The sequence below is a fragment of the Bos javanicus genome, chromosome 21 (assembly GCF_032452875.1).
Source record: "Bos javanicus breed banteng chromosome 21, ARS-OSU_banteng_1.0, whole genome shotgun sequence".
Taxonomy (NCBI): Eukaryota; Metazoa; Chordata; class Mammalia; order Artiodactyla; family Bovidae; genus Bos; species Bos javanicus.
Genome location: NC_083888.1, coordinates 61,709,515 through 61,781,603, shown reverse-complemented (window position 1 = coordinate 61,781,603; position 72,089 = coordinate 61,709,515). Strand labels below are relative to the sequence as shown.

The window sequence follows — 72,089 nt, the reverse complement described above, 5'->3', positions numbered from 1 at the left end:
TGTGTGTGGTGTGTGTGTGTGTGGTGTGTGTGTGTGGTGTGTGTGTGTGGTGTGTGTGTGTGTGTGTGTGTGACTCAGCTGTGGACAGGAGCCCAGTCCAATCCCCTCCCCAGACCCTCAGCTGTGCCCTGCTCTTCCTGGCCTCCTCTCACCATCCTCACCTTGTCCACTTTCTAGAAAACAACAGAAAAGAGTAGAGAGAAATTTGAGACTCGAGAGACATGGGTTTCTCTCCTTGTTTCCTTCTGTGTGAGTGTAGAAAGTTCTCTTGAACTCTCCGAGATTCCATTTCTTCCTCCATAAAAGAAATGGGGCTAGATTATTTTAAAAGTCTTAAATCTTAGCATCTCCGCTCTTCCCCCTCTCCTCATTCACTTCCTCCTGTTGTCATCCACCATCTAAGAACACCACAGAACTCAAGCGGAAGACACACCAGAGGGAACACCAATGCTGGGCTTCTCCCCTGGATTCTCCAGACAGATGAAGGGCCACCCCTCTCAGCAGGCGCTGAGGGATTCTGAAAGTGCCTGGATTCTGGAAAGTCCAGTTAACATCCTGCTCTGGAGAGCGTCTCCAACCCAGACTGGCCCCAGGGAAGCTCCCGCAGTGGAAGCCTCGATGCATGCTGCCCACTGCCCACCTGTGGGCGCCCTGCCTCCCGTGACCGCTTGTCAAGGCACAAACGGAGCCTGAGAGCAGGATTTGCAGTTAAAGGGAGGGGGAAAATGAGACCCAGGAAAAGTGGGAAGTGAGGAAAGAGACAAGACAAAAGCTGGAGAGTGAGCAGGGGTCAGGGAAAGAGAAGGAAGGCAGAAAGGGATGGCGGCAGGAAGGCAACAGAGAGACAAAGACAGAAAATAAGAGGAGACAGGACTTGCTAAAGATTAAAAGAACCCCTGGACTTTGCTGTTTGGATCCTCAAATCTGTAAATTCTACTAACAACAACTGGAGCTGACAAGTCACCACACCCCTGCACTTTTTCCTACTCAGTCCATGGAGTCTCCCTGTGGGTTGTTTAGTCATTAAGTCATGTCCTATTCTCTGCGACCCCAGGACTGTAGCCCACCAGGCTCCTCTGTCCATGGGATTCTCACAGGAATACTGGAGTGGGTTGCCATTCCTTCCTCCAGGACATCTTCCCCACCCAGGGCTTGAACTCACCTCTCCTGCTTGGCAGGTGGATCCTTCACCACTGATCCACCAGGGAAGCTCAGGCAGGACTGTTACTTGTTGCCATAATCAGGAGGACACTGGGTCTTAGCTAAGATCATTTTCCTGAAGCTGCTTGACAGGTGAGCCCAGTGTCTGGCCCACCTGATCCCAGAGTCCAGGACCGTCCATCAGGCTGGGCTGCCTCCAAGTTCAACCTTGTTCTCACCCAAAGAATCTCAGACACACACTGAACTCCAAAACATGGAAATCAATTAGAACAAGTCAGGGAAAACAATTTGCAACCTGAACCACACATGCCAAATGGCCTGGGGGCCAGGCCCCAATGCTCCAGGATTTTTTTTTTAATAATTTCAGGCTAGAAAAGTCAACCTCTGCTGGAAAATTAGACCTAAGATGCAGATGTGACCATAACTCTCGCAATTCATGTATTTGTTGATTCCTTAATTCATTGTTCAATCACTAATTTATGACCAGCAGAAAGGTACAAACTCTGGGGAATATACCATATTAAATCAGGACAAACTCTGCCTTCCAGGAGCTTAACCATGCAGTGAGAAACTTTACATATATGTTTAAACATCTCTTAAAGATGAGTTTTAAAAGGAAATTTAAAAAGGAAAAATGCCAGCAACCTTCAGGGTCTGGATAAGAGTATGTGTGTGTTAGTTGCTCAGTCATGTCTGACTCATTGCGACCCCATGGACTATAGCCCATCAAGCTCCTCTGTCCATGGGAATTTCCAGGCAAGAATATTGGAGTGGCTAGCCTTTCCCTTTGGAGAAGTCAATGGCACCCCACTCCAGTACTCTTGCCTGGAAAATCCCATGGACAGAGGAGCATGGTAGGCTGCAGTCCATAGGGTCGCTAAGAGTCAGACACGACAGAACAACTTCACTTTCACTTTCATGCATTGGAGAAGGAAATGGCAACCCACTCCAGTGTTCTTGCCTGGAGAATCCCAGGGACGGCAGAGCCTGGTGGGCTGCCGTCTATGGGGTCACACAGAGTCTGAAGCGACTTAGCAGCAGCAGCAGCAGCAGCAGTCTTTCCCTTCTCCGGGATCTTCCTGACCCAGGGATGGAACCCAGGTGTCCTGGATTGTAGGAAGATTCTTTACCATCTGAGCCACCAGGCAAACCTGGATAAGAGAATAGAAGAGTATAGATAAGCTTTATGCTAGTCTAGCCTCTTTTTACAGACCATCTTTGAGGTCAAATCTCCCTTTCAAATCAGTGTTCTCACCTATAAAATGGACCAGTAACGGTCACAGGATCAGCGACTATACAAAGTCAAGGTGATGCACCAGTGCACTTGACTACTTGAGTTGATTCATCATCAGGGAACCGAAAACTATACATGTCCCAGCTACATTCCAAACAGGGAATTTTTTTTTCCAGTTCTGACTTGATGCTATTTCCTTTTCTGTATTTTTTTTTTCTCCTTCTATTCTTAATAAGTTTAATCAAAGGGACAGTGAACTGAAAAGGGAAAACATGTCAAAATGCCGAGAATTTTGAAAATATAACTTTCCAAATTGTGCAGCTTGGTGCTGGCAAGATGACAAGGGCCCCTACAACCCAGTGCAAACACAGAGCTGCAAAATCACGCAGCTCGCGCGTGCAATATATGTATGTTAGGTGCCAAGTGCTAAGCAAGTGCTTTTAAACAAATGACAAACACGATAAGACTCTCGGAGGATAAGGCCAAGTGAGTATGAGAGTCTTCTAGATTCTGACGTGGACATGTGCTCACCTCACCCCTGTCTGGCAGCCAGTACCACGCCAGAGCCCCCTCCTTAGCATCCCCTTAGTGCCCCCACCCACTCTCTCTGCCTACCTGTGTCCAGCCATCCTGCAGCCACAGCAGACACCATCAGGAAAACGCAACTCCATTTCAGCTGTTAAGTGTCTGGGCTGAGAGAATCTCGGACGGCACATTTTTTTCCCCAATCAACTTCACAAACTTAACTAATAATTTCATTCCCGGCATGACAAAGCCGCTAGTTCATGCCAACAGCAACTTAAATGGAACGGGTCATAAAAATTCCCTTGTCTGCCGATGCCATCGTTAAAAAAGAGAAGGGATGACAAAGTGAAAGGGAAAACGCCGTGATTCTTTTATGTGAAGATTACATTTAAAAATAACCAACTAACCGTCTGCACTTCTCCGGTGCCTGACGTCTCGAAACGCATTTAGATTGATACAGACTGAGGCTGAAGTTCTCGTGCTGAGTAAACAGTCAAGTGTTCTTAATAGGAATTGCAGTTTCTCGACATCTGTTAGGGAAAAGGGAATGGCGAAACAACAATTTAGAGTGAGATTGGTTTTGTTAAATGCATTTAAATTCCAAGATTAGTGGTGTTCTTTCTTTTTCAATTAGCATTTACTTGTAGAAAGGTTACAGCTGAAAGGACTGGGGGGGAGGTCGGGTGGGTTTTTTTCCCTCACTGAGAGGGCACTCTAAAGCATAGTAAAGCTAAAATAGGAAGAGAACAGAAGACTTAAAAGAACTCAAAACCCGTGCCAAATCGAGACAGCCGATCTTGAAGGGTTGAAAAAAATAAAATAAAAATAAAACAAAGTTGAATTGGGATTGGATTCTCCTGTCCTCTGGGTTGAGAAATCATAAATTGCTTTGAGAAAATATAGAGATGTGTATTTTCCAAGCCAGTTACTAAATGAAATTTGCATGACTTCCCAAATATATGCCGCGGTTCTGTTTGAGTGTGTAAAGAGCTGTAACTAGCTCAATTTTTTTTTTTGATAGAAACATAAACAGAGACACAAAATGTAGGGAATGTTTCACCTGTTTTACTGCCATTAAATAAACCTCATCTGCTACCAAGCTGTTTTGGGTGACATTTGTTAAATAAATACATTTTGTGGGAGACTGGAGCACTAAAGGAAAGAGACGTGTGAGCAATGTTCTCGGATAAATTCTGCTTGCTTCTCAGCACCCTTACCCCTGCCCTGGGGGAAGAACGAGGTGGTAAATTCAGATTTATGGTTTCCCATAGGTATTTTAGGTCTAAACTTAACACAGCTATAATCAAAAGCGCATGTTATTGTTAGTAAAGTTTCTTTTAACTCTCTGCCTCCTCCCCCATTTTTCTGGCTTTGTTCATTTCACCATCTCTTGTTCCCACTGCGAAACATCTTTATTTGGTTGTTGTGTTATTCTTCCTTCAGGGATAAATTTAATATTTATTTTATTCTTCTATATGCTTTGTTTTTTTAATCTATTAGTGTATACTTTGTGCACAGCTGTGGCCTTTAATATATACTTAGCTGTGATTCTTTTAAAACATGTATATTGAATATTTGTTTAATGTAAAGCCAGTCCTAGCCAGTTTAAAGTCAGACTAATTAGTTTTTATTAATTAAAACTAATAATTAGATAAGGCGGTTCTCTAGAGTATCTCTATGGATATCCTAAAAGGCACCAGGATGGATTATGATTTCTGATGATTTCTCGTATGAGGTCTCTGCAATTTTGCAGCAATTGTAATCAGAGAAAGGAATGGGTAAGACGTTCTGAATATAGAAGAGCGTTATTGCATCAGGTGGACAGTCAAGCTAAAGTCTTCATGGTCCCCAGCAAACAGTGAGCTCATGTGATGGTAACTAAAAAGTTATATGTTTCTAGAACATTCTGCAAGCAGACTTTAGACGCCAGGACGCCTTTGTACGCAAGGTTCCTCTGACTTTTCAGCTGGCTTGCTCTGAGAAATTACATATGCTGATTCCTTTCAATTATCTGTCAATTTTCAACATGCAAATAGAAACATGCATGTCATCACTTTGGTACTCACCAACTGATTTCCTCCAAGCACCCAGACCATAAGTGAATGCCGTTCAATATGTTCTCTTCCCTTTTTATAAGTGGAGTTAATATTACTGAGCAGATTTTGGTCAGCTTCCAGGAACCCAGTGTGTAGAGATGCAGAATTTTATTTTAGAAGCACAAGTTGGTTTGCAAAATGTGAACTTAGCCCAACTATTTCTTTGTTTCATCTTTCTTGCTAGACGTATTTTTTCTTAAAAAAAAAATCTTCATAGAAACACACGTACACACGCACAATTTTGGCCAAATTATGATTACTGCTTAGAATGTTTCTAATTATTTTACATGCCTATAATACAAAAAGGATAAAGAAAGAGGGGGAAATGGCCCAAAACAATAACAAATAATACTTTGGCATGATTTATTTGCATTGTCTTCTATGCATATACTTTTAACAGATTTGAGTTCACTGCATTTTGCTCTTACTCTCATCAATAAATATCTATTTATATTGTTAAAATTTCCTCACTTACATAGCCTAATATTTATATATAATACTTTCCCCAATCATTCAGCTTTTGGGGGCATTTTGTAGTTTCCCTTTTTTTCTTCATAATTGCAGTAATGTTTAAATAAACCAATTCGTGGAAAATAGCTATCTATGTTGGATTACTTTCTTAGAATGGATTCCTGGAAATAGAATTACTAGGTCAAAGGGTACCAACATATTTAATGTTCCAGACGCATATTGGCAAATTGCCTTTCATAAAATTAGACCAATTTACCCTCCTGCGATGAGCATGAGTGTCTGTCTCACAGCATCTCCTCTGTTGCAAGATTTTTTAAGATGTCTGCAAATTAGAACGATGACAAAAAATGGTAACCTTTGCCTGAAATAATTTTTAGACATATACCGAGCAATAGATTCATTTTAAAAACATTTTAATTCATCAAGATATTTCAAAGTATACTTCCAGAATGCTTTCTAATCAATGAATGCTATAAAGCTGTAATACATTATCATACATAGTAGACTGTTTTTAGAAAACCTAATTTTTTTTCAAACTGCAGTATAGTTAATTTATTATGTTGCATTAGTTTCAGGACTACAGCAAAGTGACTTAGTTATACAACTAGCTAGCTAGCTAGCCATATTGATGCTGAATCTGGCCTCAGTAACCTGACTCCAAATTAGCTCTGTATACAGAGTTTGCGGTGAAGTAGAAAAGAATAGCTTTATTGCTTTGCCAGGCAAAGCAGGCTATAGTGGGCCAAAGCTGTGTGTCCTACCCTAGAGGGGTTAGTGAGGAGCTGTATAGTATTAGTTAAAAGAGTGTGATCAGCTCATGGACTTTTTCCTGACTGGTTGAAGTCAAAGTGAAAATGTTAGTCATTCAGTCGTGTCAGACTCTGCAACCACATAGATGTAGCCTTCCAGGTTCTTCCATCCATGGGATTCTCCAGGCAAGAATATTAGAGTGGGTAGCCATTCCCTTCTCCAGATCTTCCTGACCCAAGGATCAAACCCCAGTCTCCTGCATTGCAGGCAGACTCTTTACCTTCTGAGTCTAATTCGTGGTGAGGTAAGAGGGAGTCAGTATCGTCAACTTTCTGGTTGCAGCTAGTCTGGGGTTTCCGTGCATGTGGGCAGCATACTTACCTTCTCCCACCAGTGGGGCTTTCAGTACCTGCAAAACAGCTCCAAGATATTGTCCTGTGTGTCCCTCGAGGGGGAACCAGGACTCTGCCCCAAGACTGCACTACTGTTTCTTGACTGCTCCTCTCTAGTCTCTGCATGCCCTTCCTTCTCTAATTAGCATCTGTTTGAACCTGTCCCTTGGAACTCAGGGAAGGTCAAGGAGGCTGAATGAAACCTATTTCCTGTAGTCAAGAAATGTGGGACACAGAAAGGCTTTTGTGCTCAGGAGCCCCACAGGGTCTTGCTTAGTATCAATATCAATATCTATTTATCTACACATACTCTTTTTTAGATTCTTCTTTTCCATGGTAGGTTAAGATACTGAAGTCTTTCAAGGGCTTCCCTGGAAGTCTTTCTAGTCCAGGGAATATTCCATAGAAACAAAGGTGATACTAGTTTTTTTTTTTGCATAAAATTTAAGGCAGTTTGTGCTAAATTCTGAACGTGATTGAATTAGTGCATCTTTAAGGACCCACATTATTGGGCTTGGTACTATGCCAAAGGGAGAAGGTGGATGGTGCCCTTGGCACTTGGACAGCACTCTGAGTTCAAGAAGCAGAATGAAAGAGAGCTTTGAGAACCTGGTTTCAGTCTTTTTGAGATTTTGCCATTAAACCCATAAGAGAATATTCAACTGAACAACCTGGAGAGGCAGCAAGAAAACTGCTCTAAGGAACAAAACCAACAACACAATGAGAACACAGAGGAGAAAGCTTCTCACACCAAGAGACTTGCCAAAGACCACCCAGAGATCATCGACAAAATATATTTTTGTTCTTCTCTGTAAGGGTCAAGAAGGAAAGATTTAGTGAGTACCTGCTGCTTTTGTATAAATGTGTTATTTCCCCAGGCTACTGTGTTTTCCAAGTGAATGAGGTCTATCTTATTCCTTGAAGTTTTCTGCTTCATAACTCAACTTTCTGCCTAAGAAAGAGTTGACATACCACCATTCTAAAAATCTCTGAATAGCTCTAATAACTGAAGGCGAATTTTTGTGATCAGAGAAAAGATCATCACTCTTCGAATAAATTCGACATACAAATTAGCACCCGAAGTGTCTACATGTATACAGCTCTGTTTATTTTGATTTCACCAACAATTGCAATAATGAATAGACATTCCTGACTATTTAAAACCAACTGACTATTTAAAACCAACAAAAGGCAGGGGAAATGCAAGGGAAAAAGGGAGAGAAGTCCAAGTACCACCAACTAGAAGAAGCACACCCCTCCCTCCCCAAATCCTCAATTCCCTTAACTGTCAGATTGTTAAAACTGAGCACACCTTTCTGAGAGGATGGCATTTTTCCTTGTAAGAATTTTCCTTCTAGTGATCCGTCCCCGGCTTAATGAAGTGTTCCCTAAATTAAATCTACCCTTTCTGAAAGGTTACTCCCCAAACAAAATGAACAGGAAAATGCCTCTAGTCCATATAAATGTCATCTTGCCCTCCAGTAAATCTGTTTTAATCACTACTTTTAAGGAAGCAGCCCAATTGAAGAGGAGGGAAACTCAATTACTCTGTATACCAAGACGACTGTCAGAGGGGGTCACAAACAGTGTCTTTCAGGAGAACCTTCCTCTGGAGAGACACAAGGCACACTCTGCTCTGTAAATGACTTGTCCTTTTACTTTCCCTAGTAAGAGCCCGCCTCCCACTGGCATTGAGGAGGGAGAGGAACAGTTATCAATGGAGAGATCGCTGTGCCAGTGTTCCTTCCCATGTGTTTTCTCACCAATTCTTGACAAGATTTTTGAAGAATTCTTTCCCCTTCTGTTGATAAAAATGGGGTCCCAGAGTGATGAAGTCCACCTTCAAGGACACCAGGCCAGAAAGGGAAGAGGTGAGATCTGCACCCAATTCTGTGAGATTCCAAAGGTTTTGTTCCAGCTAAGAGGTGACAATTCTGTTTTCCACTGAGCTGTACGAGACCATTTAAAAGAAACAGTCAGTGTGGGAGGACCAATCAGTCAAATAACTCTTCATTGAAGAGCTGGGCAAAATCTGATTCCCTGACACTTAGAAGCAAGTGCTTCAGCAAGATTCTTGGTGTCTGCAGAATACCAGTGAACCCATAGATCTGGAGGGTAGGCTGAGCCCAGGACCAAGGCTTGCCAACCTCAAGCCAACATTTAAAGGTCAACCCAAAAGGGCCGTAAATGACCACTCCAAAAACTTTTCATTGGGAAATGACCAACAGCAAATACCTCTTGACGCTGATTCCAAATAAGCCTGCGCCTTGGATTGAGTTTCGACAAAGGCGTTCATATGCTTTGCGAAGCTAATGTGCAGAGGCAGCCTTCAGTGCTTATGTTTTTTGGAATTAAGTTGCATGACTGTGCCTTGCTCTCTAAAATGTGTAAATGTGCAAATTATGCTACAACAGATTGCCAAAGCAAGTTGAAGAAATGAAAAATATGGTGCACTCTCACGGTAAGGGCGCAGGGGTGTGGCTTACTGCCTGATGTTAAAGGCAGGCTCCAAACTCCCCGTCCTTGGGGGTTCTGGAAAGGATTATTAGAATGGAATCGGGAAGTGAAAAGTAGCTAGATGGCTTTTTCAAGGGCCCAGTTGCCTCTGAACATGCTCTCTCTTACTGGCACAAAAGAAGTCATGTAAATTATGTGTGCTATATAAATTCCATTTCCAGGTCATATTTAATTTTCCCAGTTCACCATATCCTAATAGAAATTGTGGTCTATGCACATGTTAGAAAAGAATTTCCAGACATGAGGCAGAATGAAAGGAGAATAAACTTTATTAGAGTTAGCAGGGGGAGGGGGGATGGTGGTGAGAGTCACTGCCAGTACCGCAGGCCAACTTCCTGACAGTCATGGGGAGCAGACCTTGAATGTGGGTCCTTGGTTTGTTTTTATTGCCAGGGGACAAGGAGTGGTGTAGGGGTCTTGCGAGTCAATTGGATAAAGTTTGTATACTGGGTGGGAGAAGAATAAGACAAATACCTTTCCCTTACATGGGGTAGGAGGGGAGACAGGCCATACTGCTTAGGAGGGCTAAAAAATTCTTCAACAGTACAACATAGGGGCAGGAAGGGGCGATAGGGGTCTGGGTTTTTTTTTTTTGGTTCCTTCTTTCCAAGACCCTTCTCATTCACCTTGTTCTTTGGTCCTTAGGGCACCACAGAAATACAAAGTCACAGGCCAAATCTTGATCCCTAAGATGTTCAAGGGTTAAAAAGATAGAGAAATACCCCAACCACTTCATTACCTCCAGCGGTGTGTGTGTGTGTGTGTGTGTGTGTGTGAGTGTGTTCACGTGTGTACGAGCATTCTGGTTACTCATTTTAATGTTGTCTGAGTTTATTATGATGAGGAGACTAATCTCATGTATGGAAATGCTGAGAAGCCATACAACATCTCCTTTCTTCAAGGAAATGAAAGGAAACACTCATATGCTCCAACATTTCATAGGGTGAGAAGGAAGAGTGAATGCCCATCACTTTTGCTGACCAAAACTTTCTCATGAAATGAAGAAAGTTGTAAAAAATGTGTTGGGTGAATAATAATTTTTGAATCATCAGGGCCAAAGATGTTACCGTGACTGATGAGTCATATTGCTAAATGACACCTAGAGTCCAATCCTGTCCTTGGAAAGCTAAAAGTATCAGCAACTTCCCAAGATCAGACATGGGCTCTCTTAGAATACACCCTAAACTCAAATTCCTTGTCTCCTGTTCTCCTTGGTACATGTTATTACTGGAGAGTCAACAGAATCATTTGCAAATTAAGCCAGACCATATTTCTTAAACTTTCAAAAATGCTCCAAGAATTAGACACAACTCCTGTTTTCAGTGAAATGGATAATGAATATTGCAAATTTTCCTAAAGGTCATAAGTTGCACGATGAAAAGGAAGATATTTAGATCCTACATTTATAGGTAGGTCCTCACAGCTTAGTTGAGAGGTGGAAACATGTTTCTATAGAAACTCGTTGACACACGCAGCCAATTTAATTGGGAAGGAGACCTGGGATGGGGATGCTGAAAATAGTGATGTCTAATTGTGGACAAAGGATTCACGGTGTTCAGGAAGCTTCCAAATTTGTGATTTTCATTCTCTTGGTCCTCCCTCCCTTCCTGTTCTATTGTTCCCTCTCGTTTCCTTTCATCTGCCATCATGAGAAAGAGACAAGATGCTAGAGGTGACAGCTCAGAATTGGCAGTGCCCTGAAGATTTTTTTCCCCTTCTAGTCTTAATATGGAACACTGTCTGTATTACAAAGTGTAATGATGGATTCATAAAATTAACCCATGCATGTGTGCTAAGTCGCTTCAGTCATGTCCAACTCTAAGACCCTATGGACTGTATCCTGCCAGACTCCTCTATCCATGGGATTCTCCAGACAAGAATGCTGGAGTGAGTTAAAATTAACCCATACCTCTGGTTAGAGTCACACAATAGTGGGATATTACAGAGAAGAGGGACAAGCATGTTTGCATAGTCATCTCAGGACTTACATAGGATTGGAGACTTGGAACAGAATGTTCCATTAATTTCTCACATATATCAAACAGCCCTGATATCCCAGTGTTTATACCAGAAAACAATATTGCCTTGTTTACACATAAGATTCCTGGGTTTGTGCATGAATTCTATGAGCTGAGCTAGAGATCAACCCATAAGGAAGGTCTAGGACATTTGAAGGTCTAGCGCATCTGTGGTGCTGGAGAAGAGTCTTGAGAGTTCCTTGGAAAACATGGAGAGCAAACCAGTCCATCCTAAAGGAAATCAACCCTAAATATTCACTGGAGGGACTGATGTTGAAGCTGAAGCTCCAATACTTTGGCCACCTGATTTGAAATGCTGTAAAGACCCTGGAAAAACCCTGATGCTGGAAAAGATTGATGGCAAGAGGAGAAGCGGGCAATAGAGGATGAGATGATTAGATGGCATCATCGACTCAACAGACATGAGTTTGAGCAATCTCTGGGAGATGGTGAAGGAGAAGCAAGCCTGGTGTGCTGCAGTCCATGGGATCACAAAGAGTTGGACACAACTGAGCAACTGAAAACAATGAGGACATCTGAGAATCAAAGCCTACTGCTCAGTATTACTCTTGCCCAGCTCAGCCAGCTGTTTATAACCAAGAACTAGTGATGCTTCAAGACACTAGTTAGGAAATTACCTAACATCTCCAAGAGGATTAATCTTAAGGTGCCATCACTTACTCATAAATATAATTATTATATGAAAATACATTATCCCCAAATCTGTTTAGCAGTTATTCTGTGAGCTTTTTGAGATCAAAAAGTATACTGTTTTATCTTATCTCTGCTTTAAAATGTTTATATTCTCATCACTTAACATATCATTTTCCATTTAACAGGCGTGTAACAAATATTAGGTAAGTACATGGATAATGCAAAAAATCAATCAACTAGAAAGAGCCTAGATTTTTTAGAACTCAGATGCTTTGGACCTCTGATTATATGATACAGTCTTCTTCTCTGTTTCTGTTTTATTTGTTAATGAATTTTTCTATCTGCAAGTCCCGAATACAGTTTGGTCCACTCTGTCTTCAGTCCGCTCTGTCTTCAGCGTAAATATCCAAATTAAATCTCAAGGGAATATCATGAAAATTAACATATGTATTGAGAAGCATGTCCTGTAAATTAGTTTTGTATTTTATTTCAATTGAAGGTAGACAACTGTAAATAGCTGTTGGAAAGGATTTTGATAAGCTCTGGGGCACATACTGTGTGGAGATGTCATTGTAGACATTTTCATATATATTATTTAATCACTTGTATCTCTGCATGTAATGTCAATTTTATTCTATCTCCTGACGTCTTACTCCAGAATGAAGGGCCATTTCCAAGGTCATTCAGAGAACAGTGGAGCTGGAATTTGAATCCATGCATTTCATTCTTTGCAACCACATATCAATATAAAAATGAAATATTCTTTTTAAAATAACTCAAGATTCTGGAGGATCAATCACGAATGCACCATATTTACCCAGACACTCCATCAAAGAATGCCATTTATCAGGAAACTACTTCACAAGAACTTTAACAATTTAGCTTCTTGAGTGATTGATTTCAGAGTTGACTCTCATTAGATTCTTGCAGGCTATGTTTAGCAAAATGGATTATGTAATCCATTTTTTGAACTGAATTTTTATTATCAGATATATTTTCTAGTCAACTAGTCATGATTGAACTTTTTGATGGCTCCAACTTCAAAACTACATCTTACATAATTTTAAAATCTGGCACTAAAAATATGTTGAGAAACATAAATTAGCATTTCTGGGGGATGAATGATGTGTATTATTCAACTTTCTCTGGAAAAGTGGTAAAGGGTAAGGACAAATGTAGTGTAATCACTTTAACATTTAGCAATGTATGATTGTAAATGATTCATTTCTTTAAGCCTTGGTTTTCTCATCTGTAAATTGGGGATAATAAAAACATGCATCTTTGCAAAACACTTTTAAATTGCCTTGAGGGCTCAGAGGAAATGACTGTTAAAAGGATTTGTAAAACTCTTAAGTAAAGATAAACTCTAGAAAGAATTTATGATGCAAAGTAGAAGAGTCACCAGGATGTACTAAAGAATTGATACCTACCTGTCAGTCATTTTGAAAGAGTTGATCAAGTTATTAACAATGGTGGATCATTTGTTGCGAATGTATTTTCAGTCCTCATGTCCACTGGTTTGCATTCTCAACCTTGGAAAGTGAAAGAGGTTTTCTTGAAAAACATTATAGTTATTAACATCATCATAATTACCTTATAGTCATTAAGATGATCATAATTATATTTTCATTCTGTCTTCTGCTTAAAGCACAGCCTACATGGGAGAGGGTCCCATGATGCCTTCACAACAGTCAGACATGTACCATCCTCGCCTGGCACACTTCCAGCCAGGGTAATTGCATTCTGCTCACCAAAAACTCCCTGTAGTTTTCCCCAGAGAAGGGTTCCCTCATTTCCTGCTCAAAACCAGCTGTGCTGGGGGGCTGGCAAACAGCTGTCATGTGGATACCCAGAGGTGACTGTGTTTCAATACGGACCAGAACAAGGCTTGGATATTTCTGTGGCCAAGGCTCCAGAGAAAACCAGCAAAGTATCCAGGCATTTTCTTTTGCTATTAAAAAATGGCTTCTCAATAATACTCATCAGTAGATGTTACAATTTGGGGACGAGGAGAGTGGGAAATATGGCTTTATTTTGAAGTAAAAAAAAAAAAAAGCTCATCATTCTATAAGATCGTGTACCTCCAGCTGCCACATCTCCAATCAGGGAACTAATAGTCTACTTTATTTTAATTGTTCATAGTTAAAGATGACCTCTTGTACCTCCTAATTAATTACTGAGTTTCTCATAAGATTCTCCAGTTAGAGCTAAAGTTGATAAAAAACCTGGAGTTCTTTCTGAACTGTGATCTTGCAAATGTATTTTTGAATGAGAACATGATTCTGTTTACATGATGTTTAGTGAAAGGGACCATGTAGAAGTCTGTGGCTTCATGCGGGCCTCCCATAAAACCCCATGCAGAAGATGAAACATGACACCCGCTTTGTAATCCATCCAGGACTCCTACCCCCAGTCCATACGTTTCATATGTATGTAATCAACTTTTATTGGTTCTTGAATTACATTCTGTGAGCACAGAACTCCCCCTTGCCAGTTTGAGCACAAGAACGGAGCTTGGAAGTGTCATTAATAAACGGCCGTGTGGCTTGAGCACAGCGAAATGTTTATAAAAACTCTTTCTTGTACCAATGTTTATTTTGGTGGGAATGAAGCTTTAGAAAAAATATTTCGCACATAAAAAATAGGCCGTCAGATTTGGAACCTTGATAAACTGAAGTGAGCAAACTTCCTTTCATTCATTCATTCATTCATTCATTCTCAGCTGAGTGCTTCCTATGAAAAAGGTTTAGCTTAAACATACATGTCCTTGATCTGGCCATAAAGAATTCACACAGAGCTGAACCAGCCCTAGCAGTCAAGATTGTGGCACGCTGTCATTTGAGAGCAAAGCACATAGTTATAGAAAGACATTTCTAGAATAAGCTAATCACGGCTACATTATGGTCCAGAACCAGAAATCGCCCTGCACCTTGGCACATTAAGCAACTAGATCAGGTTGGAAGACATACTTCATGCCTGGACAATAACCCATCTCAAAAGACAGATACATTAGCTACCAAAATTGTTCATTGACTCACTTTAGATAAGAAATTGACCTGCCAGTGACAAAATGCCCAAGCTGACCAAAATATTCCCTCACTGAATGAGTTGCCATTTCCTCCTCCAAATCTTTCCAACCCAGGGATCGAATCCGGGTCTCCTGCACTGAAGGCAGATTCTTTACCATCTGCACCACCAGGGAAGCCCACCAAGAAAGTTACTGAAGCTCAAAGCTCTGTGAAAAAGAACAGCCACTGGATCCAGACAGGGTGGCTCTGACATCCAGCTGGGACAGCCTGATACCTCTTTTCTAAGAAATACCGTGGACAGAGGAGCCTGGCAGGCTACAATCTATAGGGTCATAAAAGTGTCGGAAATGACTTAGCAACTAAACAACAACAAACATAACAAAGCCAACAGGCACCCACTTCCTAAAGGATAAGTTTATTCCAACCATGACTCCTAGATACTATTGCTGAAGCTTTGATCTGGGTTGAGCTGTATCCAAGCTCCAGTGAAAATTTATGGTTTGCTGGGGTTTGTGCCCACAGATGGTTTAACCCACCCACTGTGTTGTGGATGTGATGATTTTCATTCTTAGAGGCAAACACTGATTCTGGGGTTAGGGAGCACTTGGAATCTCCAAGAGAAACCAAATTTATGTGCAGCCCAAACCATAACTCACAAGCACACACCCTCATTTTCTTTATTATGTCCCATTGGTCTGCTTCTTCATTCTTGGTCCTGCACATGGAATTTCTTGGTTATTCACAGCTTCACAGCCTCGTGTTTGCCTTGCTCCAAATGTTTCTTGCACTGGCTCTTCTTGATGACAATGACTGCTGTAATTGTGAATAGGTCCTGGATACTTTGGGACTGATTTCACTTCATCTGTACAGCAAATTGATTCAGTTATACTTGAGCCTACTCATTCGAAAAGAACATGATGCTTTTCGAAGGAGAAGTAGGTAGCGGAAGATGAAATGGCTAGATAGCATCACTAACTCAATGGACATGAATTTGAGCAAGTTCTGGGAGATAGTGAAGGACAGGGGACCCTGGTGTGCTGCTGTCCATGGCTATAAAAAGAGTCAGAAATGACTTCGTGACTGAACAACAACATATATATGTATATGTATATATTATATATATATATATTCATATTCTTTTCCATTATGGTTTATTATAGGATATTGAATCTAATTCCCTGTGCTACATAGTAGGACCTTGTTGTTTATCTGTTTATCCATTCTCTATATAATTGTTAGCCTCTGCTAACCCCTAACTGCCATCCTTATATCTATTTCTGTTTCATAGATATGCTGATTTGTATCACATTTTGGAATTCACATGTGAATGATTTCATGTGATATTTGTCTTTCTCTCTCTAACTTACTTCACTTTGTGTGATAATCTCTAGATCCATCCATGTTGCTGCAAATGACATCATTTCATTCTTTTTGATGGCAGAGTAATATTGCATTGTATGCTGCTGCTGCTGCTGCTGCTAAGTCTCTTCAGTTGTGTCCGATTCTGTGCAACCCCATAGATGGCAGCCCATCAGGCTCCCCCATCCCTGAGATTCTCCAGGCAAGAACACTGGAGTGGGGTGCCATTCCTTCTCTGATTGCATTGTGTATATGCATTTAAATTGTTTCCATGTCTTGGCTATTGTAAAGAATGCTGCCCTGAACGTAGGGGTACATGTGTCTTGTTGAATTGGAGACTTTCAATATCTCTTCTGCACTGAGGTGAGCTAGAGTGAATCCCATGTCTTTAAGAAGGATTAGAAAAAGCAAAATCTTTTTAGTCAGGGGGATTAATGACAAACCATGGAAGAAATCTGGCCATTAGTCTATAGGCAGTGGGGACTCCAAAAAACTTGAATGATGACTAATGTCAATAAAATATGCTTCCTTCTGAGGATTATTTATCCCTTAAAACTGGAGACAAAAGGGACAATAAATAGACCCAAGGGGCATGAGAACCTGTGGGAATTGCATGGAACATGCTGGAGAAAAAATGCGGGTTTGGGGTCCTACCTACTGCTGCTAAAATCCTCTAAGTCTGACCGTATTCTAACTGGGATTAAAATGTGTGAAAGTAAATTCTTTCCATCAACACCCCTCCTTCCTCCTCTTCTATTTTTTTTTATCCTTTTTTCCTTCCTTTTTAAATTCTTCCTCATATTTGCCAGTGTTTTGCTGTTAACAGAGCAATTTTATTTACATGTGTTTTCATTCACTTCTCACTCTATGAAGCAAACTGGACAGGTGTAATGCCCCTAGTTTATACTCTTAAGTCAAAGTTTAGACTAGCCTAGTAACTTGACTAAGATCACACAGCTAGTAAACGAAGAGCTGTAGCCTGAATCTTGTCTTCTAACCCTAAGATCGATGGTCTTTCAACAGAAGCCCTTTTATTACCACAAACTCAGCTACTAACAAATGTTCCAAATTGTGAGCATTCTTGAAACTGGCAGTTTTAGGACAAATCTCCAAAACATTTTTTTAAAGTAATATTTTTTATGTGCCTGTTGGCCATCTGTACGGGTTCTTTGGAGAAATGTTCAACATCGCTAATTGTTAGAGAAATGCAAATTACAACTATAAAGAGGTATCACCTCATATTAGTCACAATAGCCTTCATCAAAAACTCTACAAATAGTAAATTCTGGAGAGGATATGAAGAAAAGGAACCCACCTAAACAGTTGGCAGGAATGTAAACTGATGGAAAACAGCATGGAGGTTCCTTAAAGCGCTGAAAATAGAGACACCATAGGATCCAGCAATCACACTCTTGGCCATATATATGGAAAAGATGAAAACTCTTATTCAAAAAGACACCTGTACCCCTATGTTCATAGCAGCACTGCTTACAACAGCCAAGACATGGAAGCAACCTAAATGTCCATCAACAGATGAAAAGATAAAGATGTGGCATATATATTCAATGGAACAGGACTCAGCTGTAAAAAAGAATGAAATAATGCCATTTGCAGCAACATGGATAGACGTAGAGAGTATCATACTAAGTGAAATAAGTCAGAGAGAGAAAGACAAATGTCATATGATGTTTCCACTTCTATGTGGAATCTAAGAAAATAACACAAACGAACTTATATGCAAGACATAATAAGCTCACAGACATAGAATACAAATCTATGGCTATCAAGAAAGATCCCCTGGAGGAGGGCATGGCAACCCACTCCAGGATTCTTGCCTGGAGAATCCTGTGGACAGAGGAACCTGGTAGGCTACAATCCATAGGATTGCAATGAGTCAGACATGACTGAAGCAACTGAGCTCACACACAGCAAAGGGGAACAGGGGAGGGAGGTATAAATTAGAAATTTGGAATTAACAGATACACACAACTGTATATAAAACAAATAAGGATCTGTTGTATAGCACAGGAAACTGTATTCAATATCTTATAATAATCTATAATGGGAAAAGAATCTTAAAAAGAATATATATATATATATCTGAATCACTTTCTGTATGCCTAAAACTAACACAACATTGTGAATCACCTACATTTCAACTTTTTTAAAAAGCAATATTTTATTTAATAGACTTAATAGATATAATAATGTATTACTGAATAACTCACAAATTTATCTTATTTTTCTTTTCAAAAGAAGTAGAAGCTTTTTTTTTTCTGAAACAATTCTTGAATTTCTGATCTTTTATACCCATATCCTCTATATATTTATAAAACAAGAATACAGGTATTCTCTCCTAAACATTCTGGCTTGAAGAGTTAATATGAATCTTTCTTTCCAATATGGTGTCTCAATTAAGTAAGTCCCTGATGGTCTAGTAGTTAGGATTCAGAGCTGTCTCAACTGAACGTGGACAGGAAGTTGGCAGAGGAGCTTTCCCACCACATGAACTGTCTTCTTCAGAATAATCACTATCCATTTATTACATTAAGAGACTTTTTATGATGTTTCCCTGTTGTTGCATGACATTCTAGTCTTATTCTGAAGAACAATTTTCTATCTGTGCTAAGGATACTTCATCAAGCATACACAATGTGTCTCTTCATTATTTACATTTGGAATCTCTGAAAACACCATTGGAGCCCAAGATTGGAATCCAAAAGGGACTCACCATAGTTTTCTAACATGAATGGAAAATAGGGTTAGGAAAAATGAAAAAAAAAAAGAAGGATTATCAAGTTGTTAGGGTCATCCTCACGTGGAATTAGAATTTTTAGTCAAAATTACCCAGACTTTTTTCAGTTCATCCGCTTATTTCCAAGACTGGGAAACAACATAAGAAGAAGCAGTTTTTCCAAATCATGAGGTTGGTCAGTGGCAGTTGAGGATGTTTTCCAGTAGTCAGGTACAGACGTGAGAGCTGGACCATAAAGAAAACCAAATACCAAAGAATTGATGCTTTTGAAATGTGGTGCTGAAGAAGACTCTTGAGAATCCCTTGGACTTCAAGAAGATCAAACCAGTCAATCCTAAAGGAAGTTGATCCTGAATATTCATTGGAAGTGCTGTTGATGAAGCTGAAGCTCCAATACTTTGGCCACCTGATCTGAAGAGATGACTCATTGGAAAAGACCCTGATGCTGGGAAAGTTTGAAGGCAAAAGGAAAAGGGGGGCAACAGAGGATGAGATGGTTAGATATCATTAGAGACTTGATGAGCATGAATTTGAGTAAACTCTGGGAGATGGTGGAGGACAGAGGAGACTGATGTGCTGCAGTTCACAGGGTTGCAAAGAGTTGGACATGATGTAGCAACTGAACAACAGCATTCATGGATGTGTGTCCTCCAGCTCAGAGGTCACAGAAAGCTTTCTTGTGGGTCATCTTGCTATGTTTCGTGGTCATGTACCAAGAGTCAGACACGACTGAGGGACTGAACTGGACTGAACCCTGTACCCCTAAAATTCTCTTACCTTCTCATGCCCTGCTCCTGGAATGTTCCTTCCCCAGTCCTTTACATAGTTCACTCTTTCTGATTATGTCACTGCTCAGAGGCTCCCCCTCAGAGACATCTTTGCTGATGCTCTGTTCATGTCTCTTTCCTTACCCTGCTTTACATTTCCCTATAGAAACTATCAACAGCTGAAAGGGCATTTCAAACACGTTTGCCATTTCTTATCTCCATCCATAAGGAATCTCCAAAAGTAAGCTCCAAAAATCAGTAGGCAAGATTTTTGCATAAAGTACATACTCAGTATTTGACCAACGAAGGTTGCATGGGTGGATGACTTGATAGTTGGTTTCATGTTGTGGAATTGCCAGTATTTCATGAGCTTACTTGATTCATGGAAGGCATTTAAAAATGTGAACTCTCAGTTTGACTTAGTCTGATTTCCCCACAGAACTCCTAAACAGCAGGCACTTAAAAATAATGGTCTACATCTAGGAACAATAGTTTGGGGTTTTCAGACACATGTATTATGGAGTCTGTCTGTGGTCCCTCCAGAAACTCTGCTGCCTTGCAAAAGCTGAAACATCTCAACACCTACAATTGTGACTCTCAAGATGCCGAGGTCCCTCCAAAAAGCTGTCCCCTCCATGCCTTGAGAATTCACTCTGATCCCTCTTAATGAGCAGGGCAATAGTACTGTGTTGGTAGTGAGGGCTGTTGAGTATGAAAAGGAGTCAGGCCCTGGATTAGCAGTGTAGACATAGGAACAGACATGGTGAATATCCATGGGCTTCCTTTGTGACTCAGCTGGTAAAGAATCCTCCTGCAATTCGGGAAACCTGGGTTGGGAAGATCCCTTGGAGAAAGAAATGGCTTCCCACTCCAGTATTCTGGCCTAGAGAATTCCATGGACAGTACAGTCTATGGGGTCACAAAGAGTCAGACATGACTGAACAACTTTCACTTTCAGTGGAGGGATGGCCCTCAGGAAGTCAGTGGGAAGTAATCTTGAGGAAATAAACAAAAACAAAAACACCCTTGCAGACTACTGACTATACTACAAAGCTTACAGTAATCAAAAGAGCATGATACTGGCAAAAAAAAAACAACAACACATAGATCAATGGTACAAAACGGAGAGCCCAGAAATAAGTCCACTGATTCATGGGGTCGCAAAGAGTCGGACACAACTGAGCGACTGATCTGATCTGAATCTACAACAAAGGAGGCAAGAATATACAGTTGAGAAAAGTTTCCTCAAGAAGTGATGCTGAGAAACTGGACAACTACATGTTAAAGAATGAAATTAGGACATTTCCTCATATCATATGCAAAAATAAACTCAAAATGGATTAAAGGCCTAAGTATAAGAGCTTAAACCATTAAACTACTAGCAGAGAATATAGGCAGAAGACTCTTTAGCGTAAAACATAGCAATATTTTGAGGATCTGTCTCTGAAGGCAAAAGATATAAAAGCAAAAATAAATGAGATATAATTAAACTTAAAGTATTGTGCACAGAAAAGGGAACCATAAACAAAACAAAAAGACAAACTACAGAATGGGTGAAAATATTTGCATATGATGTAACTGATAAGAGCTTAATATACAAAATATATACAACTCAATATCAGAAAATTAAAGAACCTAATCAAAAAATGGGCAAGGACCTAAATAGACATATTTCCAAAGAAGACATACAGTTGGCCAATAGATACATGAAAAGATGCTCAATATTATTAATTGTTAGAGGAATGCAAATCAAAACTACCAATCTAAATGGCCATCATCAAAAAGTCTACAAATAATAAATACTGGAAAGGGTGTGGAGAAAACTCTACCCTGCTGGAGGAACTGTAGATGAATACTGATGCTGTGGAAAACAGCATAGAGGTTCCTCAAAACACTGAAAATGAAACTGCCATATGATCCAGCAATTCCAAAACAAGTATGGAAGAAACAAAAATTCAAGAAGATATTAGCCCCGCAAGGTTCCTAGCATCATTATTTACAATAGCCAAGATGTGGACACAGCCCTAGTATTCATCAGCAGATGAATGAGTATAGAAGATGTGGTGTGTGTGTGTGTGTGTGTGTTTGCACGTGTGCTTGTTCTTTCCTGTTCGACTCTTTGAACCCCATGGACTGTAGGGCCTAACTCCTCTATCCATGGGATTTCCCAGGCAAAAATACTGGAGTGGGTTACCATTTCCTGCTCCAAGCCAGGGATCAAACCTATGTCTCTTGCGCCTCCTGCATTGGTAGGCAGATTCTTTACCACTAGCACCACTTGAGCAGACCCAATATGCAATGAAGCCCAATGGAATAGTACTCAGCTCTAAAAATGAATGATAAATTGCCATTTGCAGTAACATGGATGGTCTTGGAGAATATTATGCTTAGTGCCTAAAATAAGTCAGACAGAGAAGGACAAATACTATTTGTTATCATTTACATGTAGAATCTAAAAAATAAAATGAATGAGTGTAGCAAAATAAAAACAGTAAAATAAAAAAAATAGAAAACAAACTAGTGATTACCAGTTAGGAGAGGGAAGGATGGAGGGGCAAGAAAGGGATAAGGGACTAAGAAATTCGCTGGTGGGTCAGATGGTAAAGAATCCCCCTGTAATGCTGGAGACCTGATTTGATCCCTGGGCTAGGAAGATCCCCTGGAGAAGGGAATGGCTACCCACTCCAGTATTCTGGCCTGGAGAGTTCCATGTACAGAGGAGCCTGTCAGGCTATAGTTCATGAGATGGTTGGATGGCATCACCAGCTTGATGGACATCAGTTTGAGTAAGCTCTTGGAGTTGGTGATGGACAGAGCAGCCTTGTGTGCTATAGTCCATGGGGTCACAAAGAGTCAGACATGACTGAACAACTGAACTGAACTGATACTGTATACCTGAAACTAATATAATGCTGCAAAGCACCACAGTTCAATAAATAAATAAGTAATCACAACCCACTCCAGTACTCTTGCCTGGAAAATCCCATGGACGGAGGAGCCTGGTAGGCTGCAGTCCATGGGGTCACTAAGAGTTGGACACTGAGCGACTTCACGTTCACTTTTCACTTTCATGCATTGGAGAAGGAAATGGCAACCCACTCTAGTGTTCTTGCCAGGAGAATCCCAGGGACGGGGAGCCTGGTGGGCTGCCATCTATGGGGTCGCACAGATCGGACATGACTGAAGCGACTTAGCAGCAGCAATGAACAAATTAAATAAAAACCAGCTAGTTCTTATTTTTATTTAACTTAAAAATTAAATTTAAAAAATCAGCCTAGTGGGCTGGCTGGTTTTTTAAAAAATGAAAGATGGAAGACACTGGGAAGGGCTCACAAACAGGATGATGCAGGCTTCATCTCTTCTCTCTTTTGTCTGTTTCCTCATTTTGTCTTTTCCCTATGTCCCTAAAATGTTGGGGAGCCTGCTATTAAATGGCAACAGCTGTGAGAAGACCTATATTTTGACCCTGGGTCTGCCTTGAGAGGTCATGCCTACTTACTGAACCAATTTCCTCATCTGCAAAATGGCCTGAATTATTCTCATCCCCTCTAAATGAGAAGTCAGGGAGCTGGTAAGCTGATTTTCTGAACACTTCTTAAACCCTAAGTCCAGCACAAGTGCACAGTCTCACTTATCTATCACAAAATCTTATTAAATGGCATCTTGCTTTGTTTGGTTTAGTTGTTCAGGATGGAATGTTTATCCTGATCTTGCATTCTGAGAGCTCACAGGAATTTTAAATCTAATTTGATTTCTCTGATTCTGGCTTTCCCTTGACTTCTATTTCAAGAGTGAAACTAAAGGAGGATCTATTTCTCTTTGGTTTCAGGTTCTAACAGCAGGGCTTTTTTTGCATTCTGATTGCAAGCGCAGCCTAACAAAGCCATATTTAAACGCAGGGAAATGTCACTTACATGTTAAAAAGCTCACAGAAGCAAGTCTGTCTCTGCTGAATCTTTGAAGACGCTGCTTAATAAAAACGAGAGATCTTTCTGACGCTGTCCAACAGAACCTCCAGTAGATTTGTTCTGTGCATATTTTTGACGATAGAGATAAAAAGAGGGAAAAAGGCAGAGTGCATCACAACAATCATTTTTCATTACAGTCAGATATCCTCAAGCTTTAGTGCAATGGAGTCAACCAGAAAAGATTGGGTATTAATTATGAAGGTTCACTTCAATTTATCAGCAAAGGGTATCAAACAGGCCAAACACCACAGCCTCTCATATAATTTATCTCTTCGTTGTAGGGAGGCATAGAGCAACGACTTGCAAATTGCCTCCTCTGCAAAAAGAAGGGAGAAAAACACACACACACAACACACAATTAAAAGCAGATAAGCATCAGGCAATGTGTCACATTTTCAGCAGAAAGCCAAAAGTGGAGGTCTTAATCTTCGGGGCTGGTTTGCTGAGAGTACTCACTGATTCCTCCCTTGATGTGACTACTTAACTCCTATTAAAATTAATAGGGGTCAGGCTTGATCATCAAGGGAGAAAGGGCCTCCTGGCGCGTATAGGCTTCAAGTAATAAGGATTTGGTGATTACTATATTATTTGGCCATTCATTTTCAGATTATCTTGTAAGTGTATGCTCTTTGTGATCTCGTCCAATTATGAAGAATAACATGCCGTGTAGGATCTATTTTTATTAAAGCAATCTTCTTTTCTTAAGCATATAATTTAAGGGGGCATATTGACGGGATCTTAATGCAGAGACCTTGAAACTACGCCCCCCCCACACATACATCAAATAAATCATGTTAGTTACCATTTCTAACCTGGGTGTACTTTTATGGGACCTCTGACCCAAAGATTTGGAGAACATCAACTCATTAAAAAAATCCAATTCAATATGTCTTAGATAATGGAAGGGGAGGGTAAATTTGCTTGAAAAAGTGGCACGAACATGTTGCTGAATGATAAATATGAAAAATCTGAGACAGCAACAGTTCCCCCCAAATGTCTGAGACACAGTTTCTGCTAAATGGGTGTAATAAAATTACCAGCCTCAAGGTGATTCAAAAGAAGACCACATTTGTAAAAGTGCTTGGAACAAATTGCCATGGTATATAATACAAAAAACACCCAATGTCACAGACTCTGATTTGTGTAGCGAGGAGGATAAGTAAAAACAAGAGTCAGAATTCATCTGCAACGTTTTAAGTATACTTTTATACACTTGGAATTTCATCCATTAAGAGTCTGAAAAACAACAATAAACATAAAAACAGCAACAGCATCATTTTGTAGGAGACAGGACATTTTTAAAGGCACAGGAATGAAAAGGGCATTTCTTTGACCACCATGAAATCATACTGCATCTCGCTCTCTGATTTTTCTTGTTTGCTGCAGACTGGTGAAAATGACCTTCCAAACTACCTCTAACCTACAGGGAAGCATTCAGGAGCCTCTGAAATGGACCATCATGGCAGCTCAGTACCATGGATAGGATCAGTAATTCACAGGGACATTAACAATTAAGCAAGTAGGTGTGGTTGAATCTTTCTCATCAAAATGTTGTGCTATGACCTAAGAATTAAAGAAAATGTTTGCAAAACATATATCTGAAAAGGGGTTAATATCCAAATATCCAAAATATAAAAATAACACATACAACTCAACAGCAGAAATCATCTTCACCATCATCATTACTTTACCAATAAAGGTCCATCTAGTCAAAGCTGTGGTTTTTTCCCAGTAATCAGGTATGGATGTGAGAGTTGGACCATAAAGAAGGCTGAGCACGAAAGAATTGATGCTTTTCAACTGTGGTGTTGGAGAAGACTCTTTAGAGTCTCTTGGACTACGAGGAGATCAAACCAGTCCATCCTAAAAGAGATCAGACCTGAATATTCATTGGAAGGATTGATGCTGAAGCTGAAGCTTCAACACTTTCACCACCAGATGCGAGGAACTGATTCATTAGAAAAGCCTCTGATGCTGGAAAGATTGAAAGCAGGAGGAGAAGGGGACAACAGAAGATGAGATGGTTGGAGGGCATCACTGACTCAATGGACATGAGTTTGAGCAAGCTCTGGGAGATGGTGAAGAACAGGGAAGCCTGGTGTGCTGGAGTCCATGGAGTTGCAAAAAGTCAGACACGACTGAGTGACTGAATGACAATGATCATCATCTGATTAAAAAGTGGGCAGAGGATTTGAACAGACACTTCTCCAAAGATGACATACAAATGGCCTGCAGACGCATGAGAAGGTGTATCGCATCACCAGTTATCAAGGGAATATGAATCAAAATCACAATGAGATACCACCTAGCACCTCTTAAGGGGACATACCTATTCCTATTGATGACTCATGCTGATACATGGCAGAAACCAACTCAATATTGTAATGCAACGATCCTCCAATTAAAAATAAATAAGTGAATAAATGTAAATGAAACTGCTGTCTCAAAAAGGTACCTGCATTTCATGTTCATTGCAGCACTATGAACAGTTGCTAAGCCATGGAGACAACTAAAATGACCACTGACTGGTGGGTAGGTAACAAAAATATAGTGTATACATTCTTCTCTATAGTTTGAAAATACATTGCTAGGTATATATCCAGGTTCAGGATTGTTATATCTTCCTAAAGACTCATTGTTATTTTAAACATTATCTGATAAAATTATTTTTCCCTAATGCTTTTTTTGCCTCAAAGTCTGTTTTGTTGGGTTTTTTTGATATTGATATTGCTATTCCAGCTTTCCCTCGCATTGTGCTTTTTACTGATTTTTTAAAAAATCTTTTTATTCTCAATGTTCCTATATCACTCTTTTTCTGTATGTCCCTTGTAAACAGGACATATGTGGAAGTCGTCTGCTTGTTTGTTTTATTACCTTTTCATTTTAAGATACTTGCAGGTTTACATCAGGCAGGAGTAAGAGACAATGAAGACAGAACCCAGGAAGCCTTCACCCAGTTTCACGCAATGTTAGCATTTTGTAAAGCTATAGGCCAGTATCACAACTCAGATATTGACATGGGTTCAGTCGAGATACAGAAAATTCCTATCACCCCAAGGGTGATAAGTGGTTAATATCCAAAATATAAAAGGAACTCATCCAACTCACTCTGCATAATTCCTTAGAGATGCATCCAGGTTGCTGTATGTACCAAAAGTTAGTTCTTTTTTTTTTCTTTCACTCAGCAGTATTACATAGACTATACATGAAGTGAAGTGAAAGTCGCTCAGTCGTATCTGACTCTTTGACTGTATAGTTCATGGAATTCTCCAGGCAAGAATACTGGAGTGGGTAGCCTTTCCAAGGGATCTTCCCAACCCAGGGATCGAACCCAGGTCTCCCACATTGCAAGCTGATTCTTTACCAGCTGAGCCACAAGAGAAGCCCTAGCATATACATAATAAAGTTTAACCATTCGCTCATTGCAGGACATCTGGGTAAGTTCCAGCTTTTAGCTACTATGAATAAAACTGCTATAAACATTTGTGTACAGATTTTTATGTGAACCTAAGTCTTCTTTTCTCTGGGCTAAATTGCCCAGGCGTGTGTTTGCTGGGTCATATGGTAGTTGCGTGTTTAGTTTTTAAGAAACTGCCAAACTATTTTCCAGGGTGGCTGTACTGTTTTACATTCCCATTTAAATGGGACATTTAAGCAACATTTAAGTGATCCAGTTTCTCCACCTCCTTATCACCATTTGGTGTTGTCACTATATTTTTTTCTGTTTTATTTTATTCTATTTTTAATTTTCTATTAAAGCATAGTTGATTTACAATGTTATATTAGTCTCAGGTGTACAACAAAGTGATTCACACATATTTTTTTTTCTTTTTCATTATACATTCTTTTACATTATAGATTGTTAAAATATATTGAATATAATTCCTGGTGCTATACCGTAGGACCTTATTTTTATCTATAACAGAGTAGAGGAATAAGTCAGGAGTGTGGGATTAACAGATACACACTATCTTTTACTTTAGCCACTCTGATAGGTGTGTAGTGATATTTCATTAGGTTTTTAATTTGCATTTTCCTAATGGTTAATGATTCTGACATATTTTGATGTGCTTATTTGCTATATGTGTATCTTTTTGATGAAGCGGTCTTTATGTCTTCGAAGTTGTCCAATTGGTTTGCTGTTGAATCTTAAGAGTTCTTTATACATTCCAGAAAATAGTCCTTCATCAGATATGTGATTTGCAAATATTTTCTCCCACTGTGTAGCTTGTCTTTTCATTCACTTCGCAGTGTCTTTGGCAGAAAAGTTTTCTAATTTTGATGAAGCCCTACTTATCAATTTTTTTCTTTTAGTAATTTTACAGTTGATCTTAAGTCTAAGAACTCTCTGCCTGCCCTACATCCTGCAGATTTCTTTTCTCTTTTATTTTTCTAAAGCTGTTATGATTGTACATGTAAATCCTTTAACCATGTGAATTTAATTTTTAGAAAGCTTGAAACTTAGGTCAAGGGGTTCTTTTTTTAGCTTTTGTTTTTGTCTTTGCTGTTCTCTGTCTTTGGGTGCCCAGTTGCTCCAATACCTTTTGTTTAAAAGGTTGTACTCTCATTTAACTGGTTTTATTTTTTTCTAATTTAAATTTATTTACTTAAATTAGAGGCTAATTACTTTACAATATTGTATTAGTTTTGCCATCCATCAACATGAATCTACCACGGGTGTACACGTGTTCTCAATCCTGAACCCCCCGTTACATGTTTATCAAACATCATTGAATATATTTGTGTGGGTCAATATCTGAATCCTCTACTCTGTTCCATTTATTTATGTGTCTATTGGTCTATTTCCATTGATCTATGTGCCAACACCACAGCATCTTTATTACTATAGCTACAGAATAAGTCCTGAAATTGGGTAGAATGATTATTCACTATTTATTACCCTTTAAAAAATTGTTTCAGTTATTCTAGTCCCTTTTCCATATACATTTCAGAATAATCTTGTCTATATCTACCCAAAAAGTCTTGCTTGGATTTTGATAAAAATTACTTTAAATGTACATATCAATATGTGGATAACTGATACCATTACTTTGTTGAATCTTCCAATCCATGAACACAGTATGTCTCTCCATTTATTTAAACTTCCTTTGATTTATTTTTTCAGTGTTATGTAGTTTTCAGCATACAAGTCCTGTTCATGTTTTATTAGTTTCACACCTAAGCATTTCATTTTTCTGAAGGATTATAAATGGCAGTATATTTTAAATTTTATTCTCCATACATTCATTTCTAGTATATAGATATAGAATTAATTTGTCTATGTTTGTCTTATATCCTGTGAACTTGTTGAAACACTATTTCTAGAAATATTTTGTAGATCCCTTGGGATTTTCTACTTAAATTCTTTATTTATACATCTTTCCCCCGAATTATTTTACTCTCAACAACTCCATATTATTATCTTTATGTATAACTCTGGAAGATATTATATAACTCAGAAGTATTTGTTTTTACTCCATACATATCTTTCTTATAACTAGAAAATTAAGTTCACTTATATTTATTGGGACTAATGACAAATTGAAGCTTAATTCAATAACTTTATTTTTTTGTAATGTAGTGCAGGTTTTTTTTTTAATTCTTTATTTTACCTTCTAATGTATTTATTGGGTTTTCTTTATTTTTTAATTCTCCCTTCTTTGGTGGTTTATTCACATTTAAAATGCATATTTCATTTAACAAAATCTAGTCAACATGACTATTCTCCTGAATATTACAAGAACTATAGAATATCTAATTCCCTCTCCCATCTCTCATGACATTGTGGTCTAACATTTTAGTATCCTCTTATTTATAAACCCATTCAAATACATCCTTATGATAATTATCGCTTGCTATAAATCTGTATGCAGAATAAATCTTTTTTGCCTAGTATTGTTTTTTACATTCCTATACATCTTAAATTCCAGCATCCTTCACCCATGTGTATACCCTCAGATAGCCCTTTTAGCAGGAGTCCCTAAGCGATACCTCTCACGAACATTGCTTGCCTGACCTGTCTTCACTCTTAAATCAGCATTTGGCTATGTCTAGAACTAAGTTGAGGAGAAGGCAGTGGCACCCCACTCCAGTACTCTTGCCTGGAAAATCCCATGGACAGAGGAGCCTGGTGGGCTGCAGTCCATGGAGTCGCTAAGAGTCAGACACTACTGAATGACTTCACTTTCACGTTTCACTTTCCTGCATTGGAGATGGAAATGGCAACCCACTCCAGTGTTCTTGCCTGGAGAATCCCAGCGACAGGGGAGCCTGGTGGGCTGCCGTCCATGGGGTCGCACAGAGTCAGACACGACTGAAGTGACTTAGCAGCAGCAGAACTAGGTTAAGATTTATGTTGCCTCAGTGCTTTGAGGATATTCTGTTATCTTCTGGGTGTGGGAGACAAGAAGTCTGTTGTCAACCTAACTGTTCATTCTTTCCAGGTAATTTGACTTTTCTCACTGGTTGCTTTAGAATTGTCCTTGCCCTTTCCCAGGGTCACCATATGTGCCTGGCTGTGGATTTATTTTCATTTCTACTTCCTGCTCAGACTCAGTGTGCTGTCATCCAAGGACGACAAGTGGCTGGCCACTGCAAGAACTTCATCTTCTTCTCTCAGTACCCTGAGTTTGATGCTTTAGTGAATTAACAGCATGGAGGTCCTTTCTTTGAACCTGCCTTACATAAAGCACATTTGGAACTCATGTTAAGAGCAACTGGGCACAGAAGATGAAACAAAGCCACAGAGAGGGCTTAGAAACAGAAGTCAACCTGCAGACGAGGGAGGCATTCTTTGGCAAAATGTACCCTGGTACTTTAACAGGACCCACATCATTTAGGGGGGACACACCACTAAGAGTTCTTCCTTTGATCTTGGCTTAGACCCTTTTCTGTCTGACTACATACAGAAAGAAAGGCAGACAAAATCATCTCCAAGCACCCTTGCACTGCTAACTTTCTAGGATGTATGTGGTCCCTCCCATTTCCTTCCAGGACTGAACAGCTCATTCTGTCTCTTCCCAGCTCACCTGGTGCCGAGAACATGTAGGGCAGCCACTGTGTCTGTCTTATCATCAGATGCTTGGATTCTGGCGCACCTGCTGCCTTGCCGCCTCCCCCTGACTTCCATCTAAAGTGATGCTAAGGGTCCACATCTCATTTCCTTGACAAAAATGTCAACAGCATTATCATATGCATGTGTTGTACAGATAAGGGAAAGTCACTTTAAACAATCTGTTCCATTCACTTTGGGTTTACCAGCTTTAGTCTTTATTTTGAATTCAGCAAAGCTGTGGTCTTTGTACTGGAGATGACATAGCCAATTCCAGTCATCAGCTAGGTGAGTGAGTCACCTTCCACCATGTAAGACTTAATCATTTTCTCAAGAAATTTCACGATCAATCAGAAGAAATGAGATTCTCTAGTCTTCCAGGGAAAACACTTCTCGCATACTTTTGTATAACAATCCCTTGCAAAATAATGACTTTTCAGCACCCAGCCTGGTTGGTCATTTGTGAAATGAAAACCAGAGGTAGCTCTATGTGTGGAGTGCCTCAAGTTCTAGGGCTTCCCGGGTGGCTCAGGGAGGAATCCATCTGCCAATGCAGGAGACACAAGAGACTCAAGTTTCATCCCTGGGTCAGGAAGATCCCCTGGAGGAGGAAATGGCAACCCACTCCAGTATTCTTGCCTGAGAAATCTCATGGACGGGGGAGCCTATCAGACTACAGTCTATAGAGTCGGAAAGGGTCAGACACGACTTAGCGACTGAGCACGCACAACCCCAACTTCCATCTCCCATCCCAAGTGTGACAATACGACTTTTTTGTCCCCATATTTTGACAACAAGAATAAGTGAAGCTAACAGTCCCTGAGTGCTCACTACCTGCCAGGCACAGAGCAATCTCTATATCACATTTTTTTTCCAGCTCTTATAAAAGCTCTGTAATATATGTACTGTTATATTTTCTATTTGTGGATTAAATATCTGAGAAGTATTAATTTACCAGATGGTGCTATTGGTAAAGAACCTGCCTGTGATTGTAGGAGACATAAGAGACTCGGGCTTGATCCCTGAGTCAGGAAGATCCCCTGGAGGAGGGCTTGGCAACCCACTCTAGTATTCTTGCCTGGAGAATCCTACGGACAGAGGAGCCTGGCAGGTCACAGGCCACAGGGTCGCAAAGAGTCAGACATGACTGAAGCAACTTAGCATGCAAAATTGTCTATATTGGAAGTGACTGAGCAGAATTTGGACACCAGTTTGCCTGAATCCAGAATCAGATTTTCAACCTCTGCATGAAGAACCACTGTGTTCACTGTCCTGGTGCCAATCTGATTTCTTATGAGGCAGCAATTCTAGAAGTGATAACAGAGAGACATAAAGGCTGAGTCACCTGCCCGTTTGACTCCTAAGTTTAAACTTCGACCACTGCCCCTGACAGCTTGCAGGGCCACTCTCCCTTAAGAGACGCATCAGGAAAGATCGACTTCTGTTTGCTTTTACAATTTTTTAAAAGGAGAATGCCCCTAGATTAACAAAAATGGGTATTTTTACCACTTTAAAGCAGAACAAGGTAAAATGGAAATTAGCCGTTTCTCCTGCTTTTGAGGTGGATGTACAACAGAGGTAACTAGAGTTCAAAAAGAAGGTTTGTTATTTTCTTAGGCACTCAGGTGAAAAGAGGTGAACTTTGCAAATACATTGTATGTCGCATAGGAGGGCTCAGAGAGGAGTTCTTCACAGCACTTCTGTGGTGTGTGCACCAACTTCAGGCCGTGTGCGCCGTGCACACCTACAAAGTAAAGTGAATAACTGTAACAGACAACCTACGTGTTTGTGTAGCAAAATAAATATAAATGAGATTCGGGCAGGCAGAGCAGTGTAGCTGGGAATTCCACTTGTAGGAAATTTTCCTCGGTGTTATATGACCTATGCACAAGGCTGCTTGTAGCTTTTTATGTGTCTGTGTAATAGTGAAAAATTGCTATCAAGCTAAATGAATTTCATTAAGTTAATCACAGTGTGACGTAATAAAGGGCTTCCCAGATGGCTCAGTGGTAAAGAATCCATCTGCCTATGCAGGAGAAGTGGGTTCGTTCCCTGGGTCAGGAAGATGCCCTGAAGAAGGAAACGGCAAGCCACTCCAGTATTCTTGCCTGGGAAATCCCATGGACAGAAGAGCCTGGCAGGCTACAGTCCATGGGGGTCACAAAAGAGTCAGACATGGCTTAGCAACTAAACAACAACAGCAATAACACCTAATATGAAATACCAGGCAGCTTACAAAGATAGCTCCGACACAGGAAGGTTTCGGAAATCTATCGGTGAAAGTCAACTGTGGAACAAAATGCATAGTTGAATTCCAGTTATGTAAAAAATTAAAATAAATCAGATACGTGTATACACATATACACGTATCTGATTTGTTTTGATCTCTGGTTCAAGGGCAAACTGTGTTTCTAACACGATCTGGCCATTAGAGACAGAGACCCTTTCTTATCGTAGCAACGGTTGGAAAACTTCAGCTGAAAACTATTTTACATCTCAATTACTCATGATTAATGTAATCAGGTGGAATCAATTAATAAAGTCAAAGTACACAGAGCAGATTAAAATACCACAAACAGCACACAGAGTTACTCAGATATAAACAGAAGGGGAAGAAGACAGTGCACACACCTAGCAATGAACACGCAAGAGTGATGTGGAAAGTAATTGCAGGTTAATGACTGGTACATTATGCAGAACACAATCATTTTGTTGGGTGTACAATATTTTACTTTAATAAGCATGTGGGACAACATGGACAAGGAGATAAGGGGAAACCACCAGAGATTTGGCAAACCCTGGTCTCAGAACCTGGCAATTAGAGAGACAAGGAAGCAAGCATCCATCCATCAGTCCAGCAGCGGCTTCACTTCTGCAGCCTTTCAAAAAGCCAGAGGAATCTCATGCAATTGGAAATTCACCCTGCTGCATTTTGAGGGTTTTCTGTATGGTTGGCTCAGGAATATAATGGTGAGCATACGCCATCAATGGTCCCTGCTTTCATGGGTGCAAAGACTAGCAGGCTAGCGTGGCAGGGTCACATGTTAATCAAATAGGTACCAGAGTCCACGTATAACCACAAACTGCGATGAAGAGGACAAAGAAATTTGTTTGGAATGACAGTGGTTAAAAAATAAGAGATAGCATCCTTCCAAAATCATGTTTGAACCCAGACCTAAGAATGGATAGGAAAAATGCAATTAACAACAATAAACAAAGTTGGGAAAAATAAAGTGAGAGTGGGGGAAGGGTGGAAATGTAAATGGAGGAAGAACATTCCAGGTACATAAAACGGAATGTTCAAAGATCTATGAGACCTCTAGGCTTACCTTTATCAACTCAGGGGGTTCGTACCACTCTCTAAGATGGGTCGTTGTTGCTGTCTGGTTGCTAAGTAGTGGCCAATGAGTAGATAACTCTTCATTTTCTCATTTTACAGATACAAAGATTGAGGCACGGAGAGATTAAGTAATTTGTCAGAGATGCGCAGGGGAGATCCTGGCAGTTGCTCTGTCAGAGCTCAGCCCCACCATCTGCTGTGTGACCCTGGCAAGTCACCTGCCCTCTCTGAGCCTCACTTCTCGCCTCCATGAGAGGGAGCTGGCAGCAGAGATCACTAGTTTGCAGGAAGTCTTGCTCTTGCACTTGGAGGCTCTGGCAGGAAGGCATACCACTGTCTGGCGCTATGGTCATGGAGGAAGGTTCCGGTTATTTCATCAGGAGCCTGCACTCATAGGACCAGCGCTGGGGAGTGCAGCATGGTGTCTTACGCAGCCCTTGAGACAAGTATGTGATTTCATTCTCAGCAAGGCTGCACAGGCCCTGACACAGAGATGAGGACAGGCCACAGCTACTCCAGGGTCATGCTGCTAGTGTTCTGTGTTTGCACGCGTGTGCACAGTCGTTCAGTCACACCCGACTCCTTTTGACCCTAGGGACTGTAGCCTGCTAGGCTTCTCAGTCCATGGGATTCTCCAGGCAAAAATGCAGGAGTGGGAGGCCATGCCCTCCTCCAGGGATCTTCCCCACCCAGAGATTGAACCCATGTCTCCTGCGGACCAGGTCTGAGCAGTTCTGCAGGCCACCATGGCCACCACATCCCTTTTTGTGGTGGACATCAGTGGGGACAAGGTACTTCCTGGGACTTCGCCCAGAGCACTGCCTCCCGGGCCAAGCACCTGGGGCAGGGCTGTGTCTGCCAGAAGAAGGGGCATCTTGTCACATCCAGACAAGCTACAGTCCTGCCACATGTTCTTTTTCTCCCAGCAAAGCCACCCTGAGGGCCCACTTTGCTGGAGCAAGATAGGTATCTCCCAAGAGTCACCGTATTTGGATGAAAAGTGGAGACTGTCTTTGGTCTTCCCTCGGCCAATGTTCTTGCCAAGTACATGTGGCACAAGTCTTCCAGGAAAATGAATGACATTCCATCCCTCTCACTTTATCACCAGTGGGTGGCAAGGCCTGGGAGTTCCAAGTGGAGGAATGACCCTCCAGACACAGCGAGGAAATGGGTCCAGGAGTCTCTGAGCCATAGAGGAAGCATCCAGGTGGAAATACACATGCCCAAGGCATCTCTATCCAAGGTGCAAAAGGAAGAGGTAAATGCAATGATGCCCACTGTCAGAGAGAAAGGTACACCCATTCATCCTCTCTGGATGAGAAGATAAAGGAACGGGAATCAGAATCCCTCATGAAGGGAGGTGTGACCAATGCCATGGGTGTGTCAGCAGAGGGGACGGTGGTTAACTGTGTGGACCCTGGGCCAGACTGCAGGGTTCAGATCATCAGAGCTCCCATCTCTCTCTCACTCAGCTAGCTCTGTGACTGGTCAAGTCATCCACAACCATCAGCTTCTGTTTCCTAAACTTCAAAAGGCATTTCTAGTGACTACTTTATAGAATTGTTCTTCAGCTGCAGTGGTGGAAATCAAGCAGTCTTGGTACCCATCTAGTATGTTACCCAGCACGGTTATTACCTCTTGCCATTTGCCATGGTATATGCATGAGACAGTTCAGTTCAGTCCCTCAGTCGTGTCCAGCTCTTTGTGACCCCATGGACTACAGCATGCCAGGCTTCCCTGTCCATGGATGTGACAGTTGGACCATAAAGAAGGCTAAGCACCAAAGAATTGATGCTTTTGAACTGTGGTGCTGGAGAAGACTCTTGAGAATCCCTTGAACAGCAAGGAGATCAGACCAGTCAATCCTAGAGGAAATCAACCCTGAATTTTCATTAGAAGGTGAAGCTTCAATATTTTGGCCACCTGATACAAAGAGCTGACTCATTGGGAAAGATTCTGATGCTGGGAAAGATTGAGGGCAGGAAGAGAAGGGGGTGACAGAGAATGAGATGGTTGGATGGCATCACCAACTCAATGAACATGAGTTTGAGCAAACTCTGGGAGATAGTGAGGGACAGGGAAGCCTGGTGTGCTATAGTCCACGGGGTCACAAAGAGTCAGACACAACTGAGCAACTGAACAACAACGACCCTTTCCCCACCAAAGTAAATGACCAACTGGAACATGCTTTTATCGTTGCTCAGTCTCTCAGTCATGTCTGGCTGTCTCAGACCCAAATGACCACTCACCAGAACAACCTTCTTTTTCTTTCAAATTATGAAAGCCAGATTTGTGAATCAGTGTTCATGGTGCTTCTTCCAGGAAGCTTTCCTTGGATATCCTACCCTGGTCTTAAGGACTCCTCTCTGGAATCCTCTGGAATCTCTATTGTGGCATTTATCACTGTGTATCATATCTAGCTTATGACTTACCTGCTCTTTTATGGAGAGTGAGAATTTTGCATTCAGAAATTACATTTGATTAAGTTCTGTCTCTATAGTGTTCAATACCAGGCCTGAATGCATTAGTAATGCTATAAATAGTGATTTGATGACTGTGTAATGAAGGAAATAGCCCCCGAAGATACATTATTGAGGTAGGAGGAAAACAGGCCCTACGAAAGAACTCTGAGCTCTAGCTACGCAACTGTATGAGCTCTTGAGCGAGTCATTTTAGGAAATGCAAAGTGCTAAGAAAATGGAAAGGCCACAGAACTGCCCCACCCCCAAAATGCTAATAATTCACCGTGGCAGATGTGCTTGTCATAGAGATAACCAGCATGAGTGAGGCACTGTGAGTCAGCCACGTCAGACTTGGGTCCAAATCTGAAAGACTGCGCGTACGGGCACTGCCCCTTTGGCTTCACAGATGGGCAGGACCCTTGAGGGCAGCGCTGGGCCCCATGGTCGCCTCACTGGTCACAGCTTCCACAAATAACAAGCCAGCATCTGGTGCGTTTTCTTCTGTACCTTTAAGTCAACCTTGGGGGAGCCGATTGAAAAGTTGGAAGTAGGTTTCAGGGTCACTAGATATTCATGGCAATGAATTCTCATAAAACAGAAAGAAAGAAATAGTTGCAGATCCTTTTAATCTGCCTCTTGCCAGCATCGCTTCGCTGAAAAGTTCTGCAGGTAGAGGCTGGGACGCTGGAATTTAGGTCAATGACATTCATGCCGCCTCTTAGAATCTTTCTGCAGCAAGCGCATGATTTCCTGTTATGACTGTGGATCTCGCCAGCAGTGAAGTGACTGTAAAGGCTTCCATCCTGTTTGTTTATAATTCTTAACAATGGGCTTTTGGGGAAGGAGGGACCGACGTTGCAAACGCTCTGACGAGCGGCGCGGAGCAGGCGCGCGATGCCACCTGAATAATGCATGCCCACTTTGTGTGTGTACCCGCCACGGGCCCGAATGCAGGATCATGCCGCCGAAGGCTTTGAAACACCTGCTCTGAACAGCTCCGATGACAGTCAAGAGTCCAGATAAGATCTGAGCTCTGCCTCCTCCCTGCCACCAAGCTCGCTGGGCCGCCCCCATTTCCCTTTTTGCATTTAAAATAAGCTCTGAGACTAAGCCACAGAGAGATGCTGTCAAAGACGCCGCCGGCTTGCATGTGGCTCTCCGTCCTTTCTTGTGGAGCCCCACCCAGTTCTCATACCTGTGCGGTCAAGGCAAGGACAGCCTCCGGAGAGCCTGCCCCGTCCGTGTCCCCCGAGTCACCCTCCACGCAGAGGCACCTGGTAGCATCTTTCTAACAAAAAAATACCACCCGGAGCTAACGCAGCCGCAAAGGCACAGGGCTTTGATTTCAAACACATCGCACTCCCTCCAGGAGCGTGCTCCAAACCGGCTTGATACCTTATAGCGGTTTCCCTTGACCGTTTGTCTCCATGGTGTATTCAACCTTCTTAGCTTGGCAGGAAAGACCTCTCATGACCTGTGTATCCACAGCCACACACCCCCTGGTCTCACTCAGGCACTGGGCTTCAGCCACCCCGCCCTCTGAGTTTCTCTCTTGTCCTACCTGCATCCTCATACCTGCTCCTCCTGTATCTGTTCTTCTTCTGATCCATCAACTCTGGCAGCACCACCACCACCACAATACAACAGAGGTCAATACTCACAATCAATTAGTCAATATACACGTTCCTTTACTGAGCCCTCAACACCACACTTAGAGGCATGTAGATTTCTTAACTCCATCACGAGGAAGCCCAGTAAGCCTCAGGGTGAGACATTTCTCCTCCAAGGTCACACAGCCAGACAGTCAGCAGATGCAAGGGGCAAAGCCAACTTTCGTGGCCATTTACTTGACCCTGAGCTTCATCAGATCTTGTCCAAGTTCCAGCAATTCTAAAATGCCAAATCTATGCTAGGTCCCTCCCCACTTAAAACTTTGCCTCCTTTTTGTACAAGCTGAGATGGTCTCCCTCACCATGAACCTCCCTTAAATCACCCCCTTCCAGAATCGCAAGATAGAAGTCTATTTGCCTCCCACATCTACAGTGTACTCATCAAATTTGGAGTAATTTCCGTCATCATATACCCACCTTATACTACATTATGACTATATATGAATAATTGGTTCAATCCCTGGGCTGGGAAGATCCCCTGGAGGAGGAAATGGCAACCCACTCCAGTATTCTTGCCCAGAGAATCCCACGGACAGAGCAGCCTTGTGGGCTACAGTCCATAGGGTCACAAAGTCAGACACAACTGAAGCAACTGAGCAAGCACGCACACATGAATGATTATTGGATTGGCCAAAACGTTCATTCGGGTTTTTCTGTAAGATGTCAGAAAAACTAGATTGAATGTTTAGCCAACCCAATACTTTTTCCCAAAGTGTATATAAACCATAAAAAGTAAAAATATAACAGAACACCTGTACAACCCACCCAATTTAACACCTTATCCTGACACCTCCTGTCGTCAGCTGGAACAACTCATCTGTCTTTTTTATTATTATTATTTATTTTTTATTGAAGGATAATTGCTTTACAGAATTTTGCTGTTTTCTGTCAAAGCTCAACATGAATCAGCCATAGGTATACAAATATCACCTCCCTTTTGAACCTCCCTTTCATCTCCTGCCTCATTCCCCCATCAGAATGGGAGAAAATAATAGCAAATGAAACAACTGACAAAGGATTAATTTCCAAAACATGCAAGCAGCTCCTACAAGTCAATGCCAGAAAAGCAAACACCCAAATAAAAAAGGGGGGAAAAGACCTAAACAGACATTTCTCCAAAGACATACAGATGGCTAACAAACACATGAAAAGATGCTCAACATTGCTCATTATTAGAGAAATGCAAATCAAAACTACAATGAGATGTCACCTCACACCAGTCAGAATGGCCGTCGTCAAAATGTCTACAAACAATAAATGCTGGAGAGGGTGTGGAGAAAAGGGAATGTTCTTACACTGTTGGTGAAAATGTAAACGGCTACAGCCACTATGGAAGAGGGTATGGAGATTTCTTAAAAACCTAGGAATAAAAGCACCATATGACCCAGCAATCCCACTTCTAGACATACACCCTGAGGAAACCAAAATTGAAAGAGACACATGTATCCCATTGTTCATTGCAGCACTATTTACAATAGCTAGAACAGGGAAGCAACCTAGATGTCCATCGACAGATGAATGGAGAAAGAAGTTGCGGTACACATACACGATGGAATATTACTCAGTCATAAAAAGAACACATTTGAGTCAGTTCTGATCAGGTAGATGAACCTTGTCTGTTTTTTTATCACTTCCTTATTCCCTTTAGGGCTTTACCACTTGCCTGCAAATTAAGGTTCACTGTTACACGTTTTTGAGTTTCCTATGAGTGGAATCATCCAGAATGGGCTCTCTGGACAATATGATGTTTGCAGTGGTTGTGACCTGTCTGTTGTGCATTTTTAGCTCCTTATTGTTTCTGAGATTCATCCTTGCTGTTATGGTTCCCTGTGCTTTGTGTTGGAGAAGGAAATGGCAACCCACTCCAGTATTCTTGCCTGGAGAATCCCAGGGACAGAGGAGTCTAGTGGGCTGCCGTCTATGGGGTCACACAGAGTCGGACATGACTGAAGCGACTTAGCAGCAGCAGCAGCAGCAGCAGCAGCAGCAGCAGTGCTTTATGTTTTCTGTTGAACAAGCTTCTGTTGTGTGACCAGGACATGATGTCCTTATATAGTCTGCTCCAAGCGTGTATTGGGTTCTTGCCAATGTTTTGGTAGGTCAAGCTTCTATGGACTGATTATTCCAGCTCTTCATATATAGAGAGCTCTAGGGTGTATCCCAAGAGAGGAAAAAAATGTCGGGTTTATGGTGTGTACTTTTTCTTTCTATTTATTTACTTTTTAATTTTATATTGGAGTATAGTTGATTGGGGCTTCCCTGGAAGCTCAGTCAGTAAAAAATCTGCTCGCAATGCAGGAGACCTGGGTTCGATCCCTGGGTTGGGAACATCCCTGGGAGGAGGGCATGGCAACCCACTCCACTATTCTTGCCTGGAGAATCCCATGGACAGAGGAGCCTGGTGGGCTCCAGTCCATGTGGTCTCAGAGTCAGACACGACTAAGCGACTAAGCACAGCACAGCACAACCCATAGTTGATTGACAATATTGTGTTGGTTTCAGGTGTACAGCAAAGTAATTAAATTATACATCTACAAGTATCAATTCTTTTTCAAATGCTTTTCCTAGTTAGGTTATTTCAGAATACTGAGCAGAGTTGTTAATAGATAATGGTAAATTGCTTTGCAAAGCAGTTTTACCAATTTTCACCCTCTTGAAAAATTTAAGAGTCTCCTTTGCTCCCTGTCATTTTGAAAATTTATTATTATCAATTATTTGAATTTTTGTCCTTCTGGTGGGTATGAAATAGTATCTCATTATTATTCTAATTTTTATTCCCCTGTTTACCAGTGCACATCTCCTCCTGTGTCACTGGCCATTTGAACTTCTGGTTTGGGGAAGTGTCTGTGTAAATCTTTTGACCATTTTTCTATTAGGTCACTTGTGTTTTATTTATTATACTTTTTTACAGGTTTGTGGAGTTTCTTTATCCTGTATAGTAATCATTTTCAATTATATATGTTATAAATATCTTTTCCATTTTTAAAGATTTCCCTTTATTTTTCTGTTTTCTGCAGTTATTCCTTTTCTTTCATGGATTTTGCATTTTGTGACTTACTTAAGAACACTCTTCACATGAATTCATTTAATTCATTTTCCTATGTTTTCTTTTACATTTATAATTTTGCCTTTCACATGTAAGTATTTTTTAACCTGAAGTTCACTTTTATATATTAATATATTGTGATGTAGTGTTCACAGTTTTCTTGCAGATTATAAATTTTCCTCCATTGTGTATTTAAAATGTGTTATTTTCCACCGATCTGTTATGCTACTTCTGCACATAAAATAAACACATATACACAAGCACACACACACATATTCCCATATTTCTGACTCTTAATCTGTTTCATTGGTTGGTTTGGATAACCAAGGAACAATATAATCCTGCCTTAATTACTATCATTAAAGTAATTACTGATATATGCAAAAACCAGCCAACCAACTTTGTTCTTCTCATTCAAGAGGATCCTCCTTTACCTGCCATTTGCAATTTCATACAGACTTTAGAATAAGCCTGTCAAATTCTATACATATATACACATATCCACAAAACCTGGTCTTCAAATTATAGTGACTTTATAGACCAATTTGGAGAAGTTATCATATGTATCACACTGAATCTTCCAATCCATAGAAATTTCAATTTCTATAGATCTTCTCATAATTGCTTTTCTAATTTTCTTCATACAGAGTTTAAATATATTTTGCTAGATATATTCTTAAATTCCTTATATTCTTGATGTTATTAATAATAATATATCTATAAAATTACATTATCTACTTATTGTCTGTGCATAAACATGTCATTGAGTTTTGTAGATTGAATTTGGAAAATTTACTAAATTATTTTACTAATTTCATTCCTGAAAGTGATCCTACTTGGACATAATGAATGATCCTTGCTATATAAGGTGGTATTTTATTTAGGACTTTTTCACATATGTTCACATGAAAATTGGTCTATAATTTTTATTTTTATAAAATGTGGGATTTTGGTATTGAGGTTACTCTGGTTCCAAAATTTGTTGAGGTGCGCTCTCCTCTACTCCCTAATCTGTAATAATTTATGTAAAATTGAGTTATTTGTTACTTGACTCTTTGGTAAAGCTTGTTGATGAAGACATCTAGGCCTGGAGTGTTTAGAGGAAAAGGGAAGATTTTTTTAATTTGAACAAATTTCCTTACTCATTATAGAGCTATTCATACTTTGTTTAATTCTTTTTGAGTCAGTTTTAGTAAATCATATTTTTCTAAGAATGTCTCCATTGTTCTTGAAATTTAAAATTTATCACTGTGAAATTGTTTATAATATCTTTATTATCATTTCAATGTCTTCAGCTTAGTAGTAATATATCCTTTCTTTTTCACTCTTCTCTTTACTCTCTTCTTTCTGTATCACTTTTTTCTCCTCAAATTTCAGGCTTTTACTCTATCAACTCTCTCTAGCCCATCCATTTTAATTTTACTTTTTTTTACTCTTTTTTTCAAATATAATTTCCTTTTTGTAATTTCTTCTCTCTATTATGGTGTGTTTTTTAACCTCCTAAATTGGAGAATAATTTCATTAGCTTTTTAACTTTTTATCTTTTATAGAATAATATTCTATATATAAAAGGAAATATAAAATTTCCCTCTACATACTGCGGTAGTTGTATCACACATATTTTGAAAGTTTTTAAATTAATATTCAGTTCTAAATATTTCTAATTTCCATTATAATCACTCCTTTAATGTATGATTTGTTTAAAACTGTATCTCTAAATATCCAAAGATATAGTGAATTTTTAGATGTATTTTTGATGTTGATACTAATTTATTTACATTGGGAGCAGAGACTGTAGAGTGAATGAGATTTATTTTAAACTAGTCTATGGTCAAGTTTTGTATATGTTCTTTGTGTGTTTGATATATGTATTCTGCAACTGTTGGCTAGAGTAGCCTGTACATGCCCATTGGTTCGATTAAAAAGTAATACTGACATATAGAGCTATCATTCATAAGACCTATTTACAAATGCTCTCTATATATTAATATATGATTTCCACAAAATCTTATAAGTGAATATTTATCATTTTATAGATTAGAAAACTTAGGAAAACTCCCTAAGGTTCATAGCCTATGGTTCACAGCTAAATATGTGCCTGTGTCAAGACTTGAACCCAGATTGTCTAGGCAATACTAACCATATCTATCAGTTACTAAGAGAAGCATGTTAAAATTTCCTTCCCATAATATTCAGTCTGTCAATCTCTCCTTGAAGTTGACATTTTTGGCTTTATTTATATTGCTGCTGCTGCTGCTGCTCCGACTCTGTGCAACCCCATAGATGGCAGCCCACCAGGCTCTGCTGTTCCTGGGATTCTCCAGGCAAGAACACTGGCGTGGGTTGCCATTTCCTTCTCCAATGCATGAATTATGTTGAGACTATCTTTATAGATCCATCAATTTAGGGAACTATTACTAGAACTTTTAGCTTTATGAGGTGACACTTCTTTTTTCTTTTGTTTTTATTAATATAGGTACCCTTGCCTTTTTTCAACTAGTAGGTACCTTCTATAGGGCTTCCTAGGTGGCACTAGAGGTAAAGACCCTGACTGCCAATGCAGGGGACATAGTGTCAACAAAAGATGCAGATACATTGTACAGTAAACTGATAGACACTTAAATCCGTATCTTTTGTTTACACTGGGTTCCCATAGAGCTGGAAATAGAACTTGACACTGCCTCTCCATTTCTGTATTATTGTTCTTCATCCACCCTATCTCAGTCCTTAAAGCAGACTGCCAGGTTACTTCTGACATGCAATTCTCTATAGTACTTTTCTGGAAATAGGTTTTCTAAAACTGTAGCATCCAGAAGAGGTTTGCTACTGCTGCTAAGTCAGTTCAGTCGTGTCCGACTCTGTGCGACCCCATAGACGGCAGCCCACCAGGCTCCCCCGTCCCTGGGATTCTCCAGGCAAGAACACTGGAGTGGGTTGCCATTTCCTTCTCCAATGCATGAAAGTGAAAAGTGAAAGTGAAGTCGCTCAGTCGTGTCCGACTCTTGGAGACCCCATGGACTGCAGCCTACCAAGCTCCTCCATCCATGGGATTTTCCAGGCAAGAGTACTGGAATGGGGTTCCATTGCCTTCTCCAAGAAGAGGTTTACCGTGGGAAAAACCGGTTCCACTGAGTTTGAAAAAATTTCTGCTCCAGAATTTGTGTTCTTTACTCTCTGTTATTCTCTGTTTATTAATCCATGTGACAAAACTTTATTCATGTTTTGTTAGTTTTGCTGCCATGCTTATAATGTGAATGATTCAAATATTTAAAGAGAAAGGCATCAACATTCTCCCTTGAGCAGTAACTCTCCATTTCTCGGATTAAATCTACTAGTGATATCCCAGTGCCTTCTATGTCTTATCATTATTCTCTACAATTGCAAATATGGCCATAATTTCTGTCAGTAATGGGATTGTGCAGCTTGAGTGTCTGTGCTTAACTAGCCATCAAGAAGTCTTGATTTCACTGTGATACCAAAAAGGCCTTTGTTGAAATTCTATTAGTCAGAGTTAGCAGTAGTGATCGCTCACGTTTAGTGAGGATTCCCCAAGAGCCAGAGACTACTAAGAGGTAAGGGCGTGCTAACACATTTCATCACCGCAGCAGCCCATTGCGGTCTCCATCTTCAGACGAAGACACTGAGGCACAGAAAGGACAGTTTTCTTTTTTAACTAAAGTCAAACAATCTAGTAAATGGTGATTCCAAAATTCACACCCAAGCCAACTAGCCCCCCATGCTTTGAACCACTATATAATTTTTACTGTTTTCCTGATCTGATTTCAAGAATTTAGTTTTCATTTAAACGTACAGTGTTATTTAAGGTGAACATGTCTGTGATTCTAAAAATATTTTAATACAGTCAATTCTATTTGTGTTAACTATAAGGCTTGGCATATACTGAATATTTTTATTTTACATAACCTATTTGAAATCTTGCTACAGTTTTTAAGGTGGTATAACAGCCTTGTTTACAAGGATAGAGACTGAGATTTGACAAGGTCAGGTAACTTGCCTAGGTTACAGAATGGTAATTCAGCAACAGCTCAACAAATTTCTGTTTTACACCTACGTCAGGCATACAGCAGATTTAGTCACCATGGAGATAAAAGAAAGGTCAAGGTATCGTAGAAGCACAGAGATCCACTGGCAGACGGATGAGGGACCCAAAAAGCTACTCAGGCAGTTCACACTTGAGCTGAGTCTTGTAGAAGGAGGAGAAATTATCCAATAGAAGTTGTGGTTAGATATATGTTGGCATAAGTCAATAAGAGATGGAAAGATGTTGCCACCTAAAGGACCAGCATAAGACATAGAAACCTGAAATAGCATATTAGTCGCTCAGTCATGTCTGATTCTTTGCGGCACCAGGGAGGAAGCCCGGCAGGGTCCTCTGCCCATGGGATTCTCCAGGCAAGAATACTGGAGTGGGGAGCCATTCCTTTCTCCGGGGGATCTTCCCAACCCAGCATGGTATTTAGTAAAAAATTAAATTTGTTGCACTTAAGATAAAATATGAGACAAGGACTGTCAGATAAGCTTGATGAACCAGGTCACATTACCCAGGTCATATTGAGGAGTTTAACCTTAATCACAGGGGTAATCCAGAACCAAAGAAATTTTACAAGCAGTATTTGTAGGGACTTTCTCTAAGAAAAAATATATATAATCATGAATATACAGTTGGATATAAAAATAAATATTTATTTAACATGAGAAAGAAGGGACATTGGAAGGAGCCCTGCAAGTAAGGGGCTGTGAACATCATCAGCTTCATGGTCAGTGGTTCCTGTGATAAAATATGAAAGAGGCAGAGATTTAGGTTTTAGGGTGCTCCTTGATGAATTTTTCTAGGCTTCTCTAATTTTGCTACATTATGGCAGCAATATATGGAGTGACTTAAGGAAAACCAGTTGTAAAGACCACCTAGAGAAGTTTTCCATAGTTCCTCTGAATCCACATAAATCTGAACCAAGTCAACATGGGCTAGAATGGGATAGGAGTGTAGGCTGAGAATTATTTCAGAGATTAAATTAACAGGATTTAGTCAGTGGTTCTTTCAAGGAGAAGGAAAGTTAATATGATAACTATCATATTCTGGCACAAGTGGCTGAATGGATGGATAGAAAATGGTAAGTATCACTCACTGAGATAAGGAACTGGGGAGGACAGTTGAGTTTGAAGTATCTGCAGGACATCCAAACTGAGAAATCCAGGAGGTACTGGAGTGAGGAACTTAGGGGAAATCCTGGGACAAGAGGAATGGATCTGGGGCTGAACAGCATGCATTCAGCACTGAATGCCATGAGCATTTGGTATAAGAAGAGAAACAGAGCCGGCAGCAAATCTTCAGAGATGATCTATGTGTGAGAGTTGGAAAGAGAAAGCAAGTCACAAACAAAGCTGAAGAGGAATAGTCAGAGAAATTAAAGTGGTGAGGACCATCAAGGAAGAAAAATGAAGATATTTCAACAGAGAGTGATCAACCCCATCGAAGGCCCACCGTCCCCCAGAGGCCACCTAAGCTGGATACTGGAATGTGTCCACTGGGCTTGTGTGAATTCATTGAGAGTCATTTCACACACAGGTCTACTGGTCTTTTCATAATATCACCATGATTTCCAAAGAATTGTACATTTCATGGTGTGGTTTCAAAAGATGTCCTGTTAGCTATCTATGGCTACATAAAAAAATTGCTACAAATTGAATTACCTAAAACAGCACACATTTATCATCTCAGTTTCAGTAAGTCAGGAGTCTAGGTCCAACTCAATTGGGGCTTCTGCTGCAAGGTCTCACAAGACCGCAGTCAAGCTGTCCCTCAGGGCTGGGGTCTCATTCATCGAAGCTCGTCTAGAGAAGGATCTGGCTGCAAGCTCCCATTGTGTGTTAGCAGCATCCAGTTTCTTACAGGTTGTCAGACTATCAGCCCTGGTTTCTTGCTGGATGTTGGCTGGAGGCTGCCCACAACCCCTTGCCCACAACCCCTAAGCAAGCTTACCATATGGCAACTTGCATCTTCAAAGCCAGCAAATGGACTGTCTCCCAGAAAGACAGACATTTCAGTCTTACAATGAAATCACAGGAGTGACGTCCCACCACCTTTGTGGTTTTCCTTTGGTTTGAAGCAAGTCATAGGTTCTGCCCACAATCAAAAATGGGAATCACTCAAGAATGTAAATGCCAAGAGATGGGACTCATGGATGTTGCCTCAGATCCTGTTTGTCACAGACATCTGCATAATATTGACCCTACCCTCTTACATAACCTCCTGTCAGCTGTCAGTCTTTAAGACCAATCATTGCCATTGTTAGTTTGTACCTGGAGAATTGGGTCACTGGCCAAACTTGCCTCTAATGCAACACTCAAATTTTAACTGTATTTTTAAAAAATATTTATTTACTTATTTGGCTGTGTTGTGTCTCAGTTGTGACACAAGGGATCTTTGGTCTTCTTGCAGCATGTGGGTTCTTTAGCCGTGGCATGCAGAATATTTTCTGTGGCATTTTTAAATGGCTCCGATTCTTCACACATGGCCACTGGCAGTACACACTCCTGTTTCTTATCTGAGTTTCTCTGGACACATCTCTTCCCTCTTCTGAACTCCAGTTTCCTTCTCTTAATTAGGGAATAACAGTCCTTCATCCCCAAGATGCTGTCAGGTTCCAGAATTAATCACTGTGATTCACATAAATTGCTTAGTGCAGTGCCCGACACACAGAACTTGGTCCTTGGTAGCCATTTCCTTCTTCTGCTAATAAAAGAACAAAAATGAATGGAAGGCAAAATGGGTGTCATGTTTATCCCTGTGAAGTACTATTTCAGGGAAGGGGAAAAGCTATGAGCATGGAAGATTAATGGTGATTACCCACTGCCATGTGACTTAGGGGGAAAAAAATGCAGTGCAATCTAAGAATTTAAATGTTAACAAATGCTGCAGGCTTAACCACAAAGTCCTTCAACTGGTTTTTCCCCTTCAACTCTGTGTATTATTAAATACTCTTTTTTAAGTTGAGTACCTCCAGGCTGACATACAAATGGAAAGTTTTGGCCATTTCTAAGTTAAACCTCTGTTTTTCATAACAAAGTTCAAGGCGGAAATGCTGAAGAATAGAGCATCTTGGGTTGTCTCCATTTCAGAAGCCCAAACCAAGCTGGCTGGGTAACAGAAACACTCATCAGCGGGGGATTATATTCACCACATACACACATCCATTACATGTGTACACACACACATTCATTCCATGTGTGTATACACACACACTTTACATGTGTACAGGTATACATTACATATGTACATACATACATTACATATGGAGAATTTATCAACCCAATTTCATTTGTATTCTTATAAGTATATAGATTCTTAAGAGTGGGCCTGGAGAATATACTTTCAGATGAGATGAAACCAGTCTTTGAATATTCATGTAATATTGACTAGATAATTGGAGACATTTTAAAATCCAAATAAAAATTGAGTTTTCCATTAGAGACAAGGTTGACCCTGGGGGTGGTTCAACAATCCAGTCTTCACATACTCATAATCTTCAGAGTGTAAGTAGAATTATCTTGATTTTTTTAATTGATGACTTATAATTAATGTTAGCAAGACACATTAAGACCTGGATTCTCAATTATAGCTGGCTGGATGCCTACAGAGGAGCGAATAAAAGAGTCTTTTTAAGGGGGTCCTCAAATCCATATGCACCAAAATCATTGTCTTTTTTGTTTTTCTTTAGTTCCAATAAAATTGTGCACAGAACATCATTTGTCACTTCTACAACTAAGTGTTTATTCATCACCCGCTGTGTCTCAGTCCCAGGGCTAAGTGTTTAAATCTACTACCTTACTCAATATACACAACAACCCAGGAGGCATTGGGCCCACTAATAACAGCCCACTCTCCTTATTCCCATTTTATTGACAAGGAGACTAAAGCCCTGAGAACACAAGCAGCTGCTTTAAGGTCACCTTCCTACAAAGAGGCAGATCTAAAGCCAACTCTCCCCAATTCCAAAGCACTTAGTATTTCTAGTAAATTCAGACTAGCTTCATCACGTAGTTTGAGAAGTGCTTCTTAAAGGTGTAACTCACTATTACATGGGGATCCATAGACCATTTCCATACTGTGTGAGATGATTATCATCAAAATAATTAGGAACATTAGTTGAGGGCATTACTCCGCTAATTATGTACCCTAAGGTTGAAATATAGTCTGTATTTTTAACAAATGACCTTTCCAAGAGTTCTCCAATTTCAGCAATAATTCTGTATGTAGTAAGTCCCCTACATATGAACTTTCAAGCTGCAAACTTTCAAAGATGTGACTGTAAGCTTGCGTGTTCAATCGTGTAAGTTCACATGTCTGGCCTGGCATATATTGTCACGTGTGTGCACCCCCTACACGTGGTTGTGCTGTTGAGTACTTTGCTGTACAGAACTGCACAGAGTGCAGAGTACGGTATCTTTATTTCAAGCCCAGGACGTCCAGAACCAAGTGCGAAAGCAGTGGTGGTACAGCTGGCACTGCTCTGCTTTTCATGGTATTGTACAGGGAGATTTAAAATGTTTATTTTCTGTGCTTATTTCTTGTGCATTACTTATTCAAAAAGTATTATAAATCTATTACAGTACAGTACTATGTAGCCAATTGCACTAGCTGGATACCTAGGCTAACTTTGTTGAACTTACACACAAATTGTACTTATGACTGTGCTCTCAGAACAGAATTTGTTCGTATGTAGGAGAATTACTATACTTCCATTTTACAATCTATTTCAGATCGTCAAGAGGTTCTAGGTACATTTGAGATAGTTAAGAGATATCCAGATTAGAATACGCCTGGCCCTTCTATGAGGAGCCTTAGGAAAGTACAGGCTGACTTGGGACAGTCTAGTCATGAGACACTCATGATCGGCCAGTGACATTGGGAACAGAGCTCACGTTTCATGTCTAGATTGATGTTACTCTCCTTTTTACACAGACCTGAGAAGGAAGATGAGTTAACGGCGGTGACATATCTGTTAGTTACTTCTATTCTCTTCCCCATGCTTCCCACATCCGGTAGGTCAGTAAATCTCATCAAGTCACCCACCGCAAGGTATATGCGTGTTCATCCCCCTGCAATGAATTTCACTCAGAGTCTCGTCATCACTAAGCCATGATCACCATTATATCCTTCAATGGGAGGCCCCCAGACCGCCCATTTGCTCCTACCTCCAGCCTGTTGTCAGGGTCATCCTTCCAAACCACCTGTAAAGTCAGTCTCACTTCAACTTCCCTTCACTGCAGGGAACCATTAGCAATTCCAAATAATTCAAAGTGATTTAAATTCTTACTTCAGTCTATTAAAGATATAACTACTATTATAAATTCAGTCTATTGAGAAAATGCAAAATGTAGGCAGGTTGGAATGTTCCCCTTTAAGTATATGGAAAATTCTAAATATTGATACTAAACAATTTTTCCTTTTTAGCCTTTCCCATTTTTAAAACCATGTGGTGACATCTTCTACTTGCTTAAACCACTCCAGCATCTCCCACTCTTCATGAGTCAAAACCAAAACAAGACAAGCAAGACCTCAGTTTCTTGGCACATTTGTTCATTATTTTTTACCTTTCCACTGACTCATTTCATCATTAACTGACTGTCTCACCTATGCATTCTCTGACACGTGAACTCATTCACCTATTCCTCTTTTAAACATTTCATGAGGACCTATAATATTGTAAACACGGCAGCGGGTTCTAGGTTCTCAGGGTGTCCATGAACTGGTGTAGAGTCCTCTGCTGTTTGGTGGAGTTTGACTTGGTTCACCAACCTGCCAAGTTCCCTGGCATCCAGAATGCCATGTGGGAATAAAGTGCAAGTTGATGATTTCTTAAGTGGTTTCTGGACAATTCACTCATGTCCAGGGAGGGAACTGCTGTAATCATGTCCATCTCCTCAAGATCTCATGCCTCAAACCATCTTCTTCTTTGTTGTTAGAATGCATGAGTTCTTCCCTCCCTCAGGTTCTGAGCTAAAGTGGATGGAATGAATGTAATTAACCTGATCTGCTTGACCAAGATGTGGTGGCTGACAAAAGCCAGTTATAAGGGGGACTTCAGAGAGGATGAATACTTTTTTAAAAATTAGCTAATTAATTAATTTGGCCGTGTTGGGGTCTTGCAGCATGAGGGATCTTCTATTTTTCTTGCAACATGACGTATCCTTTAGTTGCAGCATGCAGGATCTTTAGCTACAACATTTGAACTCTTAGTTGTAGCCGTGGGATTTATTTCCCTGACCAGGGGTTGAACCTGTGCCCCCTACATTGGAAGTGCAGAGTCTTAGCCACTGGACCACCAGGGAAATCCCAAGGATAAATACTTTAATATATCATTTCATCACTCACTCTTTCATGGACCCCCTTGACATATATCCAGCCACCCACGTCGTCACCTAACCACTTACTCTTTCATCCACTCATGTATTCACTGATGTGTCATTGATTGACTCATTCATTCATTCTTTCATCACATTTGTTTTCATCCATCACTCACTCATTCAAACCAATATTTTTCTGAACGTCTGGCCTGGTTAAGCTATGAGGAATTTGTCTTCTAAGGACTGAGGGGACAGAGTGGCGAGAGGGCAGAAGGTGGACTCCAACACTTGAGGAAATCCCGTGAGCCAATATTTAAAGACTGTGATAAAGAGCAGTACAAAGTGCCCTGGGAACTTATCACCCTTTTCTGCATTTAATGTAGTACTTTTTCAGAGAGTTCTAAAAAATTCAATACTTATAAATTCAAGATCCTCAGGGGAGGAAAAGATCAGAGGGGGGAAATAAATTTTAGTAAATAAAGAGATCTAGAGAAAATCTCTTCCTTCCCAGTCTGATTGAACACAGAAGGGAAAGCATTAGCAGCCAGTAGGTACTTCCCAGTTCCATCCAATAGGCCAGCCTGCTGAGCCTATGAGCAGGCAGAGCAGAGCGAAGATCTCCACCCGAAGGTGCGATCCCTAATCCTGGAGATGGTACACATAGACTTCGGTGCAAGGCAGTTGTTATTTATCTTCCTGCTCTTGTTCTCTGGTGGATCTTGGTCCTTCTAGGTTTACACTCTGAATTCTCAAGGTCTGAGATTTATTTGTCTTCCTAAATAGGGCCAACTCAGATATTTGTAACGCATGCCTTGTTTTTTCTTTTTTTTTTTTTTGGCCGGGCGGGGGGTGGTTCTTAAAAATCTATTCTTAGTGCCTGACAGGTCCATGTGCTTGTGGGCTCAGTTGTTCAACTCTGTCCAGCTCTGTTTGATCCCATGGACTGTAGCCCACCAGGCAACTCTGTCCATGGGATTTCCCAGGCAAGGATGCTGGAGTGGGTTGCCCTTTCCTCCTCCAATAAGGTCCATATGTTTCCATCAAAAAGAAAGAGACTTGGAAAATCTGAGTTTGAATTATGGCACTTCACTTACCACTATGTGACCCCAGATGAGTTACCTAATCTCGCTGAGCCTCAACTGGATCATTCATAAAATAAATAAAAGAAGTATCAGTGATCAATTGTCTAGTTTCATCAATCCTTCACTGCATACTGAAGTTTGCATTGTGTTATTTAGCTTTTTGCATATAATTCTAAATTTATAGATAGCTTGGGAGATTCGATTATTACTCAGAACTATGTGTTCCAGTGCCATGTCCAAGAGACAGTGTCCACTTTTTCACTGAATGACTCTGCATGGTCATGAGGCTCGATTTGACCAAGGGATCATCAACCATTGTGAGTGACTGAAGCCGTCGAAAACACTTGTAAGACAAAGGCTGTTCTTGTATATCTCTGCCATTGCCAGAAGAACCAGCCTTAGTAAGACCATTTGCCCAAGGAAGACGAAAGACATGTGAATCAGAGCCATCCCACCTAACCATAGACCCACAATGAGAATGAGACATGGAGCTGATGCTGCAGCTGAAGTTGGGCCACTCAGTTGAGCGTAACCTCGATCAGCCAGATCTTAGCCGAACCTCAGACGCACAAGCCATAATAATCGGTTGTGATTTGAGCTACTGAGTTCGGTGGTGGATGGTTATGCAACAAAATTAATGACTACAATAGCTTTATTGCAAGCTCTAAATCATAGACAAGCACACTGGAGAACAATAAGATTAAGTAAAATGACCAAGGTAGTAAGTGGCTGAGCTGGGCTTTGATCTTTTAATCACTCTGCAATATTGTCTCTTGCTAAGCTTTACCTCCTTTATAATACAGTCTAATCTGAGGTTGTTATGAGAATAAGAAACATTAGTGCAAAACACCTTGCCCTGTGTCTATTAACTTATTGTGTGTGCTGCTACATGCCAGATCCTGCTTGAACAGCTTTGCATGAATTAGAATAATAAAAACGCCGGCCACTCTGGTTACTTCTGGAATTGCACGGCAGTTCCCTATAGATCTGCAGGGCTGTCTCCCATGGACTGTGGGGTCCTGGAGCACAAGGATCCATTGTATGCGCCTTGACATGGTCAGGGCTACAACAGTGCCAGCACAGAGCAGGTTCCAGAGATATTTGCTGGATGAATATTTTAAGAATTAACTGGAAATTTGGATGTCTCTTGACAAATAAACTTCCCTGGAGACATGTGACAACAGTAGAACTTCAACAGCTTCTTTCTAATCTGAAATTCCTGTCCCTTGTTTATTGCATTCATTTCCTTAAAATATATATATATATATATGTAGCTATATATTTTTTTTGCTTGTCTCTTTTATACTCGCAGACGCAACCACACATACATACTATTTTGTCAAAACAGTAGCTCAACAATAACATACTGCACCTTGGCAAACTCACATCCCTGCTAAATTTACACCAAGCAAAGTTTGTTGTTGGTTACATTAAAAAAAAAAAAAAGACATAATATCCCATCTCATCGACTTCAAGTCAGAAATCACTCTGAAACTTGGGCAGCAGCATATATCCGCACCACACACACGCACAGAGCCTGTATTTTGCACCTCATGTAGTTCTGTCATATCAGTTGCCAACACAGAAGGGGCACGTGTCTGAGTCTCTTTGCTGCTCCTAATTACACAGAGATGGGAACTTCCATATCGTCTGCCCAGGAGAACTGTGCTTTCCCCCCGGGGTCCAGGGAGAGCCTTGCTGCCTTTGTCCTTTGGTTTGGCTGAACTTGGGCAGTTAGACATGTTCCTTATTTGCTTGTGATGTGCCAAACAGGCACTGGAGAAATGCACGTCCTTGGCAATGCTAGGGCTTTGTCTGTAGCACAAAGAGCAGGGGCTGAAATGCAGAGTGAAATCCTGCAGTATGGACCTACAGTAGCCCAGGGTCCCCAGAAGCCGAGGTTTCACTCCCGCTGTCCCAGGTGCTGAATTCAGCCCTTGGATGTGACTTGTTCCACCTTACTTCCCCCAACCCCTTTTGATCCGGTATTTAAAACTGGAATTGTGCATTTAGGCTTATGGCTTCCCTGGAAAACTGGGAGATACGGCAACAATGGGCCTATTTCAGCTTGTGGAAATAGTGGCTGGAGCTGTGGGAGACCGACTCTTCCACCACTCACTCTGCATACCCCAAGCACTCTGCTGTCCCCCTTGCTGGGGCTAGTGTAGGGGCTTCAGGCTGCCATTGTGGTGTCCTTTATTATTTTCCCTTATTGCAGGAAAACATCTCTTACTCATGTCCCAAGCAAAGGTATTTTTTAATATCAACTAAAAAAGCTACATCTTTTGAGAACACTGGAAATGAACACATTTCAGTTTAGAAATGAAGACTTTCTCGTGCATTGAAGATGGAAAACTTCAACATGACACACATACAGACATCCCCGATGTCCTTGCTCCTCAGGAAGTTTCATGGCCTCTTGTTGATGAAGACCCTTCTGGATCCCATCAGGTGGTGGGTCATGGGGTGAATAGGGCACAGACTTTGGCTTCAGGCAAACTTAGACTCCAGCCCTCTGTTTGCAATCCCACTGCTCGGAGACCTTGGAAATGTTAAAGAACTTCTGCAGGTCTCAATGATCTTATCTATGAAGCACATGTACAGAACATATTTTATGGAGTTACTGTGAGGAACATGAAATGATTGTATGTGAATTGCGGAGCAAAATTTAGCTTCACAGTAATAAGTCCTGAGCTTCCCTGGCGGTACAGTGGATAAGAATCCACCTGACAATGCAGGGTCCTGGAGGACTATCTATCCCTGGTCCTGGAAGACTGCACGTGCCATGGGCAACTAAAGCCCATGCACTACACATATTGAGCCCTTGTGCTGCAAATACTGAAGCCCATGTGCCTGGAGTCTCTGCTCTGCAACGAGAAAAGCCACTGCAATGAGAAGCTTGCACACGGCAACGAAGAGTAGCCCCCACTCTTTGCAACTGGAGAAGGCCTGAACAGAGTAACAAAGACCCAGCACCCAAAAATAAATACATAAGCTATAAAAATAATAAACCCTCAAAAATATTATTTCCTTCTCCTACCAGGAAGAAAACATACACATAAGGGACACCTAAACTGAAAAACAACCAGGAGATCTTGTGATACTCCAGGAAATGTAATCATTATTATTAAAATTATTTTTTAAATGCTTGTCATCTCTGAAATTTTAAACCAGTACACACCCATTGTGGAACAGAGAGACAGCTGGTCACGAAAAGTCAGCTTCATTTGCCTTCTCTGCACTTAGCTCTTCCACATCTCCTTTTCTGAGGTCTAACCATGAGGCTAGTTCTTACCAATGGAATAAACCAAAGTGGTGGGAGTCACCGCTTCCGTGGATATTTTTTTTTAAGAAACATTGGGTTGACCTCATTCTCCTGGTTCCTGGATGCAGATGACAGCAACACACTAGTAGACGGTGACACTACACCATAAATCGGACGTGGGTTCCTGAGTCACAAAGTGGAGGAAAGTTAGCAGATAGCCCAAGTGAGCTGCACTGAACAGCCACAACTGGAATGCCTGTCTTCTAGCATCAAGTCCGATGTTCACTCTGGCACCTTATAGTCTTTGCTTACATATTCTTTCTTCCTAGAAGATTCTGACTCCCTTGAGGACCAAAATTAATCCCATTCATCCTTTATACCGCCACTTCTGTGGCTCAAAGGCTCAATTCCTTAGTCTTCCATCCTTCTATTCCTCACTTCATCATCTCCCTTGAATTTCTCAGGGATAACAGAGTAACTCTAGGGCTACATTTCTCTAGAAGGAAGATTCCTCTGGTCTGAACTCATATCCTCCCACATCTTCTCATCCCACTCTTTTCCACACCCACCACTCTAGTGACTAGCATGGTTTATGTGTGTGTTATAATATAAAAAACATAACTGTAAGATTTTCAACTGTTTTTCCAAAATTAATTTCTCAAATTTTAACCTCTGCTCTCTGTTGATATGACTCTTTCATCCCAAAGGTTTAGGATTCATAGTCAATGTATTTGGGATTCATAGATTGTTTATTTTCCACGGTTCTGTTCAAAAATGCCATCTCAATGTCAGACAAAGCCCTGGGTTCTGCAGAGTCTCCAATGGTCCAGTGTGAGAATCAAGGATAAAAGACACACAGATCAATAAATAACATGGCTCCATTGTGCCATGACACCTATGCTGGGGACATTCTCCTATGCTGGGAACATTAGGGAAGACATCATTGAGAAGGGGCTTTTAGCTTGTTGCTTGAAGAATGAACAAGAGATTTCTGTAAGCCCCATAAGAACCATTTAATCTCTCTTACTGGGACCCTTCACACATGTGATCCTTCAGTTCTGTTTGATTCCCTTTCTCATCCAGTAGCTGCTGTGTCAACAAGGGCTGGAACGGTTTCTACCAATATGTCTGACTCACCCCCATGGCTTTGTCCCCAGTGAGCCAAGAACTGCAGTCCTTCCCCTTTAGTTACATTTGATACCTCGACGCTAGAGTAAGCACACACTACTTAGATCCTACTAACCCTGCTCAAACCATTTGGCCATAAGTTGGTCATTGCCACTGATTCTTTAACCCTTCGCTTGGGTACCTCCTTCACACAGTAGGGTAAAAGACCTTCCACAACTCTCCGATGAACACCACTATCATCTTGGCCAGTCAAAGAGTCTCTTACTGATCATGGGACCCTGGACCAGCTTACCAACCTTTCTTAAGCATCAAGGTCCTCATCTCTAAAATGAGGATGATAACGATAAGTACACCTTAAGGTTGCTGATGCATTAGATGAACTTAAGCAAGAACAGTGCCTGCCACAAATTAAGAGCTGTGTACTTGATCACCAAAGAAACAACCATCTCTGTCATCATCATCATCATTTTCATTATCACCAATAGCAGCAATAACATTTTGGCTATTGTAAACGGAGTATTTATTGTACTTTAGGGGGTATGCCAAGCAACGAAAATACTTTATTGAACACAACTCTGTCTAGTATTATCATTTCCATTCTATGCACAAGGACCCTAAAGCTAAAAGGGTCATGGTCTAAAGTAGTTAATGATACAGATAAAGCACAAGAGTCACCTCTTTCTATGGCAAAGTCTATTCCCAGATACTCAAGGCTGTTGGCTTTCCCAAGGATCCTATAGAGACCCTACAGAGATATATCACATCACTCATCTCCAGTTTAATCAAGTTTGTTTCCCCAGCCTTCACTGAAAACTGTAAAAGTTAAAACATTCCAGCAGTTCCCTGGTATTGATGAGATATTCCAGCTGAGCCTTCACAGAGCCCTCGGCCAGGCTTCTGAACGAGAGAAGAAATTCAGGGTCAGAACTCAGCTCACAAAGGGAGCTCAACTGCTCCCTCAACCAGGGGGGCGGGGGGACAGAACTTTTCTAGCATATGACTGGACAACCACACGCCCAGACTCACAGGAATCCCCAGGAGGGAACACCTGCCACAGGACCATCTTCAGCAATGGTAATCAACCCTTATACTTGGATGGCCCTCCAGCCTAAGTGAAAGTGAAAATCACTCAGTTGCGTTCGACTCTGTGTGAGCCCATGGACTATGCAGTTCATGGAATTCTGCAGGCCAGAATACTGGAGTGGGTAGTATACTGGAGTGTGGAGGAATTCCAATATACTGGAATACTGGAGTGGAGGTCTCTGTTCCCTTCTCCAGGGGATCTTCCCAACCTAGGGATGGAACCCAGGTCTCCCGCATTGCAGGTGGATTCTTTAACAGCTGAGCCCCAAGGGAAGCCCAAGAAGACTGGAGCGGGTAGCCTATCCCTTCTCCAGGGGGGTCTTCCCTACCCAGGAATCAAACCAGGGTCTCCTGCATTGCAGGCGGATTCTTTACCAACTGAGCCACCAGGGAAGCCTAAGTGAGGGCGTCTGCATATTCTTCATCTCATTCAGACCTCATTCAGTTTGGGCAGCAGTAGAAATGCCATCATTTCTACATGAGAGGAAACAGGCACAGAGTCTTACGTCACTTGTCCTGGGGCACTCAGCTGCCCAGTTCAGGCACTGGGTGCATCAGCTCCCAGAGCCCTGTGTCAGCATCTCCTCCCACCTTGGCTGCTTCATCCGGAAGGCAGTGCTTTCCTCTGGAAGTCAGAGGCCAGCTTTCTGCCTCTCGGTGCCCAGGTGCATCAGCACAGAGATCTGTTGAACCCCCCTTACCTAAAAGAAAGCATTTCCCTAATGACACTAAAGACTAAAGGCATCATGTCCTGCACAGATTCTGCCGCCTGAATCCACCAAAGCTAAAATGGAAGCAATCGCTGTGTAGTTGTTATGGATTCAATTGTGTATTGAATATGCACAATATACTCAAATCTGTATATTGAAGTCCTGTTGCCGTTTAGTCACTCAGTCATGTCCGATTCTTTTCAATCCCATGGATTAGAGCCCACCAGGCTCCTCTGTCCACAGGATTTCCCAGGGAAGAGTACTGGGGTGGGTTTCCACGCCCTCTTCCAGGGGATCTTCCTGACCCAGGGATCGAACCTGAGTCTCCTGCTTCTCCCGCAGTGGCAGGCAGATTCTTTATCACTGAGCCACCTGGGAAACCCCATAACTCTCACTATTTCAAAAGGTGACTAGATTTGGAGTCAGGGTCTTTAAGGAGGGGATTAAGGCTAATGAGGTCGCAAAGATTTGACGCGACCAAGCGACTGAACAGAACTGAACTGAAGGCTAATGAGGTTGTGAGAGTGGGGCCCTATCCAATAAGATGAGGAGAAGAGACAGAGGGCGTGCACACACATGGAAAAGGCAATGTGAACACACGGAGAAGGTAACTGTCTGCGAGCCAAGGAGAGAGGCCTTCAGAGAAACCAACACTGCTGACACCCGGGTCTCAGACTTCCAGCCCCCAGAGCCATGAGACAATAAATAAAAACACACAATAAGTCTGTTTCTCAAGGCTCGCAGCCTGTGGTACTCTGTTATAGGGGCCTGAGCTGCCTCTTGTAGCTTACTTAGTCGCTCAGTCATGTATGACCCTTTGTGATACTGGACTGTAGCCCGCCAGGCTCCTCTGGCCATGGGATTTCCAGGCAAGAATACTGGAGTGGGTTGCCATACCCTCCACCAGGGGATTTTCCCCATCCTGACACCAAACCTGTATCTCCTGTGTCTCCCGCATTGTGTCTCCTGAGCCATCGGGGGAGACTCTTCATACAGTAGTTAATAGCCATGTAACTGGGAGAGGAGCTACACAGATGAGTACCAGTGTGTATTTTTAGGAAGAGAATCCACACACAGACCCTCCATGCCAAAGTCCTGTATTTACAAGGCAGAGAGAGCCCCCTTCCAGACTGAAAGTGCCTTGAGTTTAGCCTTTCTTTCCTTTCCCTATCCATCCTAGACTCATCCAACACACCCAACCAGACTCAGGGCCTTGAGCTTGTCCAGCCTGGGCCCCCCGGCCTGGCTGGTGTGTCTGTCAAACCAGCCTCCTTTCCTGAAAAGGACAAGTCGGAGCCATCTTTCAGGAGTTTTCTTCCCCTGACAGAAATCAGCAGGGTTAGAATAAACTGCATAAGTTATCAGCTCCTCAGGAAAGAACATGAAAAAGGCCCTTCTATCACTTAATGAAAAATAGCTTCTTTTTTGGACAGAACTTCATAGGCCTGCAATCAAGCCATGGCTCCCCTCTCCCTTCCCTGACGTGCCATGCAGGCAAAGCAAGTCGGCATCTATTAATAATATTTTCTCCTGCTCCTTTCATTTTTCTGCATGTCCCACCACTGTCAGGCCCCGTGATGGAGCGCAGCCTTTATCTCGTCCGAGTCTGGCCTGTCAGGGTGATAAACAATTCTAACAAGAATCAGAATAAAGATCTTCCCAGTAGACTCTGCAGAGAGATAGAGGCTTTTCTCATTTTCTCGACGGAAAAAAAAAAAAAATTTAATCTAGCGGCTCCGGCTTTTTTCAAGCGTCACATTCAAAGAGATGCAAATTTGTCAGAGCCGAGACCCCAGCTGACTCTGAGCACTGCATGAATGTCAAAGGGGGGATGCAGCGTCTTTGACATGGCTCCCTTTTTTGGGGGGTGGTGGGGAGAAGCTCTCCGCCAAATGTTAAAAAAAAAAAAAATAAGGTTTCGCTTTGTAGTGCATGTTTCAACAATTTTCATAAGTTTTCTTCTGAAATAAAAAACTGCCGTTGGGAAGGAAAAGAGAGGAGGAAAGGGACAGATGGAGATTTAGGGGTGAAGGAGGAAAGAGCCCCAGAGAAACAGCTCCATTGAGATGTCAGGTCTGACTGAAATGCACGGGCTCTGAGTCGGTTTGCAGAGGGGAGGGGTGAGGCCCGAAGGAGTGAAGGAGTTATGATGAATGAATGAATGCATGTCTCAGAGGGTGTGGTGCTCAGCCTTTTGTTAGGTGTGTGAGTGTGCTTAGTCACTCAGTCATGTCCAACTCTGCAACCCCATGGACTGTAGCCTGCCAGGCTCGTTGGTCCATGGGATTCTCCAGGCAAGAACACTGGAGTGGGTTGCCATTCCCTCTTCCCTAAATTTGTGGACACCATGTATGCCTTTTTCTGGATATTTCTTCTCCCAATTTACCCCCAGCATGAAAGCTTCTGCATGTTCTTATCTTCTGCTCTGTTAGATGCCTAGATTCAGAGACCACAACAGATTCAGCTGGAAGGGTCTGGTGGGTGAGCAGAGAACCAAAGAGAGGGTGGATGATCAGAGTACTGATGGACTGGGAAGAGGCTGAGATATGGCCAGCACCGGCCTCCAGGGAGCCCTGGGGCTACAGTGCAAGCAAGGGCTCGCTGGTCAGCCCCCAATTCCTTTGCGGAATTGAAGCTCTGCTAAGCTGGTCCATGAAGAGCCCTTTAAGTCAGTTTCCTGGAGGTGGGTTGCATGGCCCTCTCAGCCCTGCTCCTTTAGGCTACATGCCATCCCTGAGCCCCCAGACTCTATGAAGCCTTCCCATCTCCTCCTTCTTTCTGTGTCTTTCTGTCAAGAGCACTGGGTGCCTACATTCCTCTGATCTCTTTTTCCCCCTTGTTGTTTCCCCATCATTCCACTGACCTCTATCTCCAACCACATCCCTTGGTCCCTCGCTCTGCAGCGCTGCACGGCTCTCGTTCCCAAGAGAACAACTAGCAAAGAGCTACTGTGTGGTGCAGTCTAGATGTCAAGATTAACACAGGGTTAGCAAAAAGGTAAGGAGGAGACAGTCACACTAACAGAGGAGACAAAGTCCAATCTTAGCCATCAAATAGTCACATGGTCTGCCCTTCTTAAGACTCTTCCTGATGATACCTCTATCTCCGGGCACGTTTTCTGAGAACCTGGGACCCCAACACTCAGGATCCTTCACTAGACAGAGAGCCTTTCAAAGAGCCTGACCTTTTCTTATGCTGAGAAATATAATTTTTCTTCTTAGCCTCTCAAGCTCTCCTATCTCACTTGTACTTATTGGTCTTTCTGAAACTGATCTATTGGGTTATAAGTTAGTTACAGGTTATAGGTTTGCATCAGTAGGACCTGCACAGCCTTGACGTCTCATATTTCCCTGCATCAGAAGTTCAGTGGGAAGTAGGCATGTGAGGTGGCTGGTTGGTTAGAGTAAGGATTAGGGTAACACATGGGATGGAGCGTATATATACTGTGGGGAGAAGGTCTCAGAGGCCCTTCTGATAGTAGAATGTGCGTGAAACAGGGGTCCTTCTCATCTTTCCGTGGAGAAGGCAATGACACCCCACTCCAGTACTCTTGCCTGGAAAATCCCATGGATGGAGGAACCTCATGGGCTTCAGTCCATGGGGTTGCTAAGAATCGGACACGACTGAGCGACATCACTTTCACTTTTCACTTTCATGCATTGGAGAAGGAAATGGCAACCCGCTCCAGTGTTCTTGCCTGGAGAATCCCAGGGACGGTGGAGCCTGGTGGGCTGCCATCTATGGGGTCGCACAGAATTGGACACGACTGAAGCAACTTAGCAGCAGCAGCAGCTCATCCTTCCACTGGCGCTGCCCTTTTGGTCATGTTGTTTTCAATATCGTCAACCATCTCCTAGAGCCAGCTTGTGGCCAGAAACACTAGTCCCAGGTCCAAGCAATGGCCGCTCTCGATCCTGAGTGCCTACAGCAGTGAGCAGCCGTCAAGGTCACCCTTTGCCCACACTTCCTGTCTGGGAGCCCGGGCGTTGTTTAGATGGTGCTGTTGTCTTGCTAACACTTGCTCACCAACAAATCAAGAGACAGAAACCTTGTCCCCTTGAAAAGGTTCCATTCCAGAGGAAGGGTTGCCCAGCATACAGAGCTCTGGAAGGGAAGGTGAGCATTTTTATAAACAGCCAATTGTCCCAGAAGGTCCACACTCCACTCCACAGCCCCAGTGAGCCCAGGAGGCAAAAAAATTCTGAACATTTTTCCTGCTCTTAAGAATGTTTGAGAAGTTAAAACTTTTCCCCCTTAGGGTTTAGGGCACTCCTTGACAGGTGACAGCTTTGGCTAGTCAGGACTAGCAGTCTTTCAGGAAATAAATCATCACAGAGTGTTTCTCCACTTGGGATGAGTAGAAGAATAAAGAGGTATCTGTGACCCTACATTTAGCTCAAAATACATGTGACAGCCTTGTGTAATTAGTCAGTCATGTCTGATTCTTTGCGACCCCATGGACTGTAGCCCGCCAGGCTCCTCTGTCCACGGGGATTCTCCAGTCAAGAATACTAGAGTAGGTTGCCATGCCCTTCTGTGTGGCTCCCAACCCAGTTCTCCCACGTTGCAGGTGGATTCTTTATCATCTGAGCTACCAGGAAAGCCCATGTGACAGCCTAGCATGGAGTTGAGCTCTAAATCCTGAATTCACAGGCTGTGGTGCAAGACTGCTCACTGCTATTAACCAAGTGTCCTTGGGAAAACATGCCTAATATCTGATGCTTCATTCCTTTGTTAAAAACAGGCAAACAGACAACAACAATGATAACAAAATTGTCTATAATCCTTGCCCCATTGGCTCCCAGAATTATTAAGTCAAACAAGATATGAAATGTGCTTTTCGATCTGTAAAGCAGATGCCAGTGAAGTCTGCTTCTTGTTATTGCCTTTTCTTCCCTTGTCTCATTCTGCTACTATTTTCACTCTGGGAGGCCAACAAAATCCTGCCACCACCATGAAGTGGCACCATGAAGTCTTTTCTCATCTTGCTTCCTAGGTGGCAGAGTGGTAAAGAATCTGCCTGCCAATGCAAGAGATGCAAGAGACTTGGGTTTGATCCCTGGGTCACGAAGATCCCCTGCAAAAGGAAATGGCAACCCACTCCAGTATTCTTGCCTAGGAAATCTCATGGACAGAGGATCAATAGGCTACAGTCCACAGGGTTGCAAAAGAGTCAGACATGACTAGAACATACACACACACTGTCTTTTCTCCCTTTTTCTCATTCTACCACCATTTTTACCCATTTTTATCTCATCCCAGCAAAATACCACCACCGTGAAGTCTCTTCTCATCCTAAGCAGGAAATTCACCCTTTCTTCTGCATAGTCAAAAAATATACATTTTTCTTTATCTTTACTAATGCTACCACATCCTTATTGTCTTCTTGAGTTGAGCCTGGAATTGTCTATCTTTGCAGATGGATGCTCCTCCAAGACCTACATGTCTCCCTTTTCCCATGGAGTCTGGCCAGAGGAAGGGTTCAGAATGAATCAGTGGCTAAGATTAACTCAAGTTTGCATAAGCAAGGATAAATGTCATCAAATATAAACACAGAAACCATATAAACTGCTGCTACTGCTAAGTCGCTTCAGTCGTGTCCGACTCTGTGTGACCCCGTAGACGGCAGCCCACCAGGCTCCCCTGTCCCTGGGATTCTCCAGGCAAGAACACTGGAGTGGGTTGCCATTTCCTTCTCTAAAGCATGAAAGTGAAAAGTGAAAGGGAAGTCGCTCAGTCGTGTCCGACTCTGTGCGACCCCATAGACGGCAGCCCACCAGGCTCCCCCGTCCCTGGGATTCTCCAGGCAAGAACACTGGAGTGGGTTGCCATTTCCTTCTCTAAAGCATGAAAGTGAAAAGTGAAAGGGAAGTCGCTCAGTCGTGTCCAACTCTTTGCGACCCCATGGACTGCAGCCTACCAGGCTCATCCGTCCATGGGATTTTCCAGGCAAGAGTACTGGAGTGGGGTGCCATCACCTTCTCCAAAACCATATAAAACATCTCCCTGAACATCTCTTCATGCAACCCTGTGGTCTAGAAGTAGAACAGCATTAATATTTTATTGTCTGGATACTTAGATGAAATCTATTCTATATTTAACTTGAATTATTTCATTAGCATTAACAGTGACACTAAGTTATCATCCATGTTTTTATTTGGAGAAAAATAACAACATGCTTGGATACATTCGATTCAATTTGAGCAAAAGTCTCTTTTGCCTGTCTTCAGATGGCAAAATAATCATTCATTCAATCAACAAATATTTACTGTGGGCCTGCTGTATTCCAGGCATTGGATTAACCACTAAAGACAAGGCTGTTGAATAAGATCAGATGGTGTCTACCTCATATATATATATATAAGGTGTATATATATATATATATATATATATATATAGGAAAGGAGTGAAGAAAATTGGCAAAAAAAGTCAATACAATTATAACAGATTGTGAAAAGTTCTACAAAGAATGTCATACTCTGGCAGGTGGTAAAAAGTATAATCGAAGTTCTCTCTGAGGAGATAAAAAGTTCAGCTTGCAAATTTTAGAGGTAGCCAGGCAATAAATAGAAGAAGGAAGAACATTCTAGGAAGAGGACATGGTGTATGAGAAGCCTGTGAGGTGTGAGCTTTAGTATATTCAAGGGCCAGCACATGGATTAATGCAGTTGCAGATGAAAAAGGAATGACATGAAGCAAGTTTGAAGAAAAGTCTAGGGATCACATTACATAGAAGACTCCACGTAAAAACATTGAATAATTTTATTCCAAGGGCAATAGAAAGACACCAATGGCTATCATCAGAGAGTGACATGGTCTGATGATATTTCAAGGTCACACTTGCTATGCTGTGGAGAACGGACTAAAGAGTCTAAGAGAGGAAGCTGGGAGTCTACTGTGGTCCTCTGGCCAAGAGCTGATGGTGATCTTCCTGGACTAGTTACGGTTATGAGAGACATGGAGAGAAGTACATGAAATTGGCAGAAGTTTGGGAAGTAGGACTGACAGAATTTGTGGGTGAACTGGATTTGAGAAGTGAGAGAAATGAAGGAATCATGACAAGTCCTTGGTCTTTAGCCAGGATAATTGGATGGTTGGTGGTTCATTTATTAGGACAAACTGGAGAAAAGTTTTCATAGATGAAGATTCAAGTTCCACCTTGATAAGTCATGGATGGATATGTTATGTAAATCCTTTATTTGTTATCTTCTCAATGTCTAAAAGAACATAATGAGTAAATAAATAAGCCTTTGTTGAATCAGAAAGGAAGTTCTATGATATACTAAATAGACACTTGAGTAAGTGAGTCTAAAGTTCAGATTAGAGATAAGGGTCAGAGATAGAAATTGGGAATTCATGAGCATTTAGATATTAACAGGCCATGATCAGTAGAATAAATCAAATGGAAAAAGGGTGTAGAAGTAGAAGCACTTCCCTGGTGACTCAGTGATAAAGAAACTTCCTGCCAATGATGGAGATACAGGTTCGATCTCTGGGCTGGGAAAATCCCCTGGAGAAGGAAATGGCAACCCACCCTGGTATTCTTGCCTGGGAAATCCCATGGACAGAGGAGCCTAATGGCCTACAGTCCATGGGGTCACAAAACAGTTGGACAGAACTTAGGGACTAAACAACAACAATAGAAGTAGAAAGAGCTGAGGACGGAGACCTGAGCAACATCACCTTTTAAACAGCAAGTAAAAGAGAATGACTCAGAGAAGAAGGTGGCAGGCAGAAGCCAGGATGATAGAGGGATGGAAACAGAAGCACATGATAATCATGAAAGGTAGTCAAGAGAAGAGTCTTACATGATCAACCATGTCTACTGGCTCTAAAAGCTTCAGTAAAATGAAGACAGAGAATCCTCCACCAAATATCATTCCTTTAATCAAACATTACACTCAAGTGAACTCATTTTAACTCAACATTCTTGTGGTTTTACCAAATTCATGAATTGCAACTTGGGGAAAGATAACCAATCCCCCCAAAAATATCTCAGTTATATAGTAATCTCTAATATCTTCGGACATTACAGGGCGATCTGTGTGAGATGAAAACACAGGCAGATCAAGAACCAAGTCGCAACCTCTCCACTTTCAGGTGTGTGTTCTTGGACTAGTTAAAGCCTTAGTAAATACTAAACTCCTGATCCTTCCAGTTTGAGTGATATAAATAATAGTCGGGCATGACTGAGCAACCAACACGTCCGCACACTTTCACACAATCATAGCTGATTCACTTTGCTGTACAGTAGAAACAAACACGATGTTGTGAAGCAACTATAGCCCCAAAACATTATAAACAATAAAATTAAAAGGTAACGTGAGGGAGGGTGTAGCCTGGTGAGTGCAAACTATTTAAAGGACCCACATGTGTGGTGGGTTCAAGATGGCAGGCTAAACTGGTCACTGCTCTCAGTTCAGTTCAGTCACTCAGTTGTGTCCGACTCTTTGAGACCCCATGGACTGCAACACGCCAGGCATCCCTGCCCGTCACCGACTCCTGGACCCTACTCAAACTCATGTCCATTGAGTAGGTGATGCCATCCAACCATCTCGTCCTCTGTCATTCCCTTCTCCTTCTGTCTTCAATCCCTCCCAGCATCAGGGTCTTTTCCAATGAATCAGTTCTTCCCATCAGGTGGCCAAAGTATTAGAGCTTCAGCTCCAGCATCAGTCCTTCCAATAAACATTCAGGACTGATTTCCTTTAGGATGGACTGGTTGGATCTCCTTGCAGTCCAAGGGACTCTCAAGAGTCTTCTCCAACACCACAGCTCAAAAGTATCAATTCTTTGGCACTCAGCTTTCTTTATGGTTCTACTGTTCATGAAAAATCTCACAAGAGGCCAGAAAACATATTTCAAACAAGAAACCAGAACAAAGCCATAAGAATGAGCCAGAGGGCCATTAGCAGACTAGAAATGTTGAAGAATCTCAAAGACTGAAGGCAGATACAGGAAGTAAAAGGCGGAACACGCACACAGGTACATACACTCACGTGCATGCATGCAGAAGCACTTCAGGGCAGCTCTCATGTGGAGTCAGGAGACATAGGAATGTGGGAAATTCATCCGCAGAAATGCAAAAATGTGCTTCCGTCAAAGGAAAGCATGACTGAATCCCTGGCATAGGCAAGGACAGGCAGGTTTGAAAAATAGCAAGGTGTCTAAATGGGTCGGTGTGTAAGACATCTGAAATTAAGTACAGCCGCCCCTCTGTATCGATGAAACCATATTCTGGTTCCCTATTTGGCATTTACAGCCACCCACACTCTGTCCCCAGGATTTCCTTCATATCTGATTTGTCAGTGTATCTCCTCAACTACCTTTGATGTCCCATGTAGACTAGCCCATTGGTTACTATTTTTAAAAATCCATACACTCTAGATTTATACAGTGCCCTCTTTGGGATGACACTCCTCATACCTCTGTCTTTGAAAGGCTAGCTCTTCAAGTCCATCCATATGTTACCCCTTCAGGAAGTCAGCTTCAAAGGACCCACTTTGTGAAGGAATCATTTCTTTCCTATACCAACCTGGCACTTTGGATCCTAACTCAAAAAGATTCACGTACCTGAAGGTTCATAGCAGCAGTAGTTACATTAGCCAAGGCATGGAAGCAACCTAAATGTCCATCAACAGATGAATGGATAAAGACTTCCTACATATATACAATGGAATGTTATTCAGCCATAAAAAGAATTAAATAATGCCATTTTCAGCAACATGGATGGACCCAGAGATTATAATACTAAGTGAAGTGAGTCAGATAAAAAGACAAGGCTCACATGATAATCACTTATACAATGAATCTGAAAAATAATACCAATAAATCTATATAAAAATAGAAACCAACTTACAGACATAGAAAGCAAATTTATGGTTGCCAAAAGGGAAAATGAGGCTGGGAGGGATAAATTACAAGTATGGGATTAACAGATACAAACTATTATAACATAAAATAGACAAGCAACAAGGATTTACTGTATAACACAGGGAACTATAATCGATATCTTGTAATAATCTATAATGGAATACAATCTGAAATACACACATGTACACGTGTGTACACACACACACACACACACACACACACACACATATGTATTTGTTGCTCAGTTGCTAAGTCGTGGCCGACTCTTTGTGATCCCATGGACTGCAACACACAAGGCCTCCCTGACCTTCACTGTCTCCCAGAGTTTGCTCAGACTCATCTCCACTGAGTCAGTGATGTCATACAACCATTTCATCCTCTGTCACCCACTTCTCTTCCTGCCCTCAATCTTTCCCAGCATCAAGGTCTTTTCCAATAAGTCGGCTCTTTGCATCAGGTGGCCAAAGTGTTGGAGCTTCAGCTTCAGCACCAATCTTTCCAATGAATATAAATAAATCACTTTGCTATACATCTGAAACTAACACAGCATTGTAAATCAACTACACTTCAATTAAAACAAAATAAAGTTGAAAAAAGGACTGTCTCTCAGCGTTTTGCACATAGTAGGAGCATATAAAACAGTATCTAGAATGTAGTAGCTACTTGGTAGTTACTTATAAAGCAGATGAATCAGCTTTAGTAGGCTGTGTGTGACATGTTTCTTGGAATGCAAAGGCTGGAGTCTCATGGAGAAGGCCTTGAAAGCATGTGGAGAAGTGTTGGATGAATTCAACAGGCCAGGGGAAACCATAGCAATTCTGGCTAACATTCGGAAAATCTAAGAGCAGTCAGGGCAGAAATGGTGGAGCAAGTGGACTAAGTGCCATGCAAAAGTCTACCCACGTGGTGAATTTATGATGAGACCACTGTCTTAAAAAGTGGGCCAGAATTAAGTATTTGGTCCCAAATAAAACTTAAAGAAACCCCCAAAAAAACCCTGCAAATAGGAATACAAAATATAGCCAAGCTGCCAAGGAAGACAACTTGAAACACAGATGTTTTGATGGCTGCATGCAATGCTCACCTCGGGAACAAATTCTTTTTGCAATATGGCCCTTGGTAGATACATGATTTTAATTAAGCAGGGAGACAAAGTACAGCCCCAACATGTGAGAGGTAGGCACACCATGCAAGAGCCATCTGATCCAGAGCTGGGCTTGTTTACGGTATTCTTGTCAATACCACTGTCATCTCAGCGCTCTGTTTATTTTTCAACCCAGGCTTTGTTTTGCATTATCGGCAAGGAAAGTCTTCATTTCCAGCCAGGTTTTGATGTGAGATGTTTATTCAAAACTCGAAATATATGAAGCAAATTGCATTTTTCCTGAGAATTTGCACAACTTGAGACTTGGAAGGATAGTTTACAAGAAACCGTAAAATAAAAAAGAGAGAGAGATGCTAAAATGGCCCATTTATTAATACATTTGGGTGTCCCCTAAGATAAAACCCTGGGGTTAACGAGAAGTGGGGACTGCTTTCCTGGGAGTGACTTTTGAAGAAGCAACATCATACAAAGAAAGTGGAAGATGTGAGTATATGAATCCCAGCCTTGGCCCTGGTCTCTTGAGTGGGATATTGAGAAAGTCACTTCACACTTTGAGCCTCAGTGACACCATAGTGATCCCATCTCCATGTGGATATAATACTCCCTCTCTAACCAAAGCCCAGCACTGTTGCAATGAGGGGTGTAGAAATGTGTGCAGGAAAGCCCTGAGAACTCTGGAGAGAAGCTACACCTGGCCCCTGGGTCTCTAGGGGCCATCTGACCCAGGTGCCTGGCCTCAGCCTCAGAGCACTGCTGCCCATCCTCCACGGATGATGTGAGGTCCCTGGCTTGGGTCTTGCTCACGGATGCATAGAAAAGAGAGGTCAGCTTAGCAAGGAGGTCCCTAACTCCTTTCTCTGGGTGTGCATTCCAGTATGCGGTCCCTAAGTCCATCTTCTCCTCCTCACCTTGGACAGAGGGGTGGGGGGCAAGGACTAGGACAGCCAGCAATGAGAAGAAGTCATTCTGAGGACCGCTGGCATGTGCTACCCCTTCGGTGGCAGGATTTTGTGTCTTTTGCTTCAAAACCCCCCAAATCTTTGTAGATTTTCTGGAAAATCAGATTTATAGATTCATTGGAAAAGACCCTGAGGATGGGTAAGATTGAGGGTAGGAGGATAAGGGGGCAGATGAGGATGAGATGGGTGGATGGCGTTATTGACTCAATGGAGTTTGAGCAAACCCTGGGAGACACTGAAGGACAGGGAAGCCTGGCATGCTGCGGTTTGTGATATCGCAGGGTTGGACACAGCAAAGCAACTGAACACCAACAAAGCTTCATGTTTCTGAAAACAGCCACTCTTATGTGGGCATGAGAGTGCTCGGTCGCTTCAGTTGTGTCCAGTTCTTTGTGACCCCATGGACTGTAGCCCACCAAGCTCCTCTGTCCATGGGATTCTCCAGGCAAGAACACTGGAGTGGGTTGCCTTGCCCTTCTCCAGAGGATCTTCCCAACCCAGGGATCAAACCTGAGTCTCCCGCATGGCAGGCAGATTCTTTACCATCTGAGCCACCAGGAAAGCCCTAGAAGAAGATAAGAATGCTTTCTTTTTCCTTCCCTTTCCCTTCCTTTTCATCTCCAACTCCCCCCAGAACACTCTTGCCTCCTGAAACCAGCTCTTCTCTCACCTCCTGTCCTGCCCTTCCCACTGCTGGGAGCTGAGTGACAAGATGTGTGAACACTTTACACATTCTTCTTTTTCCCCAGGACTTTGCTTGGCCTACCCTCTCCCCCATCTAGTCCTAATTCTACATCTCCAGACAGCTTGTCCCTGGGAAAGAGTCTTTGTCATACAAAGCCAGCCAAAGCCCCCTCCTTTTGGCTTCAGGGAAGCACCGGCTTTATAGATCAGAGAATGGTCTCTAAATTCAGATCAAATTTCCACGGAGTCACTTACAAGCTGTGTGATGTAAGCCAGTTGGAGCACCCAAAGTTCAAAAATGTCTTTGTAGAGTTGCTCTGATGATTAAACCAAATTGTTATACCCATCTGGTGGTGGTGGTTTAGCTGCTCAGTCATGTCCAGCAATTTTCGACCCCAGGGACTGTGGCCCGCCAGGCTCCTCTATTCATGGGATTTTCCCAGGCAAGAATATTGGAGTGGGCTGCCATTTCTTCTCCAGGGAATCTTCCCGACCCAGGAATCGAACCTGAGTCTCCTGTATTGCAGGCGGGCTCTACCAACTGAGCTACAAGGGAAGCCCCCACGA

The 72,089-nt window shown here is 41.7% G+C and overlaps 1 non-coding gene across 1 annotated transcript; it reads right to left on the bottom strand.

Moving 5' to 3' along the window:
- Positions 1–51,545: 51,545 nt before the first annotated feature.
- On the bottom strand, positions 51,546–51,618 carry TRNAG-UCC (transfer RNA glycine (anticodon UCC)). Its single transcript has one exon. It is a non-coding gene; the product is annotated as a tRNA-Gly (tRNA).
- Positions 51,619–72,089: the final 20,471 nt, after the last annotated feature.